This window comes from Rhipicephalus microplus, chromosome 2 (genome assembly GCF_043290135.1).
Source record: "Rhipicephalus microplus isolate Deutch F79 chromosome 2, USDA_Rmic, whole genome shotgun sequence".
Classification (NCBI taxonomy): domain Eukaryota; kingdom Metazoa; phylum Arthropoda; class Arachnida; order Ixodida; family Ixodidae; genus Rhipicephalus; species Rhipicephalus microplus.
Window position 1 is genome coordinate 111610022 of NC_134701.1, and position 72089 is coordinate 111682110.

A 72089-nucleotide genomic window follows, 5' to 3' on the forward strand; every position below is an offset into this window, starting at 1 on the left:
ATGTGCAGTCCTGTCCTGACTGCCAGCGACGCAAATCAACACCGCTACGTGCGACTGGCGAATTGCAGCCACTTCCGTGCCCTGCCAAGTCATTTGATCGCGTTGGCGTTGACCAGTACGGCCCCCTTCCATTGACACCAGATGGCAATCGGTGGATTAGAGTGGCGGTCGACCATCTAACACGCTACGCCGAACAGCCCCTTCACCGAGCGCTACCGCTCAGGTTGTCGCCTCTTTCGATTTACGTCAATTTATCCTTCGACATGGCGCACCTCGAGAACTCCTTAGTGACAGAGGCCGCGCTTTCCTCTCCGAGGTCGTCGAAGCTCTGCTTTCGGAATGCCACGTCACTCATCGGAAAACGACAGCATACCACCCGCAGACTAATGGGCTAACGGAACGGTTTAACCGCACGCTGGGTGATATGCTTTCAATGTACCTGGCATTTAATCATAGCAACTGGGAAAGTGTTCTACCATACGTCACATTCGCATACAATACTGCAATACAAATAACCACGGGGGCTCACGGAACGGTTTAACCGCACGCTGGGTGATATGCTTTCAATGTACCTGGCATTTAATCATAGCACCTGGGAAAGTGTTTTACCATACGTCACATTCGCATACAATACTGCAATACAAACAACCACGGGATTTCCACCTTTCTTTCTTCTTTATGGACGTGAACCTTCCCATACAATTGATACTCTACTTCCCTACCGTTCTGATGCTTCCGAGTGTCCACCTATCTCCGATGCTGCTCGACAAGCCGAGGAGTGCCACCAGCTCGCCCGTGCGTTCACCTCGGACGAGCAGCAACGTCAGAAAGAAAACCGTTGCACCTCTCTTCCGGATTCCAACTATGCCCCAGGGTCTCTCGTGTGGCTTGCCATCCCATACCAAACTCCGGGACTCTCATCAAAACTTTCCCCCGGTACGAGGGGCCTTACACCGTTTTAGAGAAAACCTCTGCGGTTAATTACCTAATTGAGCCAGTTTCCCGATCGGATGACATGCGTCGGCATGCACGTGACATCGCCCATGTTTCCCGCCTAAAATTATATCATGAGCCTCTCCCTGAAACTTCTTAGGTCGCCAGGATGGCTCCTTTTTCAGCGGGGGAGATTGTGAAGAAGAAGATGTGCTGCAGCAAGCAACATCGCCAACGTCCGGCTCGCTTGTGCTTCGGTTCGTTGCTGTGCCGATCGCTGGACGGTTCTTCACGCTGTCTCGTCGCTGTCTTTAACGGCTAATAAACCTCCTCACAATCCCATTATTGGCATGCGGCCGGTGAAAGAGTACGGCAATAGTTTTGTGCCTCATACTACAAGCATACTGCACGCAAATCGCTGCTGTAAAGTGAAACAGCTAGAGTCTTGATGGAGTAGACTCAAGAAATATTCTTTCTTGTACACTTCACTAAGCTCGTAGCTTTTCCTGCTGATTGCGATTATATGCTAAGGCAGTGGAGCTCCGTGTTTTTCGTTGTGGACGGAAATCTGTGCAATTGCAAAACACCACACCGGCACGATTCCCGTGATGCGCTGTGAACTTAACAGGCAGTGCTCAGCAATATCTTGCTCTTGCGCTGGTTGTTGTCGCATCAGATGACAGCACAGTGGTAACCAGATGGCGTTTCATAAGCGGGCGCAGCATGAACAAGCACTTTTTTCGCAGCGCCACTGCTTGCCATGCTAGCGAGGCGCCTTTTGGCATTGGATTGGATTGGATAAACTTTTATTTGGTCCTCCAAAACACAGATCACTGTGTTGCGGGCAGCTCCCACGTGGGGACTGAGATGCCAAGCTTCTCAGCCGCCTCACGGGCTTGGTGGACAGCCCAGAGCTGATCTGCTAAGGACGAGCTGCGGATTGCCGCCTCCCATCTGGCAGAGGTGATGTTCGATAATTGAGCGAATTTGCTGCACTGCCAGAGCATGTGTTCTAATGAAGCTATTTCCCCACAATGTGGACAAAGCCTTGGCAGTTGCAAACAAATTTTGGCTGCCCCGCCACGGTGGTCTAGTGGCTAAGGTACTCGGCTGCTGACCCGCAGGTCGCGGGATCAAATCCCGGCTGTGGCGGCTGCATTTCCGATGGAGGCGGAAATGTTGTAGGCCCGTGTACTCATATTTGGGTGCACATTAAAGAACCCCAGGTGGTCGAAATTTTCGGAGCCCTCCACTACGGCGTCTCTCATAATCATAAGCTGGTTTCGGGACGTTAAAACCCACAAATCAATCAAATCAAAAAAATTTTGGCGTCTTTGGAGCGAGGGTATACCGCCGAAGGCGCCTGGGTGCGAGATGGGGGTGCTCCTATCTATAGAGTGCTCGTCTTTTGCTATCGTAGCGCCGCTGTGCCAAGCGTGCGCATGCGTGAATGCTTCCTTGGATTATATTGGGTCCCTCATGATGTGCTCGTGCCCATTTCGCTAGCTCCACATATACTAAAGTTGGCATCAAGGGAACTGAATAGACGAGGAAGGTAAACGACACATCTAAACATGATAATCGTGACACGGAAGTCATGTATAGCTTAATTTAACTCCACCTCGTAACATGGCGCTGATTTCAAACTTACATATCAACATTTCTCATTTGTGCTTCGCATATCATCGATTCCCACTGTACGTGGCATCTGCGATTTTTTAGTATCGATACCGAAATTGCTATGACGTAAGTATCCTGTATTAGGAGTATCACTATTTAGTCATATCATGAAAATCATGACATGTATGTCATCAATGCCATGATTTACATTTCGTGTTCTTGCGGCTCTTTTGTTGGTTTCATTCAGATGACAATTTCGCAGAAATGCCGATGTTTGTGGTGTTGGTTTCAGTGAGAAAACTCATTGGACGAATAAAAAAAAAAATCAAGAGAGAGCAGCAAATGAAATACAAAATAAACCATTTCGAGTTTTCACGGAGAATTTCATTGATGACGCCATCGACTGTAATTTTGAACAAGCGCTGATTGAAGCAATTACTAAGATTTTTCTCAAAAACAACAGCCGCCAGAGTTACGATACTTTCGCTGCATGTTCTCCGTCGCAGCTATAGTGTTCTCGGTCTGCAGGGGCGCTGTATAATCAAACTCTCTCGTTGTGAGGGTGAAAAAAAAGGGTGCTATCTTTATGCCTCCTCTCGTGCGACAGCATCCGAGTTTTGCGAAAAGACAATAGGGCCAACAATGCGCACAAAAAAGAAAGACGGCAATGATCGGAGGAAGCATGCGCTACCTGTTGAATGCCAGAAATTTCCCGCAACTACCAATGCAAGAAATTCCCCGCCCGTAGCGGACGCGTTCTCGGTTCGCTCTGCTGCTCGAATAGCATGGTCCCCAAGGGTGTCGTCATCTGGTGGCCTGCGAAGGTAGGCTTCATCGGCAGTGTTTTAAAGACGATAGTCTTTCTTGGGAACCTTCGACGCAAAAATTTTGGTTTGTATGTCTGTACATTTGTCTGTTTGTCCAACCTTAACAGTAGCGGGTACTCTGAACAGCACCAGCCGATGCCCCAAACACCCGACCCCATTCGCAGCGCACACCAATGTTGCTCAAGATTCAGCGTTAATACTTTTGCGATTGTCAATTGAAAAAATTTAGTAGATCGCGTGTACAGTGGGAATCGATGATATGCGAAGCATGAGTGAGAAATTTTGATATGTCACTTTAAATCTGCACAAGGTTACGAGGTGGATGTCAGTGATGCCATACATGGCTTCCATGTGATGATTATTCTGTTTGATTGTGTCGTTTACCTTCGTCATTTCTTCAGGTCATGTGATGCCAAATTTAGTACATGTAAATCTAGCGAAACTGTCACGAGCACGCTGTGAATGTGGCATGTGTTCATGTTCTTAAATGACACGCATCTCATGATTATCATGTTTGCACTATTAATAAGCCTTCCTTATTCATTGACGTCACCTAACACAAAATTTGGTATATGTGGAGCTAGCAAAATGGCCACGAGAGCCTCAAGAAGGGCCCAATATGCTCCAATTTAGCATTGACGTGTGCGCACCCTGGGCACAGCGACGCTACGTTAGCGAAACGCGAGCACTCTATAGTCTGAGGCCAGGCGCGACAGCGTCCGTTGGCGCGGCCCAACTGCAACCGGCGCGAAATGAGACAAGCTGCATTTCGTGCCGATGCCAAAAAGTAACATTACTCTATGCCGATGCGTTACCCACACAACACAGCGTCTCCCACTATTCGTGGCGAAGGGACCCCGGACGCGCTGAAACGCGCATGCGTCAAAGCAACACAGCGCGGCGCGCACCTGCGAGTATTTCGAGAGACTGGGGCCTGGCGTGGCAACGCGGTCGTGACGCCACGAAATGAACGCCGTTGAGCACGCCCAGTGCGCCACGTTCAAAAGTATTGGCACCTTGCATGTGGTATGTAGTCATGTTCTCAAAAGACACGCATCTCATGATTATCATGCTTGCACCAGTCACATGTCTTCGTCATCCATTGACGTCACATAATACAAAATTTGGCATATGGGCAGCTAGCGAGACGGCCGCGAGCGCATCATCAGTGTGGCATGTAGTCATGTTCTTACATCACACGCGTGTCATGATTATCATGTCTGGATACGTCATTTACTTATGTCATCCGTTCGGGTCGCGTAATACCGAGTTTGGTACATGGGAAGCTAGACAAACGGTCACGAGCGCATCATGAGCGTAGCGTGTAGTCATGTTGTTACATGACATGCATCTCACGTTTATCATCTTTTCACCAGTATCATACCTTCCTCATTCATTGACGTCCCGTAATACCAAATTGGGTATAGATGATGCTAGCGAAACGGCCGCCAGCGCATTATGAGCAAGGCATTTAATGATGTTGTTACATGACAAGCATCTCATGATTATCATGTTTGAATCTGTCACATACCTTCGTCATCCACTCACGTACCGTAAACCAAATTTGGTATATGTGACGCTAGCGAAACGGCCATGAGTGCATGATGAGCATGGCATGTATTCATGTTGTTACATGACACACATGTCGTGATTTTCATGTCGGGGGGGTCGCTTGGGTTCAGCGAGAAATGATGTCATACCATGCCAGTTTTGCTACACGCCATGTGAACGAAATCACTGCAAGAGCTGCAGGACCATGAAATGTATATCATGGTCCTGCAGTCATAACATAAAAATTATGACATGCTTGTCATAATTTATTGTTATGATTAGACAAATATGTTTTCTATAGAGTCATATTATGCCATACCAAGTTTGCTATTGATACCATTATCTAAACGGCTAGGAGAGCTAAAAGTCGTACGCGGCTAGATAGATAGATAGATAGATAGATAGATAGATAGATAGATAGATAGATAGATAGATAGATAGATACGCTCAAGGTCGCTTGAGTTCGCTAAGAAATGCTTCGCATTTAAAAGGCATATATAAGTAATTCTAAAAAGGCATTTATAAGTAAATCACGCTGCGCTGACGATGCAAAGCTTGCACGAAAAGGCGAGTGTGTCCAACGCTTTGCAAAGACGACACGGTGGTGGCACGTGCCTGTCGCCTTGTGTTCTACACCTTATCACCTCTGAGACTTGCGCACACCGTCTCACAGAGCCACGCGCTTCGTTTTCCTAGAAATTTACCACATAGCGCTGTGTGTCTCAAGTGTGACGTGACTTGATTCGCTCGTTCGCATTCGCTGCACGCTCGAGGCACTCTAATGCTGCGCCTCCAGAATACCTGTACCCGAACAATGCAATTGGCATAGAGGAAGCGGACGAGCGAATACTATGATGCCTCTAGAAGAACACCTATCTCAGCCCGGCAGTCGCCAGGCATTTTTTGCCGGATATCAGTGGAACCTGCTCGCCCTGCCAGGTCCTGGCCGACACCTACTACGTCGTCACTTCGTGCCCTACTAACGCCCTTCCTATTCCACCCCCTTTCTCCATCCCAACTAGAGAGGCTTGGGAGGAGAACATGATCACTGCTAGACCTTGGATGCTCAATGCTCCTCGGTGAGGCGCGCTCGAGCAGCGGCCAAAGCCATTAGCATCCCGGAATAGGTTCTTGCCACTCAATCATGCAATATGCCGCAACTCCCTGGTACATTTTCTTTAATAAAATCGTCATATCACCACCGCCACAATACCATTCACCAAGTTTCTTGCGCAGAACATTAAATAAAAATTTTGCTCACTATCTCCATACTCAAGACTATCGTCGTTCGACGACATTCGCAGATTAACATGAAGATACGGGTCCAAATTTTTAGTACCTCCTTGGTGCCTGCTTTTCCCGTTGAAAACAGTCTGCAGTGGGCACACTAGTAAGTATATCTAGGCACTATAGGTTGTTTACAGTCGCTTGCGACCGTCATTCTTGCTGTGGAAGCACGGACTGCTTGGGGCACAGCGCATCTGTTCTGACCGATATGAACTTGTCCTTCCGTGCGCGCTGTGTTGTGAAATAGTTTTCATCTAAAACTGACATCGCTGTTCGTTGCCGTGGTGGTTTTTGCGCCCTGCACTGCAGGGACAAGTCCGGTCACGGCTGAAAATTCTTTATAGTACCGCCAGTTAGGCGCAGCGTGTTGCGACAAAAGACAGGGGGACATAGAATCAAAAGTCTGAACTTCAGGGCAGCAATTTCAAGTCTATTTTGTGAAATAAGCTGCTCGCCTTTCATTATGTTCCCTGGTTCGGGGTTAGCTCAATTCAATGCCTGTTATAATGCCGCAGAAAAGTCGCAGTAATTGTGCAGGATGTCGCAATCTCTCATTCCGGTTTCGTTACCGCTTCTGTGAGGGCGTTTTCTTTTGTGTGTGTGTGAACAACACATACTTCCGATTTCTTCTTGTCGTTATGTGTCGACTAGTTTGAGTGCACTTAGACAGTACGCGAAAAGACGCTTATACTTGTGATTGGGAAATTGCAGAGATTTCGCGTTGCTGTTTTAAATAAACATATTTGGAGTGGGGTACTTCAAAATAGGATTGGTGCTCTCCATTGCTTTTTCTTACGTGTTCGCATATTTCGAGCCAATTTCCCTCGATGGCTTTACATTGGCTCATCAGCCGGGCGACCCGCGATGCGAGGGCAGCTATGCATAGCGTGCATGCCTTCGAGTCGTTGGGTTCATGCATCGTTTAGGAACCTCACACACACACGTGTCATTTCGCGTAGTAGTTTATTTGCTATTACGTATGAAGTCTTATATCCGCGAGTGGAGCTCGCGGATATAATCGAAGTTATCACGTGAGGTGGCAGGCTAGTTCATCCTTAAAGTTGCTCATTCTTTGGGCGATATAACTCGTATGGGAGATACGTCCACAAGGCGCACTTCCAAAATATGATCGGTACGTCTAACCTCCGAATATAAGAACGACTACTCGAGTGTATCAGCTGTACGCCTTCTGACAGACTATTAAGGCCTTGGATGCCTTACCAAACGCTAAAATTGGCAGTCGGCGACATCGCCATCGCGCATCAAAGAATGTACGTGAGGTGCAATCGGAAGAATGCTTCATGAAAACACCGGGCAATGTAAGTCAAGCAAAACAAGGAGCCATGCCAACTGAATCTACTCAGAACATTTCTACACAAGCCAACCTATGCCAGATTACGTAGACAAAATTTTGAGCAGAAGACAAAGGAACATGAGGAAAATATCCATGACACTGCGGAGATTGTTCATGTTCCGTTTGCCGCTCTACGTTCTCACCTAGCGACTATGTCACCAGGTACTGCGAAGACCATGCTGCAGGCCGTGCTGGCTCTAGAATCAGTGCTGCTTGGTTCTTTTGGGCACAACCAGCAGTAGGATACCGAAGGCCAAGCCTGAGTGCACGTCAAATCGCCGAAAAGTGCCTTTCATAATGCAGTGGAATTGTGCCGGTATTGTTTCTCGCATCAATGAATTACACCTGTTTTTGAGAGAATATCGAAATCCGATCTTGGCTCTGTCGGAGGCTGGATTACAGAGACAACGATCGACCACTGGATACGTTACTCACAAAACCCCACGATAACAACCTTCTCAAATATACGCAGAGAGATACTACACGTAGCACTCAATGTGGTGGACTTGTGCACAGATGTTATAGAAGTTTGTGCAATCAGGGCACAAATAGGAAACCGCAAAGTCAGCATTGCATCGGTGTATGCGTCTCCTCAAAAGAAAATTTCCTTCTAAAAGTTTTTGGAAGATCTGTGTCATTGTTGCCAAGCTCCGCGCATCGTTTGTGGTGATTTCAATGTGCATCACACGTCATGGGGGGACACGAGTTAGGATTCACGTGGACATTGTCTGGGAAAAGCTATTGATAAAATAGACCTATGCATTGCGAATGATGGCAATGTAACATTCTTTAGGCCCCAGCTTGTACAAGTATTAACTTGATGTTACATTCAAGTGACATTCAGCTCGCGTGTTGCACAGATTCGGACAGAATGGGCAATGGTCACTTCCCTATACTGATCAATGTTCTGGCTACCATTTGATGGTTGCTAAATCCTGCTAAGTAACTGATTGAAATCGCTGCCGAGAACATCTAGTTCACCGATCAGGGAATATGTTTCAGGATACGCTGGCGCGCAAAGCGGCTGCAACCACTTTACTTAAGCTACCTGCACATTATCCAGCCCCGGACTTAAAGCTCCATAATTTGTGTGCAGCCAGAAGAAGGGCAGAGAAAAGGCTTATGCAAAGAGTTGTGAACCTGCTAGCAAAACTCACTTCAACAGACTTAATGCAGCAATACGACGATACAGCAACAAACATCGGAGGAAACAAAGGGCAACGTTTTGTGAGAGTTAATGTGTATTTACTCAACTATCAAGGATATGGCGAGTAGTAAATTGGGTGGGTAGCACGCCCGAGCGTTTGAGACCATTTATTGCCCTCGTGTTATTAAGGTTACATTAATGACGTCTCTGGCATAAGAGGTTGCTGACGTGTATGTAATTGGAAGAGAAAGTGAACCACCTTACCCACTTCCGCCTCATTCTACATCTGTTATCGACGCATCTTTCCCGCTGCTGAACATACGTCGACCAGAAGTTGTCACCATCGTTGCTGTGCTCCTGGACCTGACAGAATTACAAACCAAATGATCTCAAATCTTTCTGCAGAATTGAAGAGCAGGTTTTTGATGCATTTTAACTATGTTTGGGAGTCAGGAAGCATTCCTCAAGCCTGGAAAATAGCCTGGGTCATGCCAGTGCTGAAGGCAGTTAAAGACAGAACAGAACTGGCATCATACAGACCAGTATCACTAACTTCGTGCGTAGGGACGCTGATGGAGAAGCTGGCCTGTGTTCGGCTGACATGGTGGATGGAGAATCACAAGGCCTTTCCAGCATGTATGACTGGGTTTTGGCAGCGGTTGAGGGCACAGGAAAACATATGGGACTTAGTGGGTCACATAGAACACCAACGAGCATACGGCTTTTCAACGATGGCAATATTCCTGGACGTTTGAAAAGCATACGACTACGTGTTCCAAGGTGCCATAATTTGTGGTCTTGCATCTATGGGAATAACAAGGAACCTTTTATGCTTTGTTCAGGCGTTTCTTAGTGATCGCTCGATGCAGGTGAAGCTAATTAGGGACATTGCTCAGTAGCTCAAGGAAAATCACTAGAGGAGTGCCACAGGGCAGTGTCCTGTCTTCAATGTTATTCAATCTGGCCTTTGCTGGTTTACCTAATGGTCTCAAGACTTTGAGCAATGCAGTGCAAATATAATTTATGCCGACGACATATGCATCTGGCTGTCTGGATATCAGCATAAGTGATTGAAAATGATTGGCCAAAGAGTTCTACTCTCTGCGCAAACCTATCTTTAATCTATTGGAGTAACAATATCAGCTAAAAAGTCTCAATTCATGCTATTCCCAGGTATGCAAAGACGAGAAACAAGGATGAAAATATTACTTCCTGATGCGCCAATTAAACAAATTAAGTAAATGAGATTTCTTGGAGTCACACTGGACACCAGTATGAATAGGCGACGGGCAGTAGACAAGACAAAATCAGCGCTGTCACCTCGTGTAAACATTCTTCTAATGATGGCAGGAACATGCTGGGGGAGCCACCCAACATCAATGATAACAATACACGAGGTAGTCATTGTCAATTGTGTGCTTCTCCAATTGCCTCTGATCTTCCCGAGTGAGTCACAGTACGAACGGCTGAAAAAACTTCATCGCAAAGGCCTCAGAGTTGCTCTGGGAGTGCCAAAGTTTGCAGCGAGTATAAAGGTGCTTTATGAAGCTCATTTTCTGCTGTTACATCTTCTCGCCTCTCAAGGACTGCTGACACAGCTTTGCTGAATTGGCGAATAAAGCCCAGGACGAGCACTGCTGAGTCGCCTTCGGCGACGCACGAAATCGCGAGCTTTCGTGGCCCTCAACACCCTTCTCCATCTTATCATCGATTTCCCGAAACGAAAGGTCCGTTCGATTCACCTGCACCACCTGAACCAGTTCACAGGGTGCTGCACTTTGCCATTTGTTTCAGCGGTGCAGCATTGACGACCTTTTAACTCTGTCATTCGTTTCAAAAGGTGCAGAAGAGGGGCAGCACTGGTTCAAGATTTTTCTGCACCACCTACGCTGACGGTGCCGGCTTGGTGCAGCCGCATGTGCAGCTGAGCAGACGATGCAGCACTTTAGCGTAGGTGGCTTAGGCTTCATACCCGCCTCTACAAACGGGGTGTGTTTCGCCAATATGTTTGCGCCTCATAAACTGTCCACATGTGTGGTTTGCCATCGTTCAGTGTTAGCTGTACGGCGTAAATGAGGCGAAGAGAAATAAGGCCTGCACACTGTTGGCTCATCGTCATTAGTTTCGGGGGTCGCGCTGTGCCTGCGCCGCTGAACTCACGCTGCATAATTTCTGAACTTCGCGTGCACAGTCGTGAACTGGTTCCAATTGGTGCAGGTGAATCGAACGGACCTAAAGACAACTTCGACAAGATCCACCCTGGTCACTTGGGGATGTTGACTGTCAGGTGACGATTCCACGAATGCACAGCAAGTGTTACACACCCACAGCAAAAGTAGGTTCTTTGGTACTTGAATATATTGAAGAGAAGTATGCCGATCATTTGAAAGTTTTCACCGATGGATCAGTCGACATAGTGTGCGGAGCAAGCGCTGCAGCGTTTGTTTGTTTTTTCTATGGGCGTTGTTGGCCCTTGTGTCCTTTCACGAAACTCGGATGCTGTCGCAGGAAACGAGGCATAAAACAGCACCCATTTTTTTTTTTTCACCCTCACAACGAGAGAGTTTGATTATTCAGCGCCCTTGCAGACCCACAACACTTGGCTGCGTGGGAGAACATAAAGCGAAAGGATGGTAACTCTGGCGGCTGTTGTTTTACATGTGGAGGATGTTATATTAGGGGCTAGTCACGCGCCGTCATCATCCGCAGCCTCCCCTCCTTCTCCGCCATCATCTGTGCATCTCTTCCTCCTCTCAACACAGTACGCCCTACGCTGGCCTCTCCCCTCCGCGTGCCACGCGACCTTTAGTTTTACGTGCACCAGCTGTATGCTAACGCGCGCATGCGCACGCCGGGGCCGGCGCTTGCTACAAATAACCGAGTGTCGGGGCGCACCGCCCTTCGTCGGTTGGTTTGTGCGGTCGCTCCACGTCCGATGTCGCTGGTGAATGTATATGCTAACGAATCCGCAAACACACTTACTGACGTCTCTTCCAATAGCGTCAGCCAATGTGTTGGCGGAACCGCAAGCAATTCCGAAGAAACTTAGTCCGTACACAAGGCAGCGCTGAGAAGAGCTCGTGATGCGGAACGCAAACGTCGACGTCGAGCGGAAGATTCCCAGCTCCGAGAACGTGAAGCAGCTGCGAGACGTGAGCGTCGAGCGGAGGATCCTCATCGCTCGACAGACTCTCACGCTGACCATCGACCACAAGGCCAGCATTACCTACGAACAGCGCCAGTTTCCGGTCGTGCAAGCCAGCGCCATTACCGTACACAATTTGCAGGGAGCCACCTTCTTCGACGTCGTCTACGAATACTCAAAGACGCATCTGCAAAAGCTGGTGTACGTTGCCGTTAGCCGTTGCACCAACGTCGACAACCTGTATCTCACCAACGAAGCCGGCGATCACCACTTTCATCACGCACGTGGAAACGTCGACAAGAACATGGCCGATGAGTTTGAACATTTGGAGAAACACAGGCTGGACACCGTCACCCAACGATACTTTCGCGCGCTCGAAGACGTTGACTCCGAGTCCCACTTCACCCTGCCACTGCTCAACACCAGGTCGCCGAGACTGCTCAACACCAGGTCGCCGAGTTGACATCGTCCGAGACCCCGTACTCCGCAGAGTGGACGTGCTTTGCTTCACCGAGGCGTGGGACGCCAGCGATGACGTCGAAGTTGCGGGATGCGCCCCGGCCGCGTGCAGCCACGGGTTCCAACGACCTTCGGGCGGCGTAAGAATTCACGTAAAGCGTGACGATGTCGACTCCGTCGAAGACCTCCACCTGCGGCCCTGCGCTCAACAATGCGCCAACGGTGAGCACTGCGTCTCTAGCGTCTGCGGAGTCGACGTCATGACGATGTACCTCGCCCCCAACCTATCGCATGCCGCAGTGGAGAATTACGTCGACGAAGCTGTCGAAGAATACCTGAAACAACGACCACACCGACGACCCTTCATGATAGTTGGCGACTTCAATGTCGACGTCATCAAGGACGATCGGGTGGTCGACTACATGGAGTCGCGGCACTCGCTGAAACGAGCAACGCATTTCGGCAAAAATCATCCGACCACAGTTCGCGGGGCGTGCATCGACCACGTCTTTGCAAATTTCGACCTTCGACCACTGCAACTAGACCCACTCATCCTTCACTTTACGGACCATAAAGCCATCCGGTTAAAAAATAACCAAAGCGTCTCATCAATGAACATCGTCTTTCGCAGCATACGTGCGTGCGTGTTCACTCGTGTTCACTCATAACAAACACGCATGTCGCAAATTACAAACCACATTTATCGCAGTTCAACATATATGCTCCGCATACTAACCAGCGTTCCCACTTGGGAAACTGCGGTCATTTTTTTTGCTCAAACTATTTTCATTCCTATTAGGTAACCATTTATACTACGCGTTCGCACCAGGTGTCATTGAAAACTGGGGATGATAGTCTTTCTGAATTAGCCAATTCAATTTTTTGTCAAGAACAGTGAGCACAGTGCATACGCAAACAAAGCGTGTAATGCGCAGTAGTTGCCACTTGAGTGGGCCCGCCACGTTAAAGGGCCACTTACCAGGTTTGACAATTTTGAGCTGACCAGTGCGATTCGTAGACGAGGCGTTCATGATCACGTCTGCCAAAATTCGCAACGCTACGCGCCGCGTAAATGGGTCAAATTTCAAGATGAAAGCTGCTCCGCCTCCCCTCTGCCGGCGCACGCGTAGAGAATGAGGGCATGACGTGGGCGTAGGAATGGCTCCACGTACACTGCAGTGCAGTGACGTTGGTCCTTTATGTAGACGACTCTGCTCTGACATTGTCAACAATATACCACGTGGTACGGCAAAAATGATTTAACACAACATGTGTAGTTTATGTATTTGTTGCTGGAAAAGAATAAAATTCGAAATAAATAGTGAGACGCAATAAACAATTGTGTGCGTTTTTTTTACATTTTTTTCCCGAGAAATGCTACGAGATGCGGGGCTAATGTGCCAGCGTTTCCCATGCGTTCGGGTCCCCGCGGTCAGCGCATTGAGCAGACAATCGCCGTGGAACGCTCCTACGCATTCGCGCCCTTATTGTGCTGATCTACTCTACCGCGTCTAAGCCAGCGTTTCCAAACAATCCCGCAAAAACATGCAGAAGACCACAAAATAACTCTGGTCAACAAAGCAACGCCGCTCGCGTGCTTGGAGGCTAGGCTTGTTCGGGGACGTCATGCGGATGTCAAGTCTTGGTGTGATGCTGGAGAGAGGAGCGGCACGTGCCAGAGGAGCGGCACGTGCCAGGCCAGAGGAGCGGCACGTGCGCGCTCTATCACAGCCTGCACTTTGTGTCTAGTTTCCTCCTTTCATAACCGCTCACCCACCTTTCATAGCAATGCGGTGCAACCCTCCCTAAACCTTGCCTTTACCACCCACGTTGTAACGTGGCAATTTTTCTTGAACAGGTAGTGCTCAAAGTTCATCCGTTCATTACTAGTTTTTTTTAGTAATCAACAAATTCAAGGAAATTTTTGTTGGAGAATAAGTAACTGACATTTGTCTCTGTGGGTTATTTCATTAGAAACAACAATCTTTTTATGTATGAATAATGTGCGCGGGTTTCCTCCTCAATTCAAAAGAACGCGCATGTGCCACCCGTCTAGTCTTATTATGATTCTTTTGTCACACGTGCACTAACATGTCACACTTTGTCAAAAACTTTTACACATTTTTCGAATAGGACAAAAAAAAAGGTGGGGGGGGGGGGGTTGTGCAGAGGTGTTGAAGGTTCAGCCCGACAGTTCTGTCATTCTAGTAAGGTCAACAGCTGGGCTAGTTGGCACGATTTTCTTCTCAAAAAAAGAAAAACAGGAAGAGTTAATGCTGAAGCTTCAAGAAATAGGTGAACTCCTCTTCTCTCCTTTTTTTTTGTTAGAGCTAGTCCAGTCATAGGTGTTTCTGAAGGTGCTGTATTTTGCAATAAAAAGTATTTGCTGCTTTCAGCAGCAGAGCTTGTCAAAAGGCTCATCTGTAGTTGAATATAATTTTCTTTATACAATTCAAAGGCCGACAGTGCTGTGTGCAAATGGAATATGTCAGTTATGAGTGTTTTTTGTTATTGGCTGAAGTGATGTATTCTTCATAGAGCTTTGATGCAGATCCCGCTTTATTAAACCATCCTAGCGGACTCTAGAGGTAGTTTTGTTGGTTCAATAGGGTACAATGTTCTGGGCGCTGAAGATAAGCATGCTTTGTTATTGCAGGTAGGGCAATCGATCATGCCTCTCTTGAAGATATGGAGTGCGGATCACTCAATAAAAAAGATGATCACCGCTGAAACAGTGGATGATGTTATTCAGAAAGCAAGGGAAAATGGGATCTGCAACTCGAGCAATGCAAAGGTGAAAACTTCACTTGTGCAGCATTTTGATAGCTTTTATTTACTGACCAAAGTGTTCGAGCATCATCTTTAGACCGTTGCACTAAACTTCTGCTTGGCAGTTATTAATGCAGCAGCAAACCAACCAGCAGCAGCATCGCATTAAGTGGGGCGTGTTGTTTTCTTGCTTTCCTATTATGGAACAGCATTTCAATAAAAAATTGCGCCAAGCATATGTGACGAGGCTCAAACTGTGCTATTGTAAAACTGAAATGATAACTCCAAGCGCATCATAATTGTGATCAAGCAAGCAAACACAGCTTTCGATATATAGCTGGCACACTTTATACCATGAGAAGCTGTAGTTGTTTTAGATGTTTACTAGCTCGAGTTTGTCTACAGCTGCTGTGCAGACAATTTTCTCGCATCACTGTGATTATGAGTATTGCTGAAGAAGTTTTCGGGTAAAAAAAAAATAGCGCTTCTTGCAAGGTTGTGACAGCAGAGCTGCTGGCCCCCTAGCTCATCATGGCTTGGCTAGACTTTTCCCCTCTCAACACTCTTGATATGCTGTGTGATATACTGCACTATTCATGGCTGTGATCCCAACGGTTGGCAGTTGGCAACCTTTTCAGGTGGATAGTTGATTTGCATGAAGCCAATATGGCACATGTTGCTCAGCAAATCACCAGAGGGGTTGAGGTAGGCAAGAATATAAAACTTTAATTAACAATAGTTATGTAATTAACTATAAAGATTGTGTTTGTTTTCAGCACACATGCCATAATGTCGCAATTCTTAAACATAAGTTACCAGGAGAGAAAAAAAAAAACTGTCTGGCACTGTGAGTTGTGGAGGTGGTATTCAGGTACATAGGGGTGGTGGTGTGAGCATGTGCCAGGGGCTGGATAATGCAGCCTAGTGAACTGCATGCGGCCCACGTGCTGCAGGTTGCTGTCCTCTGCTGTATTCAATAGTGTACATGTGCCACAAAAATTGGAAAATCTCGGTACTCGCCCCACTAGTCCCCAAAAATTTAAGGTAACACCGGGGCCCCAGCACCGGTTAGGGGACTCAAGTATCGGCTTTTTTCGTTGACCATCTGTACCGAGTGCTTTGGCAGTGATTGAACGCAGGGTGGTTCATGATGGCAAACCTGGACCATATAGCTCTGCTGTAAAACGGCTTCGTTATATATGTTTGGTTGTGAAATGTTTAGCATAGTTGGTAACAGCGCCATTTTAGCTGTTGTATGTTCTGTTGTAGATTGCTTAGCATTGTTAACAGTACCATTTCAGCTTTTGTAGCAGAGGCAGCTCTGCCTCCACTCTCAAAAGAAAATGGCACAACTGATCACTTGTCGAATACTGTCCTCAAGCTGCTTCACAACAGTCCTGGAAGCATATATATATATATATGATGCAACATCTCTGTGTATGCACCAGCTTTGAGTTTTCACTTTTTCAACCAAGTACATTGCACATTGAATTGACAAGATAAAATAGTTGTTCTAGAAATCTTACATTGTATTTGCATACATTATAAATCAAATGTAATAGCCATATCGAACTATTATGCTGTTTTGTTGCAGGTCTTTCTTTTAGATTGGACAGAACTTGAGGAGGCTGTGTTTCAAGAAGTCCTTGTGCAACTGTCAATGGACCAGAGAATTTTCGTTGTTGCGGAGGTTGCTCCCCCAGCAAGTTCACCTGTTCAAGGTATGAAAAATGCTTTTAAGTGTAGTTGACATTTAAAAGTGACATGCTAAAAAACAGGACTAGGAGATATGCCCATACTAAAACTTTATGGGCTGTTCTGTCTCCTTATTTTCCATTTTAGCTTTCTATGTTACGAAATCAGGGATTTTTTTACTAATTGTGTGTTAAACGTTCATTCGTTCATATTTCAATTCGGAATCTCCTGCAACAACTTCGCAGAATCGAAGGCATTGAAAGGCTTGTTTGTATTTTTTATGCACAACCTAAGTGGCATAAAATTCACCATCAAGGGAGGGAAAGTACAGGGTATGTCATTTGTATGCTATAAATGTGAAAGAATTGATGTGGCAGAAAAGAGAACTTACCACTGACAGGGACCAAAGTTTACACGAGTGTCATTTATGCATAATAATAGGCTACCTTTTATGTTGTTTATGTTGCTATATTTCGACAGATCAGCAAACAGCAACTTTGAAACCTGCAGTTCATGTAGAAGGCTTTATGACAGTGTAATGTATTTGTTGAACTCCACCTTCAAAGTAGAAGAAAACTATTGTATCCTGTATTGCAGAACATAAGCATTGTCATTGGCTTTGTGGGCTATTTTAGCTATCTACCTGTCTAGTCAGTCTCTGTGAACCTAAATTGACTGATGATTTTATAATAATGACAATAAATTCAGAGAAGTTATCTATACAAACAAAATAAGCAGAGCTTCTTGTAATGACGTAATCTGCTGAGGTCGCAAAAAGGTCAGCATGGCAGGAAAGCACGAGGATAGTTTTTTTTTCACGAACTTCGAAATCTTGGTTTAAATTTATATCCGTTCTTTTGAAGTTAAAGAACCCGCACTATGCTGACGAGTTTTACCTTAAGCTTCTGGGTCTCTACCAATACAAAAACTTTGATGCACTTAGTTATTTGAATAAGCATACAATATGCTCTATTTACCACTGCTATACAGTAGCCAACACAGCGTTGGAGGGTGGCAGGCCTTCCAGTTTTAGAGCCATTGCTCTTCTGCCAGTGGGAAAGCTTTGTACTGACTTAAAATGGTGGTTTGGGCTAGTTGGTAGGGCATGACGATTGTTATAGTGAGGGCTCAGATTGATGGCAAAGGGACAAGAAGACGAGCGTGGAGTAAACAAGCAGAGCTGCCACGGTGGTGAAGAGATTACAGTGCTGAGCTGTTCACTCGAAGGTCACAAGTTCGCTCCGAGCAGCAGTGGTCGTAGCTAATATTTTGGTACAGATGAAATGTTAGCCTGTGTACTGTGCGATGTGGGTGCATATTTCACAGCATCAGTGGGTAGAAATTATACAGAGACTTCTATAAACACATGCCTCATGTATACATCGTGGTTTTGGCTCATAAAATATCAAATTGAAAATATAATAGAAATAAAAATGGTAATAATTATAACATGAAGAGACTTGCATTACTGCTTTTATTTTTGTGATGCGTGTTCCCACTAAACTTTACGCTCCTTGTTTCAGACATCTCGGAACGAAACGACATACTCTTACCAGAACCGACCCATGACATCAGCATCAGTGTGTCAACAGAGAAGCTGCCCAAAGATCTTCAGTGCACGCTTAGTGCAGCAGCATCCCCTCTTGACCTTAAGCATCGGAGGCAGCTGGTCCGTTGTATTGTCGAGCAAATGTTAGTTGTGTGCACTAGGCCAAGAAGAGAACTAATTAGGAGTGTGGCTGAGGAAATGGTCAGGGCATACCCAGTTGCTCTTGAAGATAGGAGTACGAATGGCACCTTGCTTGGCCGTGGCTACGACTCATTTTTTCAACAACTTGAGGCGAGGGTTGAAAATATCTATCGAAGCAAGCGAGGAATCCAGTCATCGACTCCTGTGTCAGCACAGAGGAGTTTGAAAATGTCGTATGGCTGTATGAATTGGCAAACATGGTCAGTTTTGAAAAGTGATGAACTTGATGAAAAGCGGCAACTTATTGAGTGGGAAGCACGGAAAAGTCCAAAGGACATGGGTTATTCTTTGGCCATGGTGTACATGAAAGACACATATGGAGCACAACGGCAGTTTATTAATAGTGAGAGCCCTGTCCATCATGCTCTCGAAATCAAGAAGGAGTGGCCACTATTGTTTCACCATCCCTTCTTCTATGAGCACATTAATATCTTTATTGGAAAGGATGCCAAGGTATGGATTGCATGTCACTGTGGAATAGATAGTAAAAAGAGTGCTGAGCAGTTGTCTAGTGATAGTATTTTTTAATGCTAAAATGCCTGCTTGTGTCTGGTGTTTTATGAAAGTATAGCACATTAGCTCCTAGACCTTTTTAGTTGCCGGTGTAGTGTTTGATCAGGAAACCTTGTCGGTGGCATCAGTTCTGTCTCAATATTTCAATATGACATAATGCCTAGAACAAAAAAACTTGTGTCATGTATTGTTATCGTGAGCAGTGGAAGCAGCCATCTTTTCTTGTGTTTGGAAGTACAGTCAAGTCCACATATAACGGCACCACTTAAAACGAAGTTTCGGTTAAAACGAACAATATCCGCGTGACCGTGGAAATATAAATTTTTTCAATTACATAAAATCGCACTTACAACGAACGTTTCCGAGCTCTGGCGATGGAAACAGCGAACAGAGTCGGGGCTTTGTCGACTTCCCGGGAAACCACTTTTGACTACGGATGAACCAACACCGAGGTGCCCATAGATTCTTATTGTTAAACGCCGACCCTGCCTCCGCGTCCCTTTAGCTGCCGCTCTTTGTTACCCGCCCTTCCGTCTTATGTACCCCGGCTACTCTGAGCACCCGGCATCGGACGCGGCTTGTGTTTTCACACTGGCACACATTTTTCGAAGACATGTCGGCCATCTCCCCTGTTTTTGATCGCTGGTACTGTCGTTGACGTCGCCTGCCTGCAGTGACCAGACCATTTGCCAACATTGTCAGCATCCGATCGTCTACGTCTTGTCTTATCGTATTGTTCTAGTGCACGCGCATGCTGCCCCACTGAACTCATAATTCGCGATTGTTTTCGTGTTTAGGACCTGTGCTCGCTCACTTCGCACTCAGCTCAGCATGCCCTCCGCACGCACGCGGAAGCGTAAAAACGGCTGTTCACTTGCGCGGAATGAGTCGCGAAATATGGAAGTCGGTAAGGTCTCGCAAACCCGCCGGTGCAACAAAAGGATTCCTTGACCACAGCCGCTGATTTTTTTTAACGCACCGCGCGCACCGCACACCTTTCAAGCAAGCTGCCCGACCCAGCTCCTTCCCGCGTGTTTTGGTTTTCAAGGTCGCTTTCCTGTCGTATCCGCCCCTCTTTTCACTCTATAAGGCACTGCGCAGTGCTCCCGACCAGATTGCAGAAATTAGGTGCCTTTTCTCATCTTCTAACCACTACCACCACCACCACTCTATCGCAGCTCCTTGCCCTTCTCTCGCAAATCAGCTCTCCTCTTTTGGTCACAACCCCTTCGCCCGTCTCCACCGCTCCGCGACGCCAGCCATGCTGCCTCGAAGTTTTTTTTTCTGACTAGAAACAGGCCCAGAGCTGTACCACGCATTCTGGCGCATGTGTTGCTTGTGCGCGTCTTGCTCGCTCTTGATGTGCGTGTGTGGTCAGTATGGCGGACGGGAGGCCTTGCATGCTTTTTCCTGCCGCTCAACGAAACGTCGAAAGTGTGACCGCTTGGCTTGGGCGAAATTTGCGCGTTAGGTGCTGGGTTGCGAAGCACTTGCTCATAGCTGTTGACCACCTGGCAGCCAACTTGCCGCACGGGCGTCCCGGTATTCAGCTCTGGAGATGGTGAATATTTCGTGGGCAACGGTGACGACTACATGCGCGCGAAACTGTTTCGCGAGGCCGGCTTCGTCGACGTCGGGCCCAATGCCGAGCCTGAAGCTTCCGAACAGGACCACTCCGGCGGCTATTTGTGGCAGCGCGTCGTCGACTCCGACCTGGCAGAGCGGGTGGAACATCTGTTGCGATGGTTTTATTACAGCCGATGATGATGCCGACACCGTGGAACCGTGCACGGATAAGGGCATTGTGAATTAATTACGCGGCAAGAGCGTTTTGGAGGAATTGGTTTGCGAGAACGACAAAACTTTGGAGCCAGTGCCTCATGCAGCTTATGCTACGGGCCTCGGCGAAGAGTACACTGCCGCTTAAAATATACTCAAAACCGCCCTAATCGCTTCTACTCTTCGAAACGCGTGCATCACTAACTATTTTGCGCAAAAAAAAAAAAAGTGTTTTCACTTGCAACTTTTTTCAAAAACTGTGTTCCATTTACTACGAAATTTGGGATACCGCCAACCCTCATGTTAGTTACAAGCGGGCTTGACTGTTTGTCTAATTTTAAACTTGTGTTTTACTTTAGCGGAGGCTTCTGCTTACATAAAAATATTGGACTTGCCTGTGCACTTTGAAGTATCCCATGTCAGAATCGACAACTATTGAAGACTTTGGATAAAGGCTTCAAAGTTTTCAGATTAGGATCACATTTCCTGTAATTAAATGGGACAGGACGTATTCTCTTTAGAAAAACTTTGGATTCTGTTAGTTAGTAATCTGCTCTCATTGGATACTGACCAAGTGTTTTCATTACTGAGAAGTTCTTGTTTTATCAGTTTATTGCATATATTGCAGAAAAACTTTGGATTCTGGTAGTTAGTAATCTGCTCTCATTGGATACTGACCATGTGTTCTCATTACTAAGATATTCTTGTTTTATCAGTTTATTGCTTATATTGCAGACTGTTGCTTATTGCTTATTCTTACTAGCTTTCCAAAAGTAATTCTTCTGTTTTGCCTGTTACAGGCTTAATATTAACATCTTTGTCGTGCACTCTGCAGTGGAAGGTGCTGAATTTGAAAAGTAGGCCTTTCGAGACATTTGTATGCATGAAATTTAGGTACAAAGCCTTTCTTGCATATCATCCTATACTGATACAGATGAATCCCTATATGATAATAATGTGCTAGGTAGTAATTCTTGTCTTCTATAGAGGATGTCTCTTTGGCATGGTTATTTTCTTAACATTTATTTTAATATAGGCACCCTGGTGTCATGTATACTCAAATGTCTGTTACATTAGTCTCTCTTTTAAAGGGTTCTGAATGCATTTCAGTGTAAGACGGCTGCAACATATTGAAGTTTGCAAAGTGAATATAAAAACTGCTAGTTTGTTCATTAGTGTGAAGTATATGAGACGGTTACTGCCTGTATCACAGGACATAATTTTGAAGGTATTTATTTCGCAGTCTTTTTTTTGTATTCTAGAATGCTTTTCGGGCTTCGTTGCAAGATTACGCACCATTGATGTTCGAGCACATGAAAAGTATTGTCAAGAAGGATGTCATGGCATGGGTGATTGAGACAGAACGGGAGCTTTCAAAGGGCTACAAGAATGCTAAGGAGGTTGCATTTCTACCATTGCTGGCTGCGTACTTTGGGGACAAAGAACAGAGGCTCTTCAAGGTTTTCGAGGTAGGTGTAGTGTACAGAATTTTTCTATTTGTATAGTACTAAGATAAATGCTCATTAGCAGCTAATAATAATAGCAGCACTAATGCATACCTGTTTAGTGCAACTCCTTTGTTCCTTTTGTGTAGACCTGCCCGATACCGGAACTTTTTTTTTGCAAGTGTCATCGGACATATGTTTTGTGTAAGAATATTTCTAAGAGGGGAAAAGTGAGCTTGGGTGAAATACGCATATTCTTTATGCACTATGGGGCACTTTCTTTGAGGAAGTGTGTTGAGGCTTGTTTTTAATGCCACAAAAATTCGAAATATAGTGGCTGAAAAATAAAGTCATCGTAATATCAATATTATGCTTTGCCACATCCTCTGGTGCTCTGTCAAAAGTTTTGCTGCTTTAGTAGGCAGCATCGTTGTGTTTTCGTTATTGACCTTCGAGTAATTATTTCACGGGTGTTGTAAGATGTGAATGAACCAGTGAACAAACGATCACACTGCACGTTGGAGATCTAAACTGCGACTACTTTTGGATTGCAGAATAGTTTGTCATGAATACTAATAACGATGAAGATAGTGAAGTGGTGCTTTTATCCTTGTAACTGGTTGACTAATCAATGGAATGTGTTATTGTGATGCATAATCTAACTTTAGTATGTCCTGAAAACTTAAGCGCCCAGTGGGATACCACTTTTATTTATTGAATTTGTTCTGTGGGTTTAATACTTCAGGACGAAACAATTTGAACTCAATATAGTGCGCGTGATAGTGGCGGCATTTACTGTGGCCATAGTCTCTGTAATTGCTGGCTAGAGGAGCTACACGCGCCACTCTTAGAGCCCATATGTGATGTGCTGCTTCAAGTGGTCATCATAAAAAATAATGGTTACTTCATTGTTGAAACAAGAATAACTATCTTCTGTCGAATGCTGTCATGAGCACTTCTTTCATGCTCACAATTAAAATATGAACATTTGGAGTGGCCTGCTTTAGAGTAGGACGTCATAGCAACATACCGGATTTATTTTTTTGATAAATTTCTTTCATTCATCTATTTGCATGACATTTTGTGCACATAAGATGCACCAATAAAAATGTTCTATAAGAGGTGTCCTATATACAGGAATATATGGTAATATAATGGCCATTAAGGTATTGTCATCAGTAAAAAAAAAGTGCTGCTATGAAAGCTTACGACCTGCAAGTAAGTGCTGAGCTGTGCAGTGTTTTTGGTGCATTAAGTTTTTGTGACAATAAGTAATTGGCACACTTTATGCTGGCATGCACTGTGTATATAAAGATTGGACATGCTGCTTCCTATCCTTGTCTTTGTTACTACAAGAGTACCTGTCCAGCAAACAGTCTTAAGCTGGGTTACGTAAGCTGCTATCGTTGCGACCGTGAGCCTACATGACTGTGTGCTTAGACAAGTCAGACATTATTAGCAATTAAAACCACAGGTACCCTGGTGGCTGGTACTCCAGCTCCTTATTCTGCTTTGTAGGTGCTCATGTGGCCAAGCATTGACATTGCGAGAGTTATGGTTCATTGTGTGGCATCATTGTTCTTGGCATGCCTTTGTATAAAATCTCGTTTCACTTGATGAATATTTGCATGTGGCTTTTTTAGTTAGAAGTGCTTAACCCATATATGCCTGAACCCTAGGATATCAACAAAACGGTTTTCTTTTCTCAGAATAATAGCTTCTAAGCTCTCAGAAAATAAAATAAAACTTTCATTTGCAAGAAAACTTTTTCTGACGTTTTTGGCACCGTCCTACATATAGGACGCTAGGCACATAAGTGTCACATTGTGTCAATTTGGAACGTGTTCCACGTGCCACACTACTTTTTTAAATGAATGGTATAATTTGAAAGATTTAGCATGCATTGTAATGTCACATTTTTTACAACAGATGGTGGTCTTCCCATCGCTATGAGCGCACGTTGTTTGCTTTTCTCGGAGGATGACTAAGTGGTCAGTGCATTCAAATCAGCTTTGCGCCTCCTGCCGAGACTGGCAGGCTTCTTCCACGCAATGGCTTGTAGCCATATCTCTTTATTTACTACATTGTAACTGCCCTTCGAAACATTCTCAGGTCCGCTTTGTCTGTTCCCTTTCCGTACAACAGGAATGCATTGTTCCCACATGCATCGAGGAGATACGTTGGCAGTGATGACTATCACTTCATACTTCTCGTGGCAGTTACAACACTGCCACGAGAAGTATGAAGTGATATTTTGCAATATTTTGACTCGGTTGGCCAACCTCGGCCATGTTTGCATTATATTTGAAAAACAAAAAGGCTGCTTCACTATGTCCTTAGATCGCTTTTATCTTGAATATCTTTTCACCATTTGCTGCGGTTCAAGTCCATCACCATTTGAGATCATGTTAAGCGTGCTATTGTCCTTCCAACAGCATAAAAGATTTTTTTATTCTGTGTCGAATCAGTAATTGTAAAAGCCTCGAGACTTCTTTTTCATTTGTTTCTGCGTGCCTTCTTGATCACCGCTTTATTGACCTGTAACTGCACCAGCATGATTGTCGGGCGGCAGAATGCCGACAAGTGAAGGCACAGTATTGCCAACGTCCATATGCTCCAGATGTCGTTGGCATCTGCAAATATTTTTTTAGTGAAATGAAGTGCAGGGAATCTCCTGAGTGCAAATAAAGTAATGACATGAACGTACTATACATCCATATGCATGTAATTGCGTTACGACAAGCTTCACGGGCACGATGCGGCACGCGTGCCAAGTTGACACAGCGTGACACCCCATGTGCCTAGCGTCCTATAGGTAGGACACCAATGTTTGAGACACCGCAAACAATAAACTTTACCGCACATAAAGGTTATACAAGTTTTACTGTAGACCCAATAATTGACAATCAATCCAGAAAAATATTGTCAGCATCGCGAACATTTTGAATCTGTATTACTTGCATTTTCTTTCGCGGCATGGTGCTCTGCTTCAGGCACGTGAAACAACAATTTTGAGACTGCGCTCACGAGCTGACTGGTAGCCCGGCGATCGCCTGCACTAGCGGGTTATAAGGGCACAGCATCGTCAACACACGACAATTAGCGTTAGCTTTTTTACAAAAAAAAAACATTCAATTTACAATGAAAATTTTCAGCGTCCTACATGTAGGACACTAGGCATAAATGGGTTAATTTTCTCACATTGACCAGATAAGATGATATACAAATACATATAAGGTATAAATCATGCTATGTGACAAAGTTTTAAAGGGAGGGGAAAACACTCTTAGTAAATGGACGTCCCATATGGCATATACCACTTCAAACTGAGTCATTCTTTTCCGTTTTAGCAAGGCACAAGTATAACTGAAGTGCTTTATGAGCTGCCACCTAAACCCATCATTGCAGCCCTAGGTAAGGTGTGTTTTCAAGTTTGTAACTAGTGCGTCAAGGAAGGTGTTTTATGCGGCGCCAGGATCGATGTACTGGAGCGAGAGGAACCATGATAAGAGTTATCTCTTGGTGGGGGAAGGGGGGGGGGGGAATTCGGGCTTGTTATGACGATGTTTGCCCTTAGGAGAATGGGTGCGATAAAGGGCATGCAAAAATGGGGACAGGTAGGCACCTTACTGCTGCAGCCCCTGGTTTCATGTTGTACTGGATTGACACTCTTTCATCGTGGTGCATATATACTCGTATACTCGTATCAAGATTTGCCTGTCTGGCATGGAATCAAGAATCTGAGAAACTCCGGCAGCCTAAATGGTATTGATTACAGTACTGTTAAATCGATGCACCTAATTGAAGGGTGTCTTCTAACTTTCGAAATAAAGCCACGATTTTGTGTTCCAACCAGCTGTTGCAATGCATAAAAAGCTAAATGTGTAACATGGTCTAGCCATGCATGTTTTCATGCCATGGAAGATTTGAGGCGCATTTGTAATCTGCAGTAGGCTCAACGCATGGCAACCGCAGCGGCGCCCTATTGGTCACACTCTCGCAGGGATGCCGCCGCGACGTGCGCCTAGCAACGGTCTCCGCGCCGTACTCTCGTTGTCAGGTTGCGTCGCCGCCCTGTTGCGCCCCTTCCTTTTCTTCATGAACCACTAACAACAACAACAAACACGCCGGCCACAGCCGGCCTCAGTGCGCACCGACTGCACATTTTTACGTGCGGCATGTTCGGCGCCTGCGCGTTGTCGCCACTTCAAGGAAGCCAATATGGGAAACACGACGCTCCGTGCACCTTTGTTTCTGGTAGGAGCAGTTCGGAAAGAATGGCAAGTTTAGTTTGACTGTGATGCTACTAAGGTACTGTACCACCGAACATTAGAGCTTATGATCCGCCTGCCCGTCGAGATGTCTAAGCGCGTTTGGACTCCATCGAGGAACGACGAGGTACCGCACATCACAAAGTGGAAGTATTGTAGGAAAATTAAAAAGCAATACTGTGTTGTAGGCGCCTTCCGCAGGCAAACTTCTGTCTGTCCTGAGCACTTGTGTTTCGCGTACGTGCTCGTCAACAACAAGATACCGCATGCGAGTGCCCGCGTGATCTGCAGAAACTCGCATTTATCTGGTGAGATCAAGCTACGTCTGGGTAACGCGCTTGCGCTCTCTTGCCGTGCACTTTTTTTTTTTAATAAACGCCCGGCGTCATAATCCAGGCCAGCGTTCTTTTCTTCTCTAGGAATTAACTTTTCTTATGTGTGCGCTGGTGTGAAGCCAATAAAACAAGCGCGAGAAAGGCAGCAAGCCGCTTGAAGAGCTCCTTTCAAAGGATCCTTCTCAGGGTGGCCGCCATTCTCTTCGCCATGATTCTATCTGACAGAACGACTGTGCAGTGAATTAAGGATGGTAGGTGCGCAAGTATTCTTTTTCAAAAACAATTTGTGCCCCAGAAAGTTTTGTACTAAAAGTGTATTACTGCATGTATGCATAAAGTGCATGCATGAACTGAAACTCCTTCCACCAAAAACTTTAAATTTTAAGCGATTTGTAGCCATGAAGGCAATTCTTCAATATTTGTATTAGAAGATTAAGCAAAAATCTTTATCCTATAATATTCAAAATAACATCACTTTTAATAAAACTTCCGAAACTATGTAAGCACAGCTTAGCCATTTGCTTCAGGATATGCAGGGCATACTTCTATGTTCCTTCTTACTCAGACTTTTAAAAATGGTGCGGTTTTGCGAAGTACACCCATTGGTTTTAGCAAGTGGTTTTCAGCAATAAGCGTCCTAATAGAAAACAGTTTTGGCAGCTTAAAGGAAACAATATGCCAGCGTGTTTGCCTTAAGCTCCACACCATATTGTGGCTGTTTTCTATTGCCTCTGATGCTTCATAACTTATGCATTAATTTTGGTGACTAGGAGTACACACAGGTGGAATGTTAATAGCGCAATAAAAATGAAGACACAAAGAAGGCACACACAGACAAACTTTTGGAGTAGGAAGACCTAGATAATGGTGGTTCAGCACGGGGTGCCCATTGGAACCAATATTCTTGTACCAGTGATATGCCTAACAATATTGAAGATTTTATGATCCGGTTGGGAGAAATAGAGCAGAAAGGAAGTTAACACTGATGAAAATAGCAGATGTAATTAGAATAAATACTTTCACTTGTAACTGGCTATTTCTTTACATATGGTGCATATTTATTCACTTCAAACAGTAAATGTCATTGACAATAAGCAAAACAATGTGCCACAAACAGATATTTCTTCATATACAAAACCTGTGCTTTTAGTAACTCACTCAATGCATCTTCCAGTCTCTCAGATGTTTGATTGCTTTTGGCCCACCTTGGGTAAGTCAGTGGCATGCTTGAGCAGCTTCTTTTTTATGTTAGAAAGCCTTTTGAAAGCAAAGCATTTTTTAAAGAACAAAGGCACTTTGAGCACGTATATCTATCTAGAGGCCTGCATCTGGGTGCTATCAAGCTCACCTCCATAACTTGGTATGAACTGAAAAAGGCACAGCAGAGAATGACAATATGACGAACATGACTGTCTGGTTATGACATGTATACAATGAGTGTCCTGTTATGTACGTCATGAAACCCTTTTTTCCAGTGACAGGCAGCATATGTCGTACACTGTGGCATGCGTCGCACGTGATGGTAGTTTATAAATATTGGCAATTTAAATGTGAGCAACTTAAATAAAATCTGGCACTGGCAGCATTGACCAAAATAATACAAAGAATAACAATCGGTAATTCTGCACAGCAGTCAAGTATTTTACCACAGAGCCACGGCATGTCTTGAAACAGCTTATTGAAAAAAGATTCTATGCAGGCATCACATCAGTGTAATGTTAACTATGGCTGTAGGGCTGGCACTGTAGTCTGATTAAAAGGTAGTAAACTTGACATATGTGTACTTAAAATACAGCTGTAATGTTGGGTTAATGCTAATTGTGGTTCCAGGGTGGCCTCCACTTTTGTAAGTCATAATAAACATTTCATATGACTCGGCAAGCTACATTCTAGTGTTGCTCGACCACGTAGGAATATGCTAATGAACAATCTTCACATTGTCGTACCATAGCATGCACTTTGTTGTGATGAAACTGGCAGCTGTGCTGTAAAATTAGTGCCGACGTGTCAGACCATAAGTTACCCTCTGAACTCCTGTGTAGTTAACGTTTTTGGTAAGTCCTTGATGAGCACGAAACTGCTAGACTTATCAAAACACATTCATTCATGCAATGACACTTGGCTCAATGCCAAATATTGCATCATAGGCATCATCATTATGGACTACATTGCATGAAATTCCCACAATGTGTGAAATATCCTTAATTTTTCTTCCTGAGTTCTTTTCTGTATTTTTTTCTTCGTGTTTAACCACCTCTGTTTTTCTCATGGGCAGTTCTTGATTATTTTTTTAACTTTCAAAAGAGCTCCAGTCAACGAAAAACAATCTCATTTTATTGTACTCTTACAATTGATACAGTGTTGGCTTTAACAGTTAGTCGAAGGAAACAACAGCCTTGTGATATACATTGCTATATCTTTCACTACACTAGCCTGATCATTGTTAGTGTTTTCTCATCATTGAAGACAAAAGACATCAGTAAAAGAAGGCATATTTAAGACAATGCATAGCACTGTGATGTCTTGAATGTGGCTTCTTTTGTTGATGTCCTTTGTTTGCGCTACCATTAATTGTCATGCTACCATACCAACTAGCCCAAATCACCATCTTCACAAATCATAGTATATGCATAGTGAACCACAATTCCCATTTCAGAACACTTGAAATAATGTAGCACAAGATTTATCAAAGCACTCGCTGCATGTGTATGCGCTTCATTTAGATGTAGAGTGCATCAGATCTTGTACTGGCATCAATGTCTCTTCTTGTCACCTGCAGTATCATCCCTCTCGTTTGGGTCGGCCTAATATGCTCCACGAAGGAGGGCACTTTATGCTAATGAGCTCCAACTTCTTAGCACTACCTTGCTCTGTGCATTGTTTCAAGTCATGGATTTATATAACAGGGTAGCAACAATCACAACTGTGCATATTTTTGATAGTTGACAGTACTCATAACAAACATTCAAAACCGTCAAAAGCTTCTACCTTATGAGTTACAAATTTGTGAGGAGGGAATGCAACTAGCACTTCCAATATCACAATAATAATGGTACTAATGACAACAAATGAAGAAAACAAAGCACGAGGCCATCAAAAGTGTTTACAAGATTCATATTACCTCCTTTAAAAAAGGAACCATGAAATAATGTGGCAACTTGGCATGCTATTGTGCTGCTATCATTTGGGAATCCCATACTGGCACTCTTTGACAGGAATATACACATTTCTGTGGAAACATCCCTACGTCAATCACTTGAATTTCATGCTTCATAAATTGCTCATGATTTTAAAGGAAAAGTTATGAGATCATGATAACAGCTGATATTTTTTGCATAGCTGTCTACCGCTGGCATGCACAATAAGGAAATAAATGTTTAAGATTGCGTGGGATTTTAATCTGGGCAATCCACGTGGCAGTCAAGTGTTTTACCACAGGGCCACGCTTGTGCTTGAAGCTACTTTTCAAAAATATCCAAATCAGGTGTCGTATAAGGTAAGGAACCACATCAACACAGGTTCTATAGTGTGCTAGAAGAATAAGACAACAAGGTGCCATACATGGCAAGTTATTTAACAAGTGAGTGATTAAAGCTGCCCAACCATTACAAATGGCTCAGCCATAATTTTGTCATCAGCTAGAGCATCAACAAAGTGCATATAATGCCTCTTCAGTGTGTATTGTACCTCGCTTCTCCTTAAAATCATTACGTAGAACGTATTTCTTACGTTGCAAAACACAGATTTGTTGCATGCATTTTTCTGTTTCTTGATGACTAATAAAAGTGGACAATTTAGTAATTAAGAATAACTGTTCATTCTTCCAGATGCCATAATTTCTAGTATGAATCCAGGTACTCAAGATCAAATCATCTGCCCGAGTCTTGGCCAATTCCCCTGTGTGGCTTGGTTCCAATCATCTAAGGAGCATAATTATCAAGATTACCATATGTATTATTTCAAGTACCACATATTTTGCTACACACTTGTAACTCCTTGCCACAGTCACATTTTTCTGAACCAAATGTGTCAGAAAATTGGGAAATTTCAACTCGTTTTTCTGACCCAAGGTAGCTGCCATTTTGTTTATCCCCACATGTGTACGAGCACTCATGAAACTTGAAACAACTCCCACAAGTTGCATGCATATACGAAATATGTTAAAAAAATAATGTTTTTCACTAACACCTTCACTGATTGTGGTACAACATTTTAAGCATTGCTTCCCTCAAACTATTCCCCTCTACTGGCAATACAGTGTTTCGATGGTTTCTTCTATTTTTGGAAAGCTTCCTGGAACGCACTAATGGCCTGCAAATATCTTCTTGTATTGTCCAGGACCTTCTGTATGGTTTGGAAATGGCATCTGTTAATGTAGTTTATGTTTGGAATAAAGAAAATAAAATGAAATTTCATGACATTAACCTGTTCTAACACCCACTTCGTTAGGAATTTCTCCAACAGTCAATAGAGATATCCTCAAATCACTGCAGGATTTCTCAACGTGGTCAATATCTGTTTATGTACAAGGTCATCCAGGCTTGGCATCGTTATCGATCTACATTATGTCATTATCAGAATGCTTGAACCACTCGTAGCACCGAGTACAACTCCTATAATGCTCCCCCGTATGCTTGATGAAGCAACCAAATCTTTATGTGAAAGTTTTCCCAAATTTTAGCTGTACTTCACACACACACACATTGTTCTTCCAGCTCTTTGCCATTTGGGCACTAATTCAAAAAAAAGCTAGTTTATGTGCTCACTTTAGTGGCTGTAGCGTGCAAACCAAAGGTCAGAGTGAAACAGGGCTAATGACAGTTTTGGTTGAAACCTGCCACTATGTGGAATTAGTAGCTGCAGCCCGCTCCTTCTGGTAGTTGGCGAGCTATCAGGAAAGTTCAATACTTTTTACAGCGAAAGCTGTTATGTCATCACAACTCGGGTCACGTGCAGTTGTCCGTCATTGCTCGAAATTAAACCTAGCACCAATGACACAGTGGGGCTCGAACCCGGGTCTGCTGGGTGCCAGCCCAGTATTCCACCACTCAGCCACACCGGTGCTTGGGAGTTGTTGACAAACTTGCCTTAGGCAGGCTTATTGTCAAAAAAGCAATCGCGTTAATATTTATTTATTTATTTTGACATACTGCCAATCCCATCAGGGATTTTAGCAGGAAGGGCGTGAACATAAAAATTCGAATAGGTACACAATAAAGACATACATCGCGATAAAGTACAGAATGAAACTAACAGAATCGGATCATTTAACAATTTCAGATCAAAGATGGCATAAAACATTAGTGTAAAGAAAAGTTGTCAGAAGAAAATAAATGCAGCGACTTGGTTGACACATTGGTTGACATATTGGCATATGCATCAAGAAACACAACAAGAAATCACAGCAATAAGAAACTACCCTACAATATGGCGAAGTATTTCAAGGAAGGGCAATATGACTTACAAAGCGTTTTAAAACGGCGAAAGAACAACCAGTCGCCGCACAATGCGAATAGTGTAAGGAGTGGGTAATTCAATACTCCAACCAATTACAAAAGTTTGTTCTTGTTCCCCTATTAACAGTGGCACATACCCACTTCAGCCATTATTCCTCATCGTCCTCAGCCACTGCATGAACAATTGGCTCAAAATACTTTGCAAGTGTTTAGCGGATACACGCTTCTCAGAAAAATGATGAAAAATAGCATAGTGAATGTCAGCCTACTACCAAAGAAATTTTATTATTAGTACCCTAGTGGGTATCATGCATCTTTGCTTGCAGTAGTAACCCAATGAGCGTTTTGAAAGGCTCTGAAAGGCCACTCTTCTAGCTTTTGCTGTGACTGTGTTCCGTCTTGTGCGCAGGCCTGGCATTTTTTTAACACAATTCATACGTCCTGTTGTATCCCTCCATATTAGCATTAGATACCAACAAATCATCACCATTCATCATTTTTGAGTTATTATTTTATGTGCACTCTAGGTGAAAGGCTTCTGCCAATAATATGCAACTAACCCTATTCTGTGGGATCTGGTTTCACTTTATGTGAGTGAACTTTCAAATTTTGTGACTTTATCAACTCGCTGCCATCTTTGCCTATGGCATTCATCCCTTGGTACCTATACTATAGCTCTAACTGACCTGTGGTTATCTGTCCTCCACAATGTTGAACACAAAGACCTTCTCAAGTGCAGTTACATTAGCAGAGTTATTTCAAGATTTGGAAAACTTCGAGTGGAATATAATTGACCTTAGAGATATTAGAACTGGAAAGGCACATACAGCACTAATGGGCACACTGCTACAGAGGGCTTTCCGATAAAACAGTGCAGCATGGGGTTTCTAGTTCACAAAAAACATTGCCGGAAACATTCAAGAATCGCATATTGTCTGTGAAGGGCCAGCAACCCTAGTCATCCAGCTAAATAAGATATAAACTTAAAGTGGTGCAGGCGTTTGCTCCGCTGTTTGGCCTTTACTATGAAAAAGCAGTAATAGGCAAGTATATTGAATATGCAATGCAAGAGAACATTTACTCAGTACACCATAGTCATAAAAGACTTCAATGTGAAGATAGGAAACAGAAAGGTGAGGTGATTAGCTACAATATTAACATTAGGGTTGATACTAAGACTTCATCTTGGATTAAGTAGTGCCATATAGTGGCCAAAAATATCAAATCGAATACTAAAGGTTTTATTGACAATTAAAAGAAAATCAAATTTGCTCATGCCCTTGAGCACACAGCACGGTAAGAAACTGCAGTCGAACACATTGTCATGAAGAAACAAAAGTCATGCCTCATTACAAGTCTTCAGGCTCTCGTCCTGATCTCATGGTGTTTCCAGCAGCCAAAAACCTGCGATCGCTAGCCACCTCAGCAGATGCAAACGCATCAGAAAGCAATTTTTGTAATACCTGTATAAAGTGCAGTTCAAAACTCTTTCCAGTATTTCAAACCTTTCTTTTGTTCACAAACTCAGCGAAGTAATTTTCAGTTTCTTGACTAGAAGATCTGACTTTTTTTTTGCTTGCAATACAACAGTCTTCCAGTATGTTCCCTGCCTTTTTTTGCTGGAGCCACGACATGCAGGAATGGCATAATCTCATTGAAGGGAAACAAGTGCTGGCTTTCAAACCAGGGTATCAGTGAAAGTTTTAAAGCCTACTGTAATGACTTTTGCATTAGTTTTAGGGACACCACCCCAACAGAGTTGCGCAATCAGCCTGTGTTTAGACATTTTAGATATTTCCCTGTATTTGAAAGTTGAGTCGAAGCACTCAATTTTAATTCTAAACATGAATATTCACACACCCTGAAATAATATACATGCTAGAAGAATGAAATGAACTCTGCATAATGAACACCTTTTTCTGAAATTATATAAATAGGAAGAGAATATGGAAAGCCCTCACAGAGAAACGGAGTCGTAGATTTTATATAATCCTGGTACCCAGGCAATGCACCTGAGAGGAGTTAGGGGCAAGGCAGAATATAATTATCATAGGCTGGTGAGGGTAGCCCTCAATGTGAGAAGACCAAGAGCCAGTTTATTTATTTATTCAAAATACCTTACACGCCGATAGGAGGACATCAGTAACTGAAAGAGAGATAAAAAATACAAGGAAAGAACAGTAAAACAAAGACTACAAATGGCAAGGGGCAACAATGTTACATAATACTAGCATGTAATGAAATCAGATTATCACTGAAAGTCTACTAAAAGTTTTACAATTACAGTTAGATGCAATGCGATTCAAAAGACTGTGATTTGAATATGCAATCGCCTAGGTTGTAATGACGGCTTAAATGCCTGCGTGTAACCATGAGTGCACATGAAACTAAGTGTGCTGTGAATGTGCCAAGACGTGTACACAGGAGGATAAAGCAGCACTGAAATTCATCACAATACTCTACCAGTGAAAGAGACATATAAGAGCAGTGATGTGGCTGCACCATGTCATGCATAGTTTACTAAAATTAACTAGAGGGGACTCTGGCACTGTGATCATTCAGCGACCCTGGGAATGATGGGTAGTACACAGATTTGCCTACTCTTCGTACTTGCGGGTGGCGAACCCCACTTGGGCTTCATTTATTGCTGGTTTCGGTTTTGTTTCAAAGAAAAGAACAAACTTTTTGAACTTCATGACCTGATTTGAAATGGTAAGCCTAGAAGAATAAGGCGGTGAAGTGCCATCACTGAATATTTGCTGATTTTTGTTTTGTGAGGAGACAGCTCCAGGCCACACGAATACACACGAATCCAGAAGTATGAAGATTAGACGAATCCGTGTAATACGCATCATTCCTTGCTCGCTGATCCGCCATGCATGGTAGTTCCCATAGACACTATCGCCAGAGTTCCCTCTAGTGTATATTTAGGAAACTCTATGGTGTCATGTCAATGTCATGTTTTATTGTAGGTGAATCTGCCTGCCCTATTTGTAATGGCTTCCAACATATGAACTAGATAATCTCGTTATGGTGACCATGTAGATGAAGCATACTCTAAATGTGGGTAAAGATAAGATATAATAATGCATATACATTAGAAGATGCATTGCACAAGTTTCTGTGGGGCTAACCTGCAGATTGAGAAGCTTTTGCTGAGATAGCTGCTACACGCCGTAGTATAAAATAAATCTGATGAAAGGTAAACACAAAGATATTTATTTATATAAAGGGGCAGCTGAAATAGTGGTATTGTTAATCGTACAATGAGGGAGTTCTGCCGAGTTGCACTCTACCTGAAAATCAGGTTAAGGTCACTTGAGAAATGAAATTATTATCAAAAAAGAGAAAGAAAAACTAGCCCATAAATAATACTGCAATAGGTCTTGTTGTCATGTAACTAAATTAAGGATGAAAGGTCGGCGGGTACGTCCTTAAAGGGACCCTGCAACACTTTTTTTAGCATTGTCTGAAAACACTGCTGATCGGTAGTCGCAGCTCCCAAAAGCACATAAGCCAAACATTAGAGCGCAGCATGCAGTCTAAAATTCACAATTAATTCTCAAAGCCAGCCAGTAATTGCTCCCTCATCTCTCTACAGGTGATGCCTTATACCTGGATTACTGTGTCATACCCGAGTCCACAGCCATTGACTGATTTGAGCATTATAGGCTATGCAAATACTGTGGCCACTGCAACTGCTGCCATGTGCCAACGCTTGTGATTACCCTGAATGTAGCCATGGGTTCTTAGAAAAACGAAAAGTGCCCAAGGTCATGACGTGCGCTGACAAAATGGTGCATCTTTTTGCCCCTTGTGTCCCTACCCAAGTTGCCTTCAGTGCACTCGCTTGTACGAGAAGAGAAACCGCTTGAAGTATTCAGCAAATTCCTCGAACTCCGCTTATAATCGGCATATTTTAAGAAATATTTTGGCATGTGATTTGTGAGACATCATGACCAACAGTGACACCCATTTCAAAAGTGTTGCAGGGCCCCTTCAATGTATATTAGAAAGAGTAAATGACTTAGCACACTGCCTTGGGCAACACTGCAGGTGATGTCGAAAACATTAGACGAGATGTAGCTGACCACCAAGAATGAAAGCTTTTGTAGCCAAGATGGTGGTAATGAAGGAATACAAAGGACAGACAATATAGAAATCAAATGGTGATTAGTTTGAGTATCGAACGGATAGCGAAATCAAAGAGGGGGCAATTGTTTCGATCGTTTGTGTCTAGAATAAAGTGAATATTAGTCATGAACCTAAATAACTCAGTGTCACATGAATAACCTTATCTGAAGCCATGCCCACTAAGATAAAGGTTATTTGTTATAACCACTAAGAAACTGGCCTACTTAGGTAAAATTAGGGCAAGAACTATTTGCCGAAATCGACTAGCGTGAATCCAGGATAGCCCTTAAAAAATAGTAAGATGTACTAGAAAAGGGAAATTATAACGACATAGAGAGAACGAACGAAATGGAATGGTTTCTGTAGCAGCAATGATGCACAGAGGTAAGAAGCGAACTAAATTCTTCCCAACTAGAAAGAGCTTAATCGAGGCAACACACGAAGTTGACAAAATGAATGCATAAAATGAAATTTGTTGAGCTAACAATGTTAGTCAATAAGAAAAAGAGAGTTACATAACCACAATGCAAAAATGGCAGAAGCAGCAGCAAAAAAGAAAAAAAAAACATGGCAGCATCAAAGCAGCTGAGAAGAAAAATGTTAAGTCAGAACCAAAATGCACGCATAAAATATACGCTGGGCAGTGACAGTGAAAGTGGCTGAAGACATACTCCACTGAGTTGCAGACGACCTGACTACAGTAACCTGATTCAGCCGTTATTTCGCAGGACGTCTGTATCAATGCTAGAGCCTTTTCGCCGTTAGTCGTGGCCGAGCGAGAAAACACAAGTTGTCAATGGCGGTGGGCGCCATAGACATTACGAAACACGGAGGTCTGTAAAACAAGCAACTATGCACTGCGAACGCACCGTTTCAAGGCGCCCATGTTGTTGTTGTGTTGATTTATCTTGGCTCGGATTTTGTCTCCAAAGCTTGTGCAAGTGTAAAAACAAATTTTTTTTATGTTATGTATACATTTTTGAAACGCTACACAAAATTATGAACAGTAGTAAGTAATAAAATAAAACGTTTTATAATTTTAAAGATTATTGTGAACGTTAGCAGGTAAAAGTTTGAAAGTCTGAAAATAAAAGCATTGACATCATCATCGACATCAACAGCAAAGTGCAGAAAATGATGGCAGTATGTAAATACGGCATCTGCGTACACTAGCGGAAGACTCGTGTGGCGTTTGTACATACAAATTTGCAGTCATTTCGTGATTTATGGTGTAAAATACGCTTCTGACAACTAGGTAATGTTTAGCATGAGTGTGAAAATAAACAAGTGTTTGTACAAACTGATTTTGAAGCATGGAGCATCTTGTACAAGTTGTACTAAAAGGAACGGCCATTAGGGATTCCTTCAGGGCGCACTCCGAGAACGAGAGTATTTCGTCATGAGGTATGTGCGGCGGTCGTTGCTAGGTGCACATCGCGGCGGCGTCCATGCGAGAGTGTGACCAATAGCGCGCCGCTGCGGTTGCCATGCGTTGAGCCTACTGCAGATTACAAATGCGCAGATTTGAGGCTTATGCGTTCTGTTCATATTTTTTATGTATGTATGTAGGTATGGTGTATGTATGCATGTATGAATAAATTTCAATATTATGAAAGGTGCACTATCGGAAGGCTTTCACACTGGGCTGAGAAGGTATTCTACCGTACTTTTTTGTTAGTAGCAAAGAATTGATGCATCAGGTCATCATGTTTATGGTTTACTTTGTAAATGTTGACACTCATTCTAATATTTTCACAGTAATTGTCTTGCATGTGTGTGTGGCATGCAGATTTTTTTTACTTTTGCAGTAAATAAGAGATATGGCAAACACTAATTGCTGCTATTAATAATAAAAGTTTGCATTATACACCATAGAAAGCGATCATTTGTCATACAGGGTTATCGCAAGCTGCAACATATCTTTGGGAAGTAAAGTAATCGAGTGGTGCATCATATGTCATTGAGAAACGTGGGTCGGTGCTACAGTTCAAATTGTTTTATCACCATGTCCAGAACTTCATATGAGCGGTGGGTAAGGGGTAAAGAATAAGAAGACAAAGGCTTTCAACAGCAGTTGCAGTACGAAACCAAGCTCTATCACTTTTATAATACAGGGTAAATATGAACGGTTTTTATACTGCACATCCAGCATATGGTGGGACACTGCAATCGTGCCACATGCAACCTCTGAAGCAGTTTGACCTGCATGAATGGGAAGACCTGACAAGTTTGTCTAGTGGTTATGGTGGTCGAATTGCTGGTCCATATGTCATGAGATTGAATCCCAGCCGCGGTGACTCCAATTTCGGTGGGTGGGGGGGGGAGAGAGGAAATGCTTGAGGCCCGTGTGCTTGAATTTTGGTGCATTTTAGAGCCTCCCCCCCACCCCCTATGGGGTCTCTCATAATTGCATTCTTGTTTTGGGACATTTAATCCGAATAATTATTATTGTATTTGCATTGGCAGGAACAATTCTTTTGATGTGCAAGGACATTTGTAATGCACCTTATAGGGAGAACCTGCTCTCTGGAATATGCTTTTATGTGGCCTAGATAAATTATATGTAATATCCTAAAGTAATCGGTTACTTGTAATGGATTACAAATTTTTTTAGTTTTGTAGTACAATCTATCATCTTTTTTCAAAACTGTAACACTTTGCGTTTTTGAATTCTTCTTGTAACTGTTTGCCCAAAATTAACACCTTAGCTGCAATACCTTATCTTAGGTCCAGCAGCAGCAAAGCATTGCACAACCACGACCGGTGTGCAAGGTGTTGCTTTATATATAATACAACCTTTCACTCCAGCACATGCATTGAGAGTGTTCAATGTAGCAGCTGATTTCTTTGCAAAAAAGCTCTTCATTATCAGTAATAACAACTTTGAAAAACTAATGCCATTAAAAGTTAACCAGATCCAAATTGTTCAATTGCACAAACAGCTACGACGATGACCTATAAAAGAGACAAGACAGAGTCCAATTTACCAAGAGAAGTCTGTTTCCTTGAACACGCAGATTTCTATATGAACGCATGAGCACCATTTGTACAATCTGCCGCTGAGGTCCCGGTAAGCCTTTCAGCCTGCATCAAACCTTTAACCTTCTCTTTAACATGCCAACTCCAGTAGTTTACATGCCAGCCACAATGTTGGAGATTAAGTAAACTTGCATTATTGTGTTACAGTAATAGAGTTATGAAGTAATGCTAAAGGAATTGATTGCATTTCTATGATTCTTGAGTTACCTTTCTAGGGCTGAATTTAACCCCCCTAAACAAAACATTTAAAAAATGCAATTGCAATTTTGATCGGTTACTTGTTTACTGTAACTGGTACAAGTCGGATGTAAATGCGCTTTTATATTCATTTTTCTTGTTCCTAGGGCGCTGCTGGAACATTTGTTAGTTGGCTGACAGCCATCAAATAAAGTGATAAAAAAATGGGCTCTCGCATTATACCACGTAAATCTTGTAAAACTTTGTAGCAATACCTAATTTCGAAATTGATGCTCTAACGTGAGTTTCACTATAGGATTCTTTAATTTTTTTTTTACAGAAATTGTCTTTTCAGACAAATGTTATGTCGCCTGTAAGCAGGAACTCTTTTGTGAAGCATCCAATTTTACCGAGGCAGTCTGTGTAATGTTCTTGACTTATTATGCATTCAACATGATGGACCCGAATAGTGCTGCGACCACACTGGAATCCTTGCAAAGGTCAGTCTTTTCTGTTGGTGGTCATTTGCATTGTTAAATGAGTGCTGTCATTCTCTCACTAAATTAAGTGCCACCCTAAAGTAAGTACTGGCTTTCATTACTTCTGCACACAAGTTCATAAATGTCTGATGGCAACCACTAAATGTGTTCCCAAATATTTTGTAAGTTATGGCTCGCAAAAGTCTAAAAGCATTCATCTCTTACGAATAAAAAAAAAAACATTGGCCTGATTTGTGGGCTGTTAATGGTGGTATTTGCACAGTGGAATGTAGCGTCGTATGCCAGGTCCTCACACTTTGTTAATGCCTACTAGTTTTTTAGTTTAGGTTGAGCACTACACTGCAAGCTGTTATGAAGAAAATTTATCTTTGTGCCTCGACTTCTACAGTTTTTACAGAGTGTAACAATGCTCTGGCCTAGTCAGTGAAGACATGACTAGAATGTGTGTTCCAGGTATTTCGTGTAGCCAAGGTGCAAGATGAGAAAGTGGACAGCGGGAGAGCAGAGAGTAGACAGGCATTTACACACAAGTGTGAACAGATGTGCAAAGTGAGAAGAACAATTACTCGATTGAGAGGTCACTGTCTCTTCACAAAGGAGCAAGAGTGGGGACTTGAGATGTGGAAGAAAAAAAGAACATTTCTACCATGGTACATGCTAAGCATAAGATCGCGAGTGAGACATTCCTCGCCGCTACGATTGATGGTAGAACGGTTAAGCTGCTTGGCTGCACACCTGGACTCGAACCAGGTTGTGGTGGTCACATTTTGATGAAGGTGATAGAAGCCGAAGCACTGTGTGATGTCACTTCGTGTTAAAGAAAATGAGATACTCAAACTTTTCGGAGCCTTCCACAATGGCGTACCTCATAATCATATAGTGGTTTTGGCATGTAAAATCCACCATATCAAGTACAAGAATTGCTGTTTCAGAGTACAATAGGGGGTAAGTGGCTGCATGTGCAGTGATGGTTGCTGTACAAAAAAGTAATGTATATAGTATATATAGGTATATAGTATATAGTACATATAGTATTGGCATACCTAAATCTAGAGTAAACTGTGAAATTCTGAGCGGATGTCTTGTCCAAATTTGTAGCTAATTTCTGCACTGTTCCAGGCAAAACTTTGCACCCTGTCATGCACCACATTCATACAACCCTAATTTACTTCAATCAAACCAAATCCCAATTAGAAACATTGATAACCTCATTCAAGTGCAGGCACTTAGCAACCTAATTTCACAGTGGTATTCAATTTTTCTCGCATAATGGGCACGAGCTCTTCCAACTGGGCTCATGACACCCATGGTTAATTTTAGGTTCCTACTAGCAAAACCTTGACTTTTGAGATTAGTATTTGCAATTCAGATGAGATTACTACGGTGCACATATTTGACATATACTCGACCTTCAGTATTTGTGTCCACTGCCTGAAGCTTTTGCATTGGTGCGGATTTCTTCTCAGTGGTGCTTCAATAGTATAATCACGCGGTCTGGTCATGTTTCCTTGCTTGCCTTAAGTTGAATGTGTGTATCAAAACCAATTGTATTGCAACTTGCCAAGAATGAGACGTTCATGCTTACCCTGCTTTTTTTTCTTCCCTGGAGCAAAAAAAAAATCTGTTGCCACAATCTTGAGTTTTGGTACTATTCCCTCAAGCCCACCCTACACTTTTCTGGTAATTTATTTTGTGATGCAGATGTAGAGGGGGGACATTTGCTTCACAAACTACTTCTTTACTTTTTACTTACTTATTACTTTTTTATTGCATTTCCTGTTACAAATTGAATTGGATAATTGCTTTACACACATTTTTTCAATACATTGCATTCTACGTTCACAGATCTCTGCCACGTTAGGCCATTTCGCCTCCACTGAAATGGGAATGTGTACTGTGCAATGTCTGTGCAGGGTAAAGAACACCAGATGGTCAAAATTTCTTGAGCCTTTCACGAGGTGGTCCCTCATAATCGTGCAGGGGTGTTGGGTGTTGTTTCTCGCATATTATTGTTAATAATAAGATTATTAATATAATAAACAATATTAATACATGTGCACATCCTTTTAGTCTGCTGCACATTTATCTATGTAAAAACAAGCAACAAAATAAAAGTGCACTCAACACCTATGTAAGTTCACATTAATCTGCAGAAATCTCAAGTGCTTAAAACACTTGAGGGTCGTGCACCAGCTGTATCGTAACCATGTGCACAAGTTGCAAAGCCAGAATTTTTTTATAACGCATGCAGTGTTTGCAAAAAAGCGACTATGCACATGTACATGCCGCATTATAATAAGTCACTGAACACAACCAACAGTGCCTTGAAATTTCGCTTCAGCTGGTTACACTGTCAGATGCAGTAGTTGCTGCTAAGGCATTGTGAACCATTTGGTCATGTGCTTGTTCAGACCATCACGACTCAGAAAAATAATCATTTTTTAGATAGTGGTTAAAGGCTTAGGCAGAAGTTTTCTTCGGGGGAGGAGGGGGCACCTGCCATGGCAAAAAAAACTGTGGGAAAGAAAGGGAATAGGCCCAGTGTGCCCCCCCCCCCCCCCTGGCTAAGCCTGTAATACTATCTCAAGTAACTGCTTTCTATGGTGGTATTATACAGTCTTGGGGTAGCAAGACAGTTCAAGCGCATGGATAGTCTTTTTGCTAACTAAAGAAAATTTTCATTTTACTGGCGGCTGTTCCGTATCAATCCCCCAAAGGGTACCAAGCGTGAAGGAGGACAGCGGTCGAGGACATCTGTTAATGCAAGAGTAATGAAGCTCAACCATATGCTACAAGCAAACCTCTTGTCAGAGCAGCTGAACTGTCCTAACCAGGTGTGTTTTATTAATCATGAAATGTCCTGTAAAATCTTTTATTCATGTAGTACAGTTTTTCATGTAAAGTGCTGCATTTTAACAGCAGATCATGAGTGCAAGCTTATCACGATTTTCTGCACGATTGTTTATTTTCGGGTTTTCAATTTGAACCTCTTCGAGACCCTGATGTAACTGATAATTCATTGCAGGAGATACCAGTGTGCTTGCGTCATAATAGGGTTGGTCAGATGATGACATGGTATACCCTGCTGACTCACACAATTTGTACAGCAACTATTAGTGTCCGTATTCCACTAATTTTGGCACTCAAGTTTGCTTTGTGTCAATACGCAGAGAATCCTCTACGCATCTCCTCCCTCTACTTTTTTTTTCCTTAGCGGATGGTATTGGAAGTGTCAGTTATGTGCAAGAAAACGCAATCGCTGCTAAAACTACATGTCAGCATGCATCTCTTATGAAAAAGCTTGGATGTATGTTTTTTTTTCAAATCTGGGAACAGAAATCTAGTGATAATTTTCAAAGTGATGACTGGAATGATTCCAAACTATGTAAAGTATCACCTTTCTAGATTTGATTTTAAGACAAATAAAGATAACAACAAAAAGCTTTGGCAATTTCTGGGTAAAGAAATCTTTTATGTATGCAGGACTCATGATCAGTTTTTTATTGTTTCTTCTGAGCATAAAGCATCATTATTATTATTTGCATATGCATGCTGTTCTCCATCCAAGACCTGTCCATTTTTTTTGCGTGAATCTCGGTAGGCTGAAAATCTGTTGGTATCATAGCTTCCATTGGCTTGGCACTACATAAGCACAATGTTTGAAAGCGTAGGGTTACAGAGCAGCAAAGATGTGTCAACACTCGGTTAGTTCCGCAGTTGCGCTGGTGGAGCTTAGTTCCTGCAGATGCTGGTTGAACTTGGGAAGCGAATCCGCATTGTTGGCCACAGTAGTTGTCACGTGACTGGCTCAGCAGATGTGTCTGGAATTGTCTAAAACAGCTCCAAACTTTTGTGACATTAGCTAGTTTTTATGGGTGTCTGAGATACTCCATTGAATTGTGTCATACCATTTTGAGGCTAGTTTTGTGTAAATTTTTTCAGAACATGATTTTACTGCTATGGCAGAGCTCTCGAGTACTGTTCACAAAATAGCTCGTGCCTGATAATTATTGAAAGTTGACACTCTCTGCCACATCTTGATTTTGTAGAGATGACTAAAGCACGGCCTTGGAAGTTTTTGGCTTCTGGGCATCTGAACCTGCCCCGACTAGGTCTCTTGTCAGGATTCTCTTAACATGATCAACTTTTTTTGAAAAAGTGTATAACCCAAATGGCTGCTACTTTGCTGTAATCATGCAAGTTTTCATCAAGTTGCATTAAGAAGCTCAGCATTTTTATGAGTTAGCAATTGATAAAAGCTTTGCAACTTTGCCATTTATTTGAATCTACTAAATGTAACTTTTTCTGGTTGAAAAGCTGGCAGGACAATAAATTGGTATGTTCTTTTGGTACAGCTTCTTAACATGTTTCAATAACACTGTGTGCTTTGCACTTTACGTGCTGAACCTTAAACATTACAAAGGAACGTTAAAAACTTGTGCTATTTCATACTGTAGTTCACTTAACCAACACAAAAATATATACCCGGCACATGTTTTCACAGCCATATCTGTCAAAGCAAAACCAAAAAGCAGCAGAACTACACAGGAGCATCAAGTGCAGGTGATTTCAGGGAGTTACTAGTTTCTTTTTAGTTAGTGCAATGAAGGACTTGTTGAGGCAGTAGCAATATCTAATGGAACCTGTATCAATGATTCAGTACTCACGGCCCTCAGTCAAGTACTCACAGCCCTCAGTCCCCAGTGGCTGCGAAGCGACTGACCATGGTGGTGGTCAGATCTGCAATGCAGCAGAGAGTGCTTAGAATCTCTGGATCCGGACAGGCCGCCATTGGAACCTGAACTTGGCAGCATTTAACGCTAGAACCTTATCTAGTCAGGCAAGTCTAGCTGTGCTATTCGAGGAACTAGAGGGCAATAAATAGGATGTAATAGGGCTCAGTGAGGTTAGGAGGACAGATGGGGCCTATACAGCGCTACAGAACGGGCACGTCCTTTGCTATTCGGGCTTGGCTGACAGAAGAGAACTGGGAGTGGGGTTCTTTATTCACAGAAACATAGCTGGCAACATAGAGGAATACTGTAGCAATAATGAAATAGTGGTAGGTATTGTAATTAAACTCAATAGGAGATACAAGTTGAAGGTTGTACAGGCTGACGCCCTACATCCAGCCACGATGACGCTTCAGTTTAAAGCTTTCATGAAGACGTGGAATCGGCAATGAGTAAGATAAAGACACAGTATACTATACTGATGGGAGACTTTAATGCAAAAGTAGGGAAGAAGCTGGCTGGAGACCAGGCCGTGGGAGACTATGGCATCGGTACTAGAAATGTCAGAGGAGAGCTTCTAGCAGAATTTGCAGAACGCAATAATTTACAGATATTGAATACCTTCTACCGAAAACAAGGAAACCGTACATGGACATGAAGGAGCCCTAATGGCGAAAATAAGAACGAAATAGACTTTTAATGAGTGCACATCCAGGCATCGTGCAGGATATGGAAGTGGTGGGCAAGGCACGATGCAGAGACCATAGAATGGTACGGCCTCGAATTCGCCTTACTATTATATGTGCGGTTTAACGTCCCAAAACCACTTATGAATATGAGAGACGCCGTAGTGGAGGGCTCCGGTAATTTCGACCACCTGGAGTTCTTTAACGTGCACCCAAATCTGAGCACACGGGCCTACAACATTTCCACCTCCATCGGAAATGCAGCCGCCACAGCCGGGATTCGAACCCGCGACCCTCGGGTCAGCAGCCGAGTACCTTAGCCACTAGACCACCGTGGCGGGGCCTCGAACTTGCCTAGACTTGAAGAACAAATGACAGAAACTTATACGCAAGAAGCCAATCAATGAGCTAGCACTGGGAGGGAGAGTACAGGAATTCAGAGTCTCGTTTCAGAACAGGTACTCGGCTCTTAGCGAGGAAACCAACCTTAGCGTAGATACAATGAATGATAATCAGACGAGTATTATTATCGAGTGTGCAGTGGAAGTTGGAGGCAGGGTAGTTAGACAGGAAACTGGCAAGCTTTGCAAGGAAACGAAGAATCTCATTAAGAAGCGTCAAAGCATGAAAGTCTTAAGTACAACAGACAAAACAGAACTAGCAGAGCTTTTGAAGTTGATTAATAGGCGTAAGGTATCTGGTTTAAGAAGGTATAACACGGAGAGAATTGAACACTCTCTGAAAAACGGAAGGAGCGTCAAAGCAGTGAAGAGGGAACTTGGGATAGGCAAAAATCGGATGTATGCTCTAAGGGACAAAGAAGGCAAAATAACTACCAATATGGAGAGGATAGTTAAAATAGCGGAGGATTTTTACAGAGATTTGTACAGTAGCTGAGACAACCACGATCTTAATACTATAAGAACTAGCAGTAAACCAGATGATACCCCACCAGTGGTGACAGAAGAAGTCAGAAAAGCTTGGAGAGCATGCAAAGAGGCAAAGCTGCTGGTGAGGATCAGGCAACATCAGATCTGCTGAAAGATGGAGGACAGATTGTGTTGGAAAAACTAGCGACCCTGTTTACAAAGTGTCTCCTAACGGGAAGAGTACCAGAGTCTTGGAAGAATACTAAGATTATCTTAATACATAAGAAAGGAGATGACAACCCAAGTAGCACAAATACGTTATAATAATGTTACTTTTACGTTCAGCTTCAATGTTGAAACAGTATTGTTAATGTCATCGAAACTAAATGTTCTGCTAACGTTCTGAATAAACGTAGCGATGTTATCTTGAACATTATGTAAACATTAATAAAACATTATGATAATGTTTGCATAACGTTAAGCAAAACACAAAAGTGACGTTACAAGTTACACTCCCGTTACATTTATAAAATATTACGAATTATTGTAAATTATGCTCATGCAACGCAGAAAACAGGCCCAATGTCAGAAGTCTTTTTAACTGAAAAGACAAACTTGCGAATCATGAGTGGAGCATGTCTTCAACATGCAGTAGGGTATTCTAAAGTACATTAAATTATTGATGGAACGCACGTGTGTTAGCGGCTTGTATATATATGCAAGGACTGAAGCAGACTGATTCGAAGCTCTCTAATCAGAATTTTTAAGAACTTTCTACATTTTGCAGCTAATTGGCAGCATTAACTCAGCTCAACTGCTTGTCTTGATTGCAAATATACTTTATTGCATGATGTCCGTTTATACTTTATTCCTCGATGCTCATCCAAGGCCTGGTTGTGATCAATAAGCAGGCCGCGGCACTTTGTTCTGCAAAAACAAGGAATATTCAGGAATTACTGCAGATGATAAACAGACAAAATAGCATTAGTAGCAGCATAAACATTGCAGATGCTTTTGATAAGACAGTGAAAACCATTCACCACCACTGCGCAATTAATGCACGTCGAGAGACAGATAGAAGATAGATATGTGGGGTTTAACGTCCCAAAATCACCATATGATTATTGGGAAGTAAAAACAGCGCAACAGTATAGACAAGGACAGAGAAAGAGACGACACCGCGCTGACTCGCAACTAAACTTTATTGAAAGATACATGCACATATATCAAGCATTTGACCCGTTCACGTGGACAACCTTGACAAATGCTTGATATATGTGCGTGTATCTTTCAATAAAGTTTAGTCGCGAGTCAGCGCAGTGTCGTCTCTTCCTCTGTCCTTGTCTATATTGTTGCGCTCTTTTTACTTCCCAAGTATGAACCACCAACTAGCCCAACTTTCACTGTTATCACCATATGATTATGAGAGACGCTGTAGTGGAGGGCTCCGGAAATTTTGACCAGCTGGGGCTCTTCAACCTGCACCCAAATTTGACCACACGGGCCTACAACATTTCCACCTCCATCGGAAATGCAGCCGCCGTAGCCCGGATAAGAACCCGCGACCTGCGGGTCAACAGCCGAGTACCTTAGTCACTAGAACACCGCGGTGGGGCAAAATTAATGCACGTAGCCTTGTAAGTGCTCTGTAAAGTATACTTGTTCGCAGCAGCTGTTTTTAAAAACTCGAATTTCGCCCAACCACCAATAATAATCACTGTCAGCACTGCCTTGCAATATTGCTACCTTCCTGGTCCACACCACATAGTGCCCTTGTAGTCCCTCGATGGTATATGTTGTCATTTGCTTCCTGCTTGTACATGACCGCACTTCAAAATTTAAAGCTTTTGAGCCCTTCGTTGTTGCTCATGGTCCCCGCATGGCAACCACTTAATTGTTTTTCGCACCTGTATCATGACAGTGGCACAAATCAGAAGAATAACCTCCACGCTGGTCGCCACTATTTTAGGGCCCAACGGACTCTTGACGCATATGAAAACTCATCGCATACTTCTGCCAACTTCTCCTTCCACCTGTCGCTCGCTGTGCTTGCACATCCAGGGAAATATCGAGGGGCCCTGGTGGCTGCTTTATATGGCCGCTAGTGTGGGTGAGGGCAAGGATGGTTTCTGGTGATCCCTACAAGTCGCAAAACATGCGCTCTGAAACCACATCTTGAAAGAGCATGTTAGCTTCAGTCGCCGGATCGAATCCCGTCTGCGGCGGCTGCATTTTCAATGGAGGCAGTAATGTTGTAGGCCCGTGTGCTCAGATTTGGGTGCACGTTAAAGAAACCCAGTACAAGACTGGGTTAAAGAACCCAGTAGAAAGAACCCAGTACAATAAAACCGTGTCTACCAGGTAAGCAGAAGCACTTTGACTTGATCTCGTTGAGTGACCATACTGCATTGACTGCTGAAAGGTCCGAAGCTTGGTAAGCATGGAGCTCAGTTGTCCCCACAATATCAGCATGAAAGTTGGTCAGTACCTTGAAAAATCTAGCAGATATCTTTACATCGACACTATCTGATAAAATATTTGTTGCAATCACAATGTTCCCGTCTGTCATAAGAAGACATGAGTCAGCAGTGTTGGTTTCAATAACTACATCTGAAAAAGCTATGCAGTGAACCTGGTTCCCTGAAAACCTGGAGGAGTAGGTCCAGAACCATGTGGCTTTTGCAAAATTACTTGCTTTTCTGGGAGTGCTGTTTTGAACACGTCACTCTGACTGCGCTCAAACAAACTCTTCACGACTTGCTGAAGCGCTCGATTTGGAGTTTTCAAGTCACGCTTCGATTGACCCAAAAAGTTCTCAAACGGGAATGCGGAAAATGAGTCAAGATGGCCAAACTTCTGCACATCGTCAGGAAGGTGTACAAGTGCATGTACATTGTACACGTAAACGCCCTCCCCATAAAGACGTCCACCATCAGTGACAAACCCTCGGAGAAGATTTTTGGCAAAGATTAAGTGCAGGTGGCAAAGTTCAGGGCTTACGAGGATAGACAATGTCACACTAAGCTTCATGAAATGCTGGTAATAACATTTTTCAATTCGTCCTGATAGCAGCACAGGTCCAAAGTAGAATAAAAAGTTTCAAAACTCTGTGGCCTTCCATCTTTCCAGTTCGCAAAGACTTCGGGGCTTAGGGCCATTTCCCGAGGTGTGTGCTTCTGCAAATTTATTAGCATCTCTGATATTTCATTCTGCACATGTATTGGAACCTTTGATTTATGAGGTACTTCTCGGACCCAGTAGTGAAGCAGTTTCCTCACAACCCCTAGGCGCACAAGGTGCATGTAATCCAGTGGAAAATCGCTAACCATGGAAATTTTTACCTCGGTCAGTGGTGAGTGTCCACGACGGTGCTCTTCCTGATTTTGGTTCAGAAATGCTTCATCAGTTTGCAGTGGATCATTGAGCGCCGGAAGAACGTCTTTTCGAGAGCTTTCAGAATAGACTCCTTCTTGAGTGCATCTCTCGCAACTGTAATAGCCTCCATGGCCCTTGATGCACTTCAAGAATGCCCTTGCAGGTGTATAACAGACAAATGCACGTACTTGAACTGTAAACTTTTTGTCACCTTGAGTGAAGCCTTCCATTTCCAGCATGCTCACTTCTGCAATAAAATCACTCAAGTAGTCCTCTCAGTTTTTGTGTTTCCAACAAATAAGGCAATGACAAATGGCTTGACATCACTGGACTCTTCAACAGATGCCAATATTGGCCAGAATTGTTTGCTTGAACTCTTTACAATGGGAAGTCCATCAATATTTATGAGAAGTGCGATAATATCACTTGTGATGCTGCCTGCTTGTACGTATCATTTGTTCTATTGTTGATTTAATACCAAAGTAGTGGTATAAACCAGATGTCCCCATTTTTCTTAACGCGCAAGACCTCGGTGTCCCCAATAGGGTTCGTGAGTCGCTGGGTAACTCTGGGTGGTGCTTCTTCAATATTTTCAGCAGGAGTGTTAGATGAGATGCACAAGCTTTAGTTTCACAGGCCCAAGCTGCCAGCTCGCTGGCCAAGCTCGGCTTTCTTCATAAGTTGTTTCAAACTCAACTTCTGCCACATTAATTGCTGGCCAATCTTGGCTGTTTTACAGCTGATGTGCTTACAGAAGCATTTGTAGGGTTGACATGCTCTTGATTTGAAGCCTTCCTGACATCACTACTTCTGTTGTCTTCGTCATTGGTGAAATTCTTATCCTCTATGGAAAAAGATACAAGTTTCAATGTCTACGAAGTGTTCGTGCACACATTCAGCAACTCTTCTTTTTCTCTCCCGGTCACCGACATGTTGTAAACGTCTCAGGTACCGTTTTATATCTGCATATGATATAGCGAATGTTTTCAATTTAAGTTGACACACAAAAAAGGTAATAACTCCTGCAGTAACACGAGCTAAAATGGTGATAATATGGCATGCTATAGAGAAGGCAGTACTCATGGTTAATTTTGGCCAGCTGGGAATCTTTATGTGGACTGAAATGTATAGCTTTGCTTGTACTTACCCTTTTCGCAATGCGGCGGCCGTGGCCTTGACTTTAGCAGCATGACAGCTGATATACAGCCACGGAGGATAAAGAGAGAAGTTAAAGGGAAAATGGAAGCTTCAAGACATGAAAAATTTGCGAACACGGGGTGTCGTTGGGGCGAACGTTTTGAGAAGCAGATTTGTTTTTTCAGCCTGGCAAAACCTTTCAAAATGTAGGCTCCAACAACACCCCGTGTGTAATCATTTCTGCTCTTCACAACTTAAAAGTTATGCGAATGCCACAAGAGTTCTTCTGGTCACAATCAAGCCCGATCATTTCTTGATCGCAAAACCAGTGACACAAGAGCGCTTTTGATCGCAAACAATTGGCCAATGCATTGCGTTACAGCCTGATCCGGATCGAGTTTGGCGCAGACATCGCACAAATAGCGATTGGAACTTGTTACAAGCTGCCACTCTAGCGTCGCCAGCGCGAAGTCGGCAACAGGAATGACAGCAGGTTAGTTCGTTCCGTACGCAAGCAGAGACAGTGAAGAGATCAGAGACGTGAGAAATCAAAACAAACTTTACTCTAGTGATATTGCAGCACACGGGATCTAATATAACACTTCAATACAACTAACAAAATACATCGACACTTGATACAACTAAAGAAATATATAAAAAAACAATAAATCAACTTGCGAGAGAAACTATTACAAACTACACAAACTAACAACAATAGAACGACGGAGGAGAAAGTTCGAAGAAATAAACAGGTGAAGGCATATGTGTGATGACCGGCAGCGTTGTGTCCCCGACGATCAGATGCGAGAAGTCGAAGGGAGTTCTGGCACGACTGCGATGTCGGCGGTGTTGCAATGCTGGTGGCTCCGGGAGGCTAGTGCTTGCAGGTGACTTCGAGCAGGTTGAGCTAACTCGAGGCGAGGTCACGATGTCTACGTTGCAGACGTTAATATCGCGTCACAACTAGATGAACGGCTAAGTTTAGGTGGCCAGCCGATACAGAGCCACACTAAAAACTTCTAGAAGAGATGCTTGTTGATCTGTTTCTACACCATGTTGGGCAGCGACTAGTCTGCCTAGCAGGGCGAAATCCTGCGCTTAAATCCCCCTCGTGTCTCCTTGCTCTCTTCCTTGGGGACAAGAGACCTCTACATGGGTCCAATCATGCGCGTTTAATTGATGGAAACTCTGCCCCAAAAATATATTGACCCCACCCCTTTTTAATTGGGAGAGGGCCCTCAACTAGTGAGAGCGACAACCTGTTGGGTTGTTGTCATACGGCTTGGCCACCAGAGGGTTTCCCACGCTTTTCCCCGTGGGAAACGGTAAGACTGTTTGCCTCTCAGCCGGTGCGTCCCGTAGCCTAATCCTTGTTCGGGGTACATCGTGGCCTTCCACGACCTTGCAGACGCCGCCGCAGTTACAAAAGTATCAATCGTCGACGGCGACGTTCCAAGAAGAGCACCCCATTCTGCACTTCTCGGCTTCCTTTCATGCGCCCGCCGTTCCCACGGTCAGTGGGGAAGTACGGCGCCTGGTAATTGCTGTTACGCGGGGCTGCCAAAAATGGCCGTCCGTGACATTGCCCCCACTTTCAGAATGTTATTTATAACATTGGCTCACACGGAGGGGAATTTTCCGGCAACAAGGAACAAAACACCACCTACAAGGGAGACATGAGGACTGTCCCTCTCATACAGAACATAAATAGGCAGAGTGCATCAAGGTAACAACAAAAAGAAAAAAAACAATTGTTAGAGTATGAGCTTCAGTTACACGCAACAATATCAATGCGCCATGCAAACAAGAAAAAGAAATAGACGTGTACGGCAGCCATCAATACAGAATACAATGCACGAATGTATACTACGAACAAAACGGAACAGGTGCGCTCCTTTACTGTAGTGAAATCCTTCAATGTGCATTACAACATGTAAAAACAACCAATGCACCAAGCAAAAAGAAAATAACTCAAAATACACTTCTTGTACAATGAAATATGCACATACAAATGGAAAAAAAACGACGAAAGGAAAAAAAAAATACCATGCTCATAGACCTCAAGAACTATATCCGGCTCAAGTAATTGGCTCCCACGTTTTCGCTCCCCTAATATGCGTAATGATGAACTGGTACTCTTGGAGTAGTAAACTCCATCGAAGTACTCGAGTGTTCAGCTGTTTTGCCTGTTGGATATATCTCAGAGGCTGGTGGTCTGTCTGGACACAAAAATGTACTCCATATAAGTACATGGAGAATTTCTGAATTCCCCATACCAACGCGAGACATTTGCGTTCGATGGTACTATAGGAAGCCTCCCGTGGAAGCAGCTTTCGGCTGGCATAAGCTGTGGGGTGGAGCTTGCCTTTGTGGGCTTGCATGAGCACGGCTCCGAGACTTGTGTCCGATGCGTCCGTTCGAAGTACAAATGGTTGGTGCAAATTTGGTAGCCGTAGTATCGGCTCCGTAGAGACATGTTGTTTGCGACTTCGAAAAGCCTCCTCGTGGGCTGCTGTCCATTTCACCGAGTTAGCTTCGCCCTTCCGGGTTAAATCTGTAAGGGGAGCGCTGACTTCTGCGTAATTCGGGATAAATTCCCGATAGTACCCGGTCAAACCGAGGAAGGCGCGCACTTGTCGCTTGGTTGAAGAACGTGGTGCAGCTTCGATCTTGTCCACTGTTTTCCCCAGTGGTCTCAATCTGCCCCTGCCAACTCGGTGTCCCAAGAAGTCGATTTCTTCCACACCAAGTTCGCATTTACTGGGGCGCACTGTAAGCCCGGCCCTCTGTACGCGCTCAAAAAGCAGTCCCAGAGACCTCTGGTGCTCTTCCCATGTCTCGGTGGCCACCAGTACATCATCGTAGTAGTGGTCCACACCAGGTATACCTTCTGCAACCTTCCGCATCAACTTAGCAAATACAGCAGGCGCTGTCTTGATGCCAAATGGCATGAAGCGGAACTGATATAGTCCCGATGTCATCGAGAAGGCCGTCTTCGCTTTGGCCTCTTTGGTCAGTGGGATCTGCCTATAGTTCTTCACGAAGTGGAGCTTCGAGAAATACTTCTTCTTTCCCACTGTAGTAAACACCGCATCAGTTCTTGTCATAGGTTCGGAGTCGGCCACCAGAACGTTGTTCAGGCGTCGAAAATCGATACACAGTCGATTTGTACCGTCGGGTTTCTTTACCAAAATGACTGGCGAATTATAAGGTGACTCTGATTTCTCAATGATGCCGAGCTTCTCCATCTCTTGCACCTCTTTCTCTACACCTTCCCGCGTTGCAAAGGGAAGAGGGTATTGTTTCACTTGGACGGGGTTACTCGTGGTGAGTTCGAGGTTGCAGTGGACCCAGTCAGTTTTGCCCGGGATATCCGAGAAAATACGAGCGTGTTCCCTGATAATTCTTTGCAGCTGTCCGATCTGCTGAGCGTCCAGTTTGTCGGAGAGCTTCACGTCTTCTTCCCCTTCTACTTTCAGCCAGTCAGGGGTTGGAATATTCTCGTCCTCGCTCGATTCCACAACACCAAATGCCACGTTGCACACCTTGGTGGAGGGGCTGTCCCTCTCCTCGTATCTTTTCAGTAAGTTGGCGTGAAAGATTTTTCTGCCGCCAGCCGTGTCTACGACGTAGTCAGCTTCACCTTTCTTTTCCCGGACTTCAAAAGGGCCCTTCCATTGCAGTAGCAGCTTGTTCGTGTCGGTGGGAAGTAAAATCAGTACCTTGTCTCCGGGGTTGAAACTCCGCTCCTTTGCCTTTTGATTGTACAGCTTCGTGTACCGTGCTCCGGCTTTTTCCAACTCCTCGTGTGCCAGGCGGCACGTTTCCTCCAAACGGTTCCGAAGGTCGAAGACATGCTGGTACGTCGTCTTAGCTTCTTCAGTATCGCCAAGGGTCTTCTCACATGGCGGCCGTAGAGAAGCTCGAAGGGTGAAAACCCCATACTGGCCTGCGGAGCCTCCCTGTAGGCAAAGAGGAGAGGTGCCAGGTAGCAGTCCCAATCTCTCGGTTTTTCAGCGCACATGCGCTTCAACATCGATTTCAAGGTGCCGTTGAATTTTTCCACCAAGCCATTCGCCATGGGGTGATATGGGGTGGTGTGGAGCTGGCGCACGGAAAGGAGCCGCGCTACTTTCTTCATCAGGTCTGATGTGAAGTTCGTGCCACGGTCGCTCAGTACCTCGCGGGGGACACCAAATTGGGAGAACATCTCGACCAGGGCTTCGGCCACTCGCTCAGTTTCGATACTCGGGATCGCCACTGTGTCTGGATACAGGGTGGCATAATCCATCAAAGTCAAAATGTATCGGTTCCCATGCTTTGAGGGCGGGTGAATTGGTCCCACTATATCGATCGCCACTCGCTTGAATGGGGTGTCGATTATGGGTGCCCTCCCCAGTGTAAAATGTGGTACACGACCCTTTGGTACGGTGCGCTGACAAATTTCACATGAGGCGACGAACCTTTTTACGTCAGCTGTGATGCCTGGCCAAAAAAACTCCTCCGAGATCCGGTCCTTGGTTTTCTGCGTGCCCCAGTGTCCTGCCATTATACCATCATGTGCTGTTTTAAGCACAGCTTCTCGGTGGCAGTGCGGAACGACTAATTGGCGTACAAGCCGTCCGTTGGCCTCTGTGTACTGTCGGTACAGCAGTCCCTGTTCTTGTTTGTACTCGACGCTTCCCTTCTCATTTCGGCATGTTTGCTTCCTGCCGATCTTCTCAGAACACTGTTTGAGTGTCGCATCTCCCCTCTGCTCGCAGCCATAGTTGTCTCCCGGCAATCCCGCCGTGGTCCTAGGCGTACGAAGCTTGACAAATTTTTCCGGCTGTGCATGTGCTTGGGAACGGGTGATAGCTGCTGCTACAGGCTCTTCCCTTAACTCCTTGGTCGAGACAGGTTTTTCAGTCTCCTTTTTGGGATCATTAGGAGGTCTTACGCCATCGATATTGCCCAGAATGAGGTCATACAGTGGATCTTGCAGGCATAGTGCTGTCAGATTGCCAGTAAAGTTGGGGGTGTCAACCTCAATCCGTGCTTCGGGCAGCATTCTCGCTGTTCCGTCCACCAAGTAGACGAGTCTGCTTTTACCTGTCAGCTCGTCTTCCTTCACCAACTTCCTCCGCACGATTACTGTGTTGCACCCCGTATCCCGCAACACTGATATGTCTGTGCCTTGGAGGGTCCCTGTGGCCACTGGTAGGTTCTCGGCCAGATAACCTTACGGCGTTGATGACGGGGACTTTTTGGCCATTCCTAAACTCGATATACCCGACGCATATGGGATCCTCATGCGTTTCCCTTGGTTCATAGAGGCAGGACGCCTGGAGTGAGTTATTTGCTCCTGACCGGCAGTCGTTTGCCCTATGTCCTTTTTTTCCACACTTGAAGCAGACGATGGCTACATTAGCGGCAGGTCTGTTGCGACACAAGTGCGGCGGGTGATTCCCACGATTGCAAATATAGCACCGTGGTAGGGTTGCATGGCTGTTGCCTCCTTTCTCGTATTTCCTCTTTTCGTCTGTTATGGGACCATCTTTCTTTATTTTCGCTAGGCTTGCTCCACCCGGAGCTTTCAAAAACTGCTCTGCCAGCTCAAGCATGTCTCCCAGGGATTCCGCCCTCCTTTCTTTCAAATATAATGCCAGGTTCGAACCACATCCATGCAAAAACCTCTCTCTATTCAACAATGCGCGGAGGGACTCGAATTCTGTTTCAGTTTTGGACAGCTCAACTCATCTATCGAAGTAATGTCTTAAGCGAGCCGCGTACTGTGTTGCTGTTTCACCCCCTACTGGCCTCTCCTTATTAAACTTGTCTCGGAACCCATCCGCCGTGAAGCGAAAGCGCTTCAGGAGGGCGGTTTTAACCTTGGTGTAGTCCGCTGCATCTGTAGGTGGTAGCCTGCCATAAACACCTAGCGCCTCTCCTGTAAGACATGTCGAAAGTGCCGTCGCCCATTGGCTTTTAGGCCACTTTTGCCCTCTGGCGATGCTCTCAAACCGGCGTATAAACGCATCTAAGTCGTCCCTTCCTTTGTCAAAGGTGATGAGCAGTCTACCTGCGTGTGTTCTCAAACTCAGCTCCTCCCCGGCATCGCCGTGCTCACTGCTGGATCGGCTCTCCCTGCTACTCTCACTGAGGCGAATCTTTAATTGCAGTAACTGCACTTCCCGTTCCCCGGCTTCCCTAGCCACTTTTCTTTCTTTTTCCTTTTCCTCCCGGGCCAGTGCCCGCTCTTCTCTGGCTAACGCCTGCGCCTGTTCCTGCTGCTCCCTTAACCCATTGTCACAGTTCGGCGCCCTCGAGGCCTAACTGTTTACCGTGCGCGATCCACTTATCCAAATCCATACACTCCATACTGCAAACTGTCACTATAATGCCACTATAAAAACAGCGCAATCATATGCAGGACGCAACCGCCCGCTTCAACTGTGCGGCTCTATCACCACGCTGTCCGCACGTTTCTCGTTCACCCCTCACTGTCTTACTCTTGTACGGAACGTCCTGTCTCGTGGACGCCAGTTTTGTTACAAGCTGTCACTCTAGCGTCGCCAGCGCGAAGTCGGCGACGGGAATGACAGCAGGTAAGCTCGTTCCGTACGCAAGCAGAGACAGTGAAGAGATCAGAGACGTGAGAAAACAAAACAAACTTTACTCTAGTGATATTGCAGCACACGGGATCTAATACAACACTTTAATACAACTAACAAAACACATCGACACTTGATACAACTAAAGAAATATATAAAAGAAACAATAAATCAGCATAGAGAGAAACTATTACAAACTACACAAACTAACAACAATAGAACGACGGAGGAGAAAGTTCGAAGAAATAAACAGGTGAAGGCATACGTGTGATGACCGGCAGCGTTGTGTCCTCGACGATGGAATGCGAGAAGTCGAAGGGAGTTCTGGCACGACTGCGATGTCGGCGGTGTTGCAATGCTGGTGGCTCCGGGAGGCTAGTGCTTGCAGGTGACTTCGAGCATGTTGAGCTTACTCGAGGCAAAGTCCCGATGTCTACATTGCAGACGTTAATATCGCATCACAACTAGTCGAATGGCTATGTTTAGGTGGCCAGCCGATACAGAGCCACACTAAAAACTTCTAGAAGAGATGCTTGTTGATCTGTTTCTACACCATGTTGGGCAGCGACTAGTCTGCCTAGCAGGGCAAAATTCTGCGCTTAAATTCCCCTCCTGTCTCCTCGCTCTGTTCCTTGGGGACAAGAGACCTCTACATAGGTCCAATCATGCTCGTTTAATTGATGGAAACTCCGCCCCAAAAATATATTGACCCCACCCCTTTTTAATTGGGAGAGGGCCCTCAACTAGCGAGAGTGACAACCTGTTGGGTTGTTGTCATACGGCTTGGCCACCAGAGGGTTTCCCACACTTTTCCCCGTGGGAAACGGTCGGACTGTTTGGCTCTCAGCCGGTGCGTCCCGTAGCCTAATCCTTGTTCGGGGTACATCGCGGCCTTCCACGACCTTGCAGACGCCGCCGCAGTTACAAAAGGATCAATCGTCGACGGCGACGTTCCAAGAAGAGCACCCCATTCTGCACTTCTCGGCTTCCTTTCATGCGCCCGCCGTTCCCACGGTCAGTGGGGAAGTACGGCGCCTGGTAATTGCCGTGACACGGGGCCGCCAAAAATGGCCGTCCATGACAGACCTGATCGCGATTAAAACCGACTGCACCGGTGTCGCACGAGAAGTTACGATCACAAACAGGGCCGATCTGAATGAGACTTAAGCCAGATCAGGTGCTGCTACTTTGACACCTTCAATTGCATATCAGCCCCTATCGCATCGCGATCCAACTTTCAGATATCGCTGCGCCAAACTCGATCCGTGGATTGGTTTTTGTATCATCGTGGTTTCGACGAACAGGGCTCAAAAGTTTCTTAGGCCACTATCCCATGGATGGATGATTGGCTGTATGTGGCTGTACCCTATAGATCGGGCGGCGGCTAATGCCACCTAGCCGTAATACTTAGTGAACTAACCGCTAGATCTATCTCTTTTTTTCCTTTAAATAGTAGAGTTGGACGGGTACTTTGCACTGAAGGGTTTATTATCACTCGTGCCTTGACTTTAGCCGCCAATCAGATAACCTCCTTCTAGTTAAGTCTACTCGCTTAACGCCCATGTATTCCTATGGCAGCATGGCCAGGGAACTGTTGACTCCTCCTGTACATTTGTGTCAGTCACGACGGGATACCGCGTGACATTGGTATTACATGCATACAGTAGTTTCGCTTCATCGAGAGTAGCAGCTTTAAAGTTCAATGAACTCATTTATGCTTACCTTCACTATCTTCACAAGCGTAAAAGAAAAGCGCGCCGGTCTCGTCGTCACGATCGTCTACGCTCGCCAAGGAAACAGGAGGAAACACGAGCCAAAAAGGAAGACGCTTTCATGGTTGCCAACTTGAGCCAACACATAAAAAAATTAAGTGCTGCATCTGAATAAGACTGCTAGTGTTGCAGCAAAAAAAACATTTGCAAAACAAAACAGACTGTTGTTCAATATAGGAAGTTTTTGTTATCTAAATGAAATATGTTCATTTTTTAGAACATCAGTAAATTTCCACTAACGCCACTTTTTCAATTGAGCAAAAACTGAGGTAAAAACGGGGATGCACCCGTGAAGTGGCTTAAATTGTAAAAAACTAGGCTACAGTCAACGCCTTGTTACAGTAGGTAGAGCCGTACAGCAAGCTGCGCTAGAGCTGCAATGACCCATTGGAAAAATTGGCGTCGTAAAGGTGGTAATGGTAACAAACTTTATGTGGGGCACCGACTCGAAATGCATGGAGTGTGTGTGCATCATCTGCAAAACTGTAGGGTTCGTTTTGCGGCATGTATATACACCGGACGCTGACATTCGACGCACAGTTTGGTTTTCGCAGATCTTGAGACTCTCAGTGCTCGCCTACAGTGCTTTTTATTTGATCGTGGAAGGTGGATGGTGCGTTAATCGATGCCGACCTGTCCCACCTTACGTCATGTTGCCTGGCTGGAATGTGCTAGCTGTGTTCAGCGTGTTACCAAATTAGGTTCAGTTCGTGGTGCGGCCCAGCAAGGGTAGCTAGCCCAGCTGCACAGTGTCTTTGCGCGCTGTTTTCACGCCTTGCATTCTTGATTAACCGAAGCGGCGAAGACGAGAATGTGCCCGTTGACCATATTTTGTTGGTTTCGATGTCATGTCTGTGCACGAATTGACTTTCAGCAGGGCATTTCCTGACTAGTGTTCAGCTATTTTGACCGAGTGGCCGACTGCATGCAGTTGTCTACGAAGTGTGTTACTCGCACACTTGTATTACGTCTCATATATGTAGCTTCATTGTTGCTGTTCTGGCTAAGGAGTTACGTTAGTGTAATGCTTTTCATGGGACGTCTCATTTTTGGCGAAATTCATTCGGGCTGTGCTCCAGATGATTAGTAGAAACTAACCTCATCGCATTAACGCAGTGCCTACAATCCTGACCGAGTTGCTATATCTCCATTACTTTCACACAATTTCAAGGTGCACATGACAGAAAGGTGTGAAATCTGGTATTGGCTCTTGTTGAAGTATTGTTGCACAAGAACAGACTACACACAGAGAACGTACAACATGACTGCTCCTGTTGAACGTTCTTACTGCTCTGTTTTCTTTTATGCATTGGAATTTAAACAGCCAGACTACTTTCACTGTGATGTTCTTATGTTTGGCTTTGTATAGTTTTATTAATAATATTATCGGTGCATTTACATGCCAAAACCACAACATCAATATAAGCGCACTGTAGCAGAGAGCTTTAGGTATTTCAACTATCTGGTGTTCTCAAACGACATTGCACCATACAATTGTCGGAAAGCTCAACTCGAATGCTCCGCAGCGTGTCTTGGACTGGTTTGACTGAGGCCAGCCGTGAAACACTGGGCACTGTTGCCAAGATAATAGCTCGGTAAGCTTGGATTGCATGTCGGCATGTATGCGTAACACCTCGGCAACAAAACTCAAAGCTGCGTGGCGCTGGTGTCAACCAAACTGCTTCAGGACATGTTGTGGAGCATTCGAGCTAAGCTTACTGACGACTGTACATGGACCTCTGGCATTGTGCCTCTGTCGAAATGAGCTGTAGCTTTGGCTGCTGATGTTGAGACGGTGAATGAAAACAAGCCAAAATGAGGAGCATTCTTTACATGATCACGCTACCATAATTGTCAGGAACAGTAATTCTTACTGAGATGAGAAACGTTTTGACATGTTAATTATAAAAGCCCCATAAATTGTCTCAGATTCTGGTGGCTGCAGAAACTATACACAATATTTATATTGCTTCTAATGCAGTGACATACAAGAATCGGCAAAGCTTGTACTAAGCCGCTCAAGGCTTGAAACAGCAAAACTGGACGATTGTGAAGACTTATCTGGTTGCTTCTAGGCTTTAGCCAGGTGATGCTAGGTTGTTTTTACGTTGATTCTTAGATCAGAGAAGCCCATAGACAGGCACGACACAGTTATTCAAATTCCAGAGACAGAAACTCACCCTGAAACTGAGCGTCCACACCTCTTATAGATCGACAGGCATGTCCTTAGCACAGGCCTGTTGCTTTGGGGTCTTCTCGCCGGTACTGTTGCCTTTCTCATTTCCTAGTATTTTCTCATAGGGGCTCAGGGGTCTTCGGTTTGCTGTTGCTTTGAAGTTAATTGTTGGGCTAACTGTTGCCGTCATCATTATTAGTGGACCAGAGTCGAGTAGTGAGATTTTCTCAATTTCTGTCACACATACCCATTTATGATGATAATAGTTTTCTGGTAGGCTGCACAGAGGCACATGCCTGTTACAATATTAGTTTTCTGCCACCGACTCGTGATTTCCTAAACAGCTTCGCTGATAGTAGTCTAAAGGATCGCAAAAGCCTGATGAGGTCATGCTACGATGTAGTCTTTCAATTATGTTAAGTGTCTTGTTTTTTTAAGAATTACCAGAATCTAAACGTCTTCTAAGTAAGATAGTTAACAATACTTAGAAAGCTTCTGGCTATTTTCATTATAACTTGCATTTGGCCCCTCCATGAGTCAAATTTTTGAGCTTACAAGACATGACTTGGCCCAAAATTAAAGTAATCATCTGCAGTTTGAATGCAGCCCAAATGAAGTCTATGGAACTTCACCTAAACCGTGAAGTTATATTAATCTGTTCCAATTACTCTACTGTTACTCGTACTGTACCAGCTAGTGTTGCTTAGATGACGACTAACCCAGGCGTACATAATGTATACCTGCAATGCACAATCACTAGAATGTACTTGTAGTATCGAATGCATACATTTAAATATAACTTCCAAACTGCCCATCATACTTCAGCCCACACACATTACCAGAAGGCTGTCGACCTACCTCTTGTTTGCACCATGACCCACTTCGCTCCTTTGCTAGATCACTCAAGACTGGAACAGTCTTTCCAAGAGCATCACCATGATTCAAACTTGGATAGCTTTAGCGAAGCCTTAGCATCTTTGTTATATTTACAATAATTGTTTGGCTCACTCCCTCATGTAAAGCTTTGGGACCTCAACAAAAAAATTGCATTACTGTTTTGACAACCTTTTGTGAGTCACCAGTGTTCTAGAGAATCAGCAGGGGCATGCAAATTTAAAGCATCATTTGCCCAAGCCACACCAGCACTCCCCCACCGCAATGCGACCCCCCCACCAAGACTCAACTCATTCATGCTGACATCCATGGTAGTTTGGCCATTAAAGTACATACCACAGTGATGTATGAGAAACTTGAAAGCTACTACAAATACATGACCAAAAGACAGCTGTGCATGACATTTCAAGCAGTAAAACCAGTTCGTAAGCATGCATAGAATAGTTGCAATATCAATTGAAGAATAGCCACGGATTGATTACACTATATGTTATTGTAACCATCATTATCTGGTGTAACTTAGAAAAAACAAATTTAATTCCTAAATGAAATAATGTTTTCTCTGTATATTTTCTCTGTACATCATGAATTATTTCTCTGGAGCTAAATTTCTTGTTAATGGGCATTTTCGGCAAATAATGATGGTAAAATATTACATGAACATTGCTGGAATGTTTACCTCTTATGTTGATTTTTTGTGCAATTTGAACATTTCTTTAATGTTTGAAATATAACATTCAGTGCAATGTTCAATGTTTTGTTTGAATGCTGCACTAATGTTTCACATTCAACGTTATTTTAACAGTGTATTTCTAATATATATTTAATGTTTTACATACAACAAAGAACGTTATACATTTCATGTAAAACGTTCAGACAATGTTGTTTGAAAACATAAAATGTTTTATAAAAATTTTCGCAATGAATATACAACGTTACTTAAATGTATTGTGCTACCTGGGAAGGACTTGAAGAATTACTGCCCGATCAGCTTGCTCTCCATGGTATACTAGCTATTTACAAGGGTAATTGCTAGCAGAGTAAAGAATACATTAGAATTCAATCAACCAAAAGAACAAGCAGGATTTCGAACAGGCTGCTCAACAATCAACCACATTCATACTATCAACCAGGTAATAGAGAAATGATCAGAATATAGCCAAACACTATACATAGCCTTCATTGATTACGAGAAGGTGTTTTATTCAGTAGAAATATCAATAGTCATGCAGACACTGCGAAATTAGGGCGTCGATAAAGTATATATAAACATCCTGAAAGAAATCTACTATCATAGTGCTTCATAAAGAAAGTATCAGAATACCATTCAAGAAGGGTGTAAGGCAGGGACACACACTTTCTCCAATTCTATTTACCACATGCTTACAGGAGGTTTTCAGATGCCTAGAATGGGAACAGTTAGGCATTATAGTTAATGGAGAGTACCTTAGTAACCTGCGCTTCTCCGATGATATTGTAATCATGAGTTGCAATTCGTCCTCCGAGTTACTCAGCAATGCAGGGTTAGACAAGGAGAGCAGAAAAGTAGGTCTTAAAATTAATCTGCAGAGAAGGATATTAATGTTCAGCAAACTCTTAAGAGAGAAGCGCTTCAATATAGGTAATAGTGCACTTCAAGTTGTAAAAGACTATGTCTACTGAGCACAGGTAATAAATGCGGAGCCGAACCACGAGACTGAAGCAACTGGAAGAATAAGAATGGGATGGAGCATATTTGGCAAGCACTCTCGAATCGTGACAGGTAGATTGCCGATATTCCTCAAGAGGAAGGTATATAACAGCTGCATCTTGTTGGTACTTAGCTACAGAGCAGAAACCTGGAGACTTACAAAGAGTGTTCAGCTTAAATTGAGGACGACGTAGCGAACAACGGAAAGAAAAAGGGTAGGTGTAACTTTAAGAGACAAGAAGAGAGCAGAGTGAATAAGGGAACAAATGGGGGTTAAGAATATCATAGTTAAAATCAAGAAGAAGAAATGGACATGGGCCGGGCATGTAGCGTGTAGACAGCATAACCGCTGGTCATTAAAGGTAACTAACTGGATTCCCAGAGAAGGCAAGTGGGTTAGGGGGAGACAGAAGGTAAAGTGGGCAGGTGAGATTAAGAAGTTTTCGGGTATAAATTGGCAGCAGCAAGCACAGGACCAACTTAACTGGTGGAACATGGGAGAGGTCTTTGTCCTGCAGTGAACGTAGTCAGGCTGATGATGATGATGTGTCAACAATGATTTTGTTGCTATTGTTAAAGTGACTGGTCAACACTGGGATGGTTTTCAGGTGGGTGAATCAGCTCAATGCTAATGCATTCCTTTGTTTCATAAAACAACACTTTTTTTGCACTTCTTGATTTCTATTTTTGATATTCTGACAGCTCACTTGAAATGCCAATGCGTGTCTTTATTTCATGAAGCAGCAGTGTTGACCACTCATCTTAGTATCGAAAGAATCATAATTTGGTTGTGGCAGTAGCTAATGTAATCCACATTAACAAACCATCTAATACAAAAAAAAGTGTAATTTACGTAAACTCTCTTGCATGCGTTATTCCAGTGTATTTTCCCAGCTTATTGGTTTTAGTTTGTTTCATCGGCTTCATGCTACGACAAGTATGGTTGTGATCACATGTGCCAGGCATATCTTTGTGTGTTGTAGTTGCAAATAACAGTTGTAAATCGGTGCTTGTCTTATTTCTCTTTTTTATGTGCACCTTTTATGCCATAAGCTAGTGCTTGTCTTTTTGTTTCTTTTTTTTTCTGTGCGCTTTTTTGTTTGTGCCATGATACAATATGGAATACCAACTAGCCCGCTTCCACACCTTGCTTAAAGAATACTCCAAACTTTATCACTCTAGGTAGCACATCGGGCATACAAGCTGAAAAAATCGCATGGTCAGTGCTCGCATGAATCAGATGTGCTAAATATTTCCCATGTAAGATGACGATCGCATCAGTTTCGCAGATTTTGTTTTTGCGATTTTTCACACGCATTCCGCTGAGGTTGTGGCTGCAGCCACAATGTCCTTATATCTTGCCTTCTGCAGAATGTTGCACGAAAGCTTTGCTTACTATGCTGGTCACCAGATATCTGTTCAAAGCATTCACTCAGTCAACATTAGGCAATCTGTTCAATTATTTTTTTACTGTTGTTGAGAGCATTGGTGGTATGCACAGTAGTGTTTATGGATTCGTTGATCCAGACATTAGCATTGCTGCATCTGCAAAAAGTTTAATCAGTATATTATTGTCATAAACTTTTTTTGGGTATGTCAGCTCAATTGTTCGTCCTGTTAGCATGGCCTTTGTGGCTTTATGGTTCTTGCGTGTGATACCTTGCATGTTTAAATGCCTGTTGTGCTGATTTTGATATATAGTAAAGCAATAAGAAAGACATAGATTATGTCATTTGGTTCAACGTCTTTTGCATGTTGCCTGCAGGACGTATCAACGAATGTTTACTGAATTGTTTGCACCGTCTAAGCTTCTAGGGGCACCATCTTGAACTAATTCTGGGATTATGCTATATGCTAGTGAATTGGGTCATCGGTCTGCAGTAGATTGGTGACCATCTCAGCTTAGCAAAGGCAACAGCACTTTAGTGTGCAAATACTGCCATCTTCAATTGTGATATTCAGATACTCATTATCCTCATGCCATCCTCTACTGTCTTTCATTTTCTTACAATTTCTAGGGCTTGTCTCGTAATAATATTGTGATTCTAAGGTTTAGAACCCCAACACTTCTATATGCTATTCTCCAAAGCTGAACTTGTCTCTGCCAGTACTGTAACCCAGCTAGATGTCGACCTTAAACATCCTTTCGATGGCACAGGTGCTCACTGTCAATTCAGAAGAAGGGCCAGGGTGTTGTGGAGACCAGCACTTTCAGCCAAATATTTGGTTGTTTTGCAGCCAGCCAACTCCTTGATTCTATGTCAGGCAAAAAAAAATCTCTCGAAGTGCTTACATTCTGTTCGTCAAAGCTTCTTGCCTTTGTTGCAGGAATGACATTGAATTTCTTGAAATATTAGATGCAGCTGGTAAGTACTTGATATATCGTGTGAGGAAGAGTTTTTAATTATTATTGTACTGCTGCCGCATGGCTCTTATTTACGAGGGTAGTTACAAAAATACTGCACTCGTATTTTTTTCACATGGCACACTAATTATCTGACATGTGCTGCTATAAACAATCACAGGATCCTCATTATGAACCAGTCTCAGTTTCAGTAAGGAAGAGCTCCAAAAACAAAAACTGGCCCCGTATCTGCACGTAATCTGCAAATGTCATCGAAAGACACTATCTCTCGTATGGAGAGAGTGAACAAAACATTTATTTGATGTTCTGGGCTAAAAAATTGGTGAATGGTATTCCGGAGGCACTGCGTTAGAGTGCCTCGAGCGTGCAGCGGAGGCGAACGTGTGCATCAAGTCGCGTCACACGTGAGACATGAGCGCCATCTGGCAGTTTTGTTTGAAAAACAAAGCGCGTGGCCGTGTGTGCCCGTCTCAGAGGTGATAACCTGTAGAACGCAAGGCGACGGGTAGGTGCCACCGCCATCTCGTCTTAGCAAAGCGTTAGAAACAGTCCCCGTTCCGTGCATGCGTTGCATGGTAAGCGCAGCGTGATAAGCGCTACGGTCCTTAAAATTACTCATGTATGCGTTTTTTAGTAAGAGAGGCATATGAAGAATATATTAGTGTTGTTATGGTGCCCCAGACATGTGCAATAAGGGCTTTTTAATTGACAACTGCACAAGCATGAATGCTCAACGTTGAGCAACATTGGTGGTCGCTGCGAATGGGGTCGGCCGTTTCAAGTACCCTATGCCGGTAAGAGTGGACAAACAGACAAATGTACAGACGGACAGACAAACAGACAGATCTAAATTTTTGTGTCGAAGGTACCCAAGACTATCGTCTTTAATAAGCCAACAGGTGCAACTATCACACCTAGCATGTACTGATGCCCTTCCACATCAGCACACAGAACTGTGACTCGCTTTAACGCAGTCCTCATGAACTCCTTTCAAACGGGGAAACAAGAAAGCAGATTCGCTAAACAGGAAGTGTGTATCGAGTCCATAGACTTGGGAGCGGCCAGCAATAAGTATAGTCAGTCTGCTGGCACTAATAGGGCAAAGGATAAATGATGACTATGATGATAAAACTTGTCGCACAGACATCGGGCAAGCAGAGCGTCACTTTGAAGAGTGTCATTTCTGCGAGGAGTGGCATATAGCACTGAATTGTGCATGCAAACTTCAAAATTTATATAGGCCAGCTTCCAACCAATATTTGCGAACGATAGCCCCCCCCCCCCCCCCCTTGTGGTTTTTTATGGCTAAGGTGCTTGGCTGCTGACCGGCAGGTCGCGGGATCGAATCCTGGCTGTGGTGGCTATATTTTCGATGGAGGCGAAACTGCTGGTGGCCCGTCTGCTCAGATTTGGGTGTACTCTAAATAACCACAGGTGGTCAAAATTTCCGAAGCCTTTCACTATGGCTTCTCTCATAATCATATAGTGGTTTTGGGACGTTAAACCAACATGTCATCATCAATATTTATACACGGTATGCACATATTCAAGGGAATCTATGCCATAAGCTATCTCAGCTGTGAACTTTTGTGTCTATACCTTCCTAAACCTACGACCATGTTCTGGTTCACAATATGCCATCAGTTTTTTTTATTCTTTTCTAGGTAGTTAACAATTAAGCATAATTTAACTTCAGTGTCTCATGGCAGAACAGTCAGTGCATGTGTAATGCAAACACCGTGCAGCAATATGACAAAATAATAGTTGGCATGTTTTGAATTTTTTTGAAAAATTGGTATCTTCTAGAAACATTGGTTGGTGTAATAATCGTTTTACCCAAATACAGCAAGCATTTTTATCTTTTACATGATCAGTGCTGATATTTCTTTCTCCCTGCTCTCGTGCAAAATAGCAAACCGGGTCGAACCTGTTTGATGCTCCCTGCTTTCCTCTTCTTTTTCCCCCCTCTCTCACTGTCTCTCTGCGCTGTGCAGGAGCAGTGTAATATACAAATAAGGCTACAAAATGTGGTGAGACTACGTGATTGCTACAATTCTTGCTTTTATTATTAGACGACTTGGAAAACCGCAGCCGGAGGTCAAACCTAATCGTTTATGGCATACCGGAACCGGAAGGAGAAACAAGTGAAACCCTAGAACAGGCAGTAAATGACGGCGTAATTACAAAAATTCTTCAACTTGAACCTGTGGCCATTGAGCACAATCATCGCTTAGGAAGAGTTGGACCAAACAAGACAAGGCCAGTCATACTTAAATTACTTGATGCCAGAAAAAAAACTGCGGTACTAAAAAACGGCTTTAAACTGAAGGGCACAGATTTCTCTATAGGAGAGGATTTTATTCTTGAAAAGCATTGTATTTTAAATGTCTTTATTATTGCCTTTGTTGCCTAATGCATGTTGCATATTTCAGATAGCCACCATGAAGGAGCATGAGAGGCATGCAGTTCTGATGCTCAATGAAATTCAGTTGAGCTCAGGGCTTGTGTTTGACCAAACGACTGGCACTGTTATTGGAAGGCCAACTTTACCTTTGGCTGATGGTTCTCTGCCACATGCTGCAGTGGCAACGCATGGACTTCTTTTCATGCTAGGTGGGGTTACACAAAGATGGAAGCAGACAGTTGCTTATCATCTTACTGCAAACTCGTTCAGCAGTGCTGCAGTTCAAGAACAGTTGATTGAAATTATTCAGGAATGTGAAACAATCGGGGTTCGTATAGATGCAGTCGTTAGCGATATGGGTGGTGGGAATATGGCACTCTGGAGAGAATTTGGCATAGTTGTGGGAAAGAATTCTGTGTCAAGAGTTTCTTGTTGTCATCTTGTTGACCAAAATCGCAAGCGTTATTTTATGGCAGACACCGCACATTTGCTAAAAAACTTGAGGAACCACCTCACACGTGGTCAATCGATTTTCCTTCCCGAAAATGTGGTCGAAAAGCACAAGCTGCCTTCGAATGAGGATAACCTTGTGCCGATTCAGAAGCTGGTAGAAATAGACTCTGAACTGCAATTAAACATAGCACCGCACTTGAAACCATCCTTCTTGGATCCAGGACACTATGAGAAAATGAAAGTGGGGCCTGCATTTTCGTTGCTAAATCACGATACTGCAGCTGCACTACGTTTCCTGGTCCAAAGGGGAGATTTGCCCCAAGAAGCGTTGACAACAGCATGGTTGATAGAAACCATTTATAGGTGGTTTAAAGTACTGACATCACGTACAACGAAGCTTGGCATCAGCAAGGTAAATGATCAGAAATATGAGGACTCACTGATTTTTTTAAAGGATATAGTAACTCTTTTTACAGATCTGAAGATAGGCTCTCCATCGAAACACCTGTGGAAGCCTGTGCAGACGGGCATAATTTTGGTGTGTAAAGTTGCGTTGGAACTGCAGCATTATTATCTTAATGAGAAGGGCTTCTTTTTTGTTTTGCTCAGCCGATTTGCCCAAGATGCTCTTGAGAATTTGTTCTCCACTCTGAGGCCGAAGAATGCAGTATCAGAAGCTCTTCAATTTCGTAGTGCTATTCGAGCTGCTACTTTAGCACAGTTCTTTCGGCCCAGTAGAAGTGGAAGCTATGCTATCGACGATGCTCCTTCCCTAGTTGGCATCGAAAATTGCCACGCAAGAGCTCCTAACAGCAATGATACAGAAGCTGTTGAACATCCCAGTGATCTTCTCGACATAAGCATGATGGAGCATGAGTTTTTTATTTACTTTGCTGGGTTTGTGGTAAAGAGTGTTGCAAAGCACACAGGGATTTGTGAGCAGTGCAAAACTGCCACAGCGTCGAACGAAGCTTGTGTGCTCACAAAGTTAAAATCTTACACTGATGACAGCAAGCACCACTAATGGCAGCGTGCAAGCTGTCAATTGTTTTCCACCTTGCCACAACATTCAGGAGAGGTTGCTGAGAGCATTTTTTAAAACCAGAATTAACATTCTTCTGCGGAAAGAGAACATGCGTTTGGCAGCTGATGAAGCTAAAGATGCAAAAACTGGTAGTCATAGCATTGGAAAGCAGGCTGCTACAACCAATGTAAAATAGTGTGTATGCCTCATTTCTTTCGTGTTTTCCTTCTGTTTTTCTATGATGCATATGTAGTATGGCCTCTTAACCTAGTCTGTAGGTACAGTACTCACGGATTGAAATGAAGGGATTATGGTCTCAGTAATGCACATACTTTTGTTGACACTGCGTTAAGTTCGGGTCATATTGGCGTAATTTCGACAAGAACGTGTATATCAGAGCCAAAATTATTCTTAGAGACTATATTTATCACGACATGACGTGATTATTTCGAGCAGGTGTGCATAACAGCTATCCCCAAAAAATTGATGTTGCGTTTGAATCCCCGAGTACCGTACATGAGGAACTGCAGTGTTTTGTCCTATTGTGATTTCATTTCAACAGTAATTACTTATCTTTGATCCGTACAGTTCAGAACAGATGTTTTCAGTTGCCGTCATAATGTCATTGAAATTTCTAACACGTTTGCCCCGTTTGTTTCAGTGTGTACATTTTGGTCCTTTATAAGCAGTTCCCTTTAAGTAGCTTGGGTGGTGTCTCGATCTCATTTACGTATTTACGTTGTAATTCTGTGTGACTAGAGTTCTCTATGAGAAGCTTTGTTAACTTAGCTAAGCCTACTTTTAATATTCTGTGTCAAGTGTCCCTGTTTTTCATTATGTTTCTCGTCACTCGGGAAATTTCGCTTACTTTCTGCCTTGGCGGTTTACCGCCTTAAATTTCTGCTTCAGATGTCAGTGTAGTAATGGTTTTGTTCATTGCCTCTGTGTCTGCTTTCTCGTTTTTCCTCTCTTTGCTTTGCATTTCTTACCAAACGCAATTTTAAGCTCGTGTATTTTTATTTTGACTTCTGCTAGGTTGGCCTGTGGTTGATTTTCCTCTTGTTGTCTTGAGGCTGAAGCTATTGTTGCCCTATGATTTTACAGCTTTGCACTTGTTGTTGAGGGCAATTATAAGCTCGTGTGTTTTTATTCCATCTACATCTGGGTTGGCCTCTATTTTAGTGGCTAATTTCACTCTTCTTCTCTTCAGATAGAGCTGTTGTTACCCTCACTAGTCTATGATTAGGTCCGTGGTTTTGCTGTGCCTATTACATCTGTTTTATTATGTCTTTTATGTGAAATGTGCTGTTTTATGCCTACATATCTGCATAATATGTTTTGCTTATCCCCAGTAGGGGCTTTCCATGTCTACTTCCTATTCCTGTGCTTTCAAAAGTTCAATATGTGTACTTCATTTCATTCGCTAAATTCCACATGTGGAGTGTTAATCTTGATAAAGGTGTTTGGCACAAATTGCGTCCACTTGTCGCTAGTTGTGAGTGCACCACGAATACCATCGCTTTTCTTTACTCTTGTCATTGTGATGTGCACGTATAGCAACAAGTCACCGTTAACACATACTTCATGTCATTTATTGTGTACACTGCATAATTGTCATATATGATTGAGGCAGTCCTGCATTTTCATGAAATGTTGAATAAATGTCATATTTTGTGCCCTTCATTCAGTTTTTGCATAGAATCAACTGTACTTGAACTTTGGTGTTTATCAA

The 72089-nt window shown here is 43.6% G+C and overlaps 1 protein-coding gene and 1 pseudogene across 1 annotated transcript; one reads left to right on the plus strand and one right to left on the minus strand.

Moving 5' to 3' along the window:
* The first annotated feature begins 12488 nt into the window (after positions 1–12488).
* LOC142790879 (uncharacterized) lies at positions 12489–48610 on the plus strand. Its single transcript, XM_075885392.1, has 6 exons — positions 12489–12545; positions 14980–15117; positions 16687–16813; positions 18311–18990; positions 22092–22298; positions 48536–48610. The coding sequence occupies exons 1-6, from the start codon at positions 12489–12491 to the stop codon at positions 48608–48610; spliced, it is 1284 nt and encodes a 427-aa protein (XP_075741507.1).
* A 175-nt stretch (positions 48611–48785) lies between these two features.
* On the minus strand, positions 48786–50651 carry LOC142790895 (uncharacterized; annotated as a pseudogene).
* Between the last annotated feature and the right edge of the window lie 21438 nt (positions 50652–72089).

Bases quoted from the DNA above. Each gene is read 5' to 3' on its own strand.
- LOC142790879 (XM_075885392.1), top strand. From the start codon at position 12,489: ATGTCGACTCCGTCGAAGACCTCCACCTGCGGCCCTGCGCTCAACAAT. The intron at 15,118-16,686 runs GTGAAAACTTCA...GTTTTGTTGCAG, and splicing joins GCAACTCGAGCAATGCAAAG to GTCTTTCTTTTAGATTGGAC. The intron at 16,814-18,310 runs GTATGAAAAATG...TCCTTGTTTCAG, and splicing joins AGCAAGTTCACCTGTTCAAG to ACATCTCGGAACGAAACGAC.